At 34.9% G+C, this 60,948-nt stretch overlaps 2 protein-coding genes across 4 annotated transcripts; one reads left to right on the top strand and one right to left on the bottom strand.

The window, feature by feature from the left end:
- The first annotated feature begins 12,954 nt into the window (after positions 1 to 12,954).
- LOC142608863 (uncharacterized) lies at positions 12,955 to 15,218 on the top strand. The gene is made up of 4 exons (XM_075780523.1): positions 12,955 to 13,435; positions 13,526 to 13,791; positions 14,184 to 14,408; positions 14,649 to 15,218. Exons 1-4 carry the CDS (start codon positions 12,955 to 12,957, stop codon positions 15,216 to 15,218), a joined length of 1,542 nt encoding a protein of 513 aa, XP_075636638.1.
- Positions 15,219 to 31,977: 16,759 nt separating this feature from the next.
- Positions 31,978 to 38,402, bottom strand: LOC142610550 (serine/threonine-protein kinase STY13). Of its 3 annotated transcripts, none has more exons than XM_075782386.1 (7): positions 37,359 to 38,200; positions 36,593 to 36,725; positions 36,251 to 36,446; positions 35,477 to 35,601; positions 34,147 to 34,305; positions 33,559 to 33,859; positions 31,978 to 32,112 (listed from the first exon to the last, which is right to left on the bottom strand). In XM_075782386.1, the coding sequence occupies exons 1-6, from the start codon at positions 37,559 to 37,561 to the stop codon at positions 33,563 to 33,565; spliced, it is 1,113 nt and encodes a 370-aa protein (XP_075638501.1). In that variant the 5' UTR covers positions 37,562 to 38,200; the 3' UTR covers positions 31,978 to 32,112; positions 33,559 to 33,562. The 3 variants fall into 3 exon arrangements, with proteins under 3 accessions (XP_075638501.1, XP_075638499.1, XP_075638500.1); XM_075782384.1 differs by lacking the exon at positions 31,978 to 32,112 and adding an exon at positions 32,866 to 33,211; XM_075782385.1 differs by lacking the exon at positions 31,978 to 32,112 and having other exon boundaries at positions 33,261 to 33,859; positions 37,359 to 38,402.
- Between the last annotated feature and the right edge of the window lie 22,546 nt (positions 38,403 to 60,948).

The following is a 60,948-nucleotide window of genomic DNA, read 5'->3' as shown; positions in this document are numbered from 1 at the left end:
CCCAATAATGTTTTGGCACTATTTCATAAAGCCTAATATTGTTTTGGGCACTATTTCCTGAAGCCCAATATTATTTTGACAACTATTTCCTAAAACCCAACGTCATCTTGGCCACTATTTCCTAAAGCCCAACGTCATCTTGGCAACTATTTCTAAAAACCCAATATTATTTTTGGCACTATTTCCAAAAGCCCAAATGCTATTTTTGGCACGTATTTACAAAGCCTAAATATTATCTCAACAATTATTTCACATATACAAAATCCCATACTCATGAGAAATATAAGTATTTATCCTCCAAGAAAATATCTCTCTTGCAAAGTTTATAAAAGCCCATGAGTATCATGGCAAAATTCTTCATTTTGAGGGAACAATTAGGCCCAAAGCAGCCCAAACGTGAGGCTCAGCCGGACCAACTCAGCCCAAAACCTAGGCACCATCAGCAGAAGCTCACGTGAGCTAATTAGCCAAAAATCCAGCACAAGTCAGCAGCTGGAGCCCACTGCAGTCAGGCATCAGCTTGTCCTATCAAGTTAGAACAAGACACATGTCCATCAAGGGTCAAACCTTTCTGAAATATCATCAGTCATTGGGTGACATAAAGCTGAAATGGACTTAACAAAAGGCTGAGAAGACCCAACAGGGGGCTGAAAGCACTTCAGCCAACCACCCCCTCTTTCTTCTCCAACATATTCGGTCAAGCATCCAAGGCAGCCATTAATGCCCTGAAGCAAGCTCAAATCAGCTTGTTTTTCATGCTAAAAATTACGTATTTTCTGGCTCATGGACCAAGCACATGAACCCCTAATGGGGAAACTTAGGGAAATGTGGTTTAGAGGGCACCAAGGAGAGCCCAGCAGAGTTCCCAACAAAGGCTCCAAGGTTGACACCTGGCTTGGGGTGATTTAGCTTGCCGTTGGGAGCTCTGAATCTAGTAAGCAGCACAACCAAGGTCATTAGCTTAATGCATGCTCTAACCCCAGCAAGTCAGGACCAATCAGCATTAATGCAAGATCAGAAACTCAGCTGATATTGCATCAAAAACAGCAAGAGTCTTCAAATGGTCAAGCTTACCATTCTTAGCTAACATTCCAAGAAACGAATCCCTAAGGATTTTCTGAAGATTGGGGGAGATTTAGCAAGAGTTATTTGCCAATTTCCGCCTAAATCTCAACTATAAATAGAACCCTCTGTTAATGCCTCAAGGGAGAACAAGGAGGATGCCAAGAAACACGCTCATAGAGGAAAACCCTCACAAAAACCTTTCCATATCAGCTTCTCAAAATCTCAGCATGATTCTAAGTCATAAGGCTCTCATTCTTATGCATGGAAACGAAATTCCCTCGCTCCTAGCTTAAAAACATCTCTCATACCTCAAGTTTAAAACATTCAGCTCCTCCCCAGCAGTGAGTTCCAACAGCCCACTATAAACTTTTGCCCGCTGCCCACATGTGTCTCTCTCTACCCATTATATGTACTACGCTCAAGAGCATGCTTTGGCACCATAATGACCTTGCTGCACTAGTTGGGATCTCTCTCTCTCTCCCTTCATCTCACGCTAAGCTTTCCTCATTATTTGCTATCATGGAACCCATAATATTTATCTATTCATTTACTATTCATGGTTATGATGTGACTGTTACCATAGAATTTTTTCCTCATATTATTGTATTAGAAGACTCTTCCCTAGAGCTAATGGATGATGACTCTGACGTTTCCTCTTAACCTGTGAAATACTCAAAGTTTACTTTACTGTACTGTTGAGTTGTTTTTGTTGCAGAAATACTTTTACGGCTGGGTAACTCTTTTCTGCAGAAGCACTTTATAGCTGGGTTGTTTTCTACAAAAGCACTCTACCGCTGGTTTATTTTTCTGTAGAAATAATTTTACGGTTGGGTCACTCTTTTCTGCATAAGTACTTTACAGTTGGGTTATTTTCTGCAAAAACACTCTACCGCTGGGTCATTTCTCACATTAGACTTTTTGACCCCGCTGACGTGTTCGCTGTAGGGATTATTTAAGGGCCGTTCTTGCAAGTCTCAATCTAGGCCCAAGGCATGAAAACACGATGAATTGTTTGGATCTTCGCCAATAGCCTTTGGGCCGTGTATCGAGCCCATCGTCGAGTTTTGGTTTAGGGCCCCAACCCAATATAAATCTCATTTGTTGGAAAGGAAACTTTTTTACCCCCGACAATTTTTAATTAGGAAGCTAAATATGAAATTGATTTAAGAGATGGACCTTATGGCAAAGTTATTCGAAGGGTTCGAAATCAAAAAATTTTGGTGTTTGTTGGTACTCCAAGATTATTTCAGTTATGAAATGCATGATTGTAAAACAATATGGAAAGCTCACTAGTCAGAGCATTTCGCTGGTCACTTCGCGATTTAGCCAAGACCTGAGTTACTCGTGAAATACACTGACATAACAGACCAAGATACTTTCGCAGGTGTTGTAGACGCAAGCTAGTCACGAATTCCATTGTCTTGAACAATCTTCACCACTTTAAGACTAAACCCATGAACAATAAATCACACAAAATACAAGAAAATAAATTCATGAAATTACAAAAAATTTTGTCATGGAATACTACCAACAAAAATATTATGAAAAATCAAAACTTCCTAACCAAGATACTCCACTATCTCCCCCTCAAAAAAAAAAAATACTCTATCCATTTAAGAGATGATAGACTCCCAATGGAAACAACCAAGGCTGACTTTACATTGATGCCAAGGTTGTCCCCTACCCTCTCGGAAAAAAAATAATTATTATATATAAATTTAAAAAATTTATGACTTTTTTTTATCTATAAAAAATATTTGTGACCACCTTAAATTTTTCTAAGCCTAACATAAATAAACTTTGAACAAATTTTGGTAACAAACTTGATTGTAAATTAAGGCTACAACTCCTCTTAATATTTTTTTTATTATATGTTGTTGGGTTCTAAGACTTTAGGTTTAAATGTATTAGAACTTCATTTTGTAATGTTGGCAAACCATGATAAAAAAAAACGTTTAGTCTTGTTTTTAGACTTGCTCAAAGTATGTTTTTGTGTAAAGTTGGAATCGAGTGCACTGCATGATTTACTGTGTAAATTTGCCTGGCTCGATCGATCGAAAATTAGACTCGATCGATCAAAACTCGTGCATATTGTTTTTCTGCAAAATTTTCCAACTTTGCCCAGGCCCGGTTTGACATGTTGGGTTTTATGTTTTATCCTAGGTATAAAAGGGAAAACCTTAGCCACGTTTTAATGGTTGTTGCAGTTGTTATTTATGCTGTGTATGTGAATCTCTTGTGAGATCTAAAGGTGTTTGCTTTCACATATACTTAGGGTTATCAAGATCGAGATTGATGTCGAGAACTTGGTGATCATTCAGTTGCTACATTAAGAGCTTAAAGATACACAAGCGAGAGTGCTTGTACTTGCTATGAATTTGAGAAAGAAGTAGTCCGTGGACTCGGAACTGTCACGTGATCATGGTAGTAAGTTTCCTACTCGAGGTAGTAATAGGATGTTAGTGGTCTAAGTCGCTATTGTGTAAACTTCAATTCTTTCATAATGGATTCGTTTTACCTTAAGGATAGCTAGGTTAAATCCTCCCCAGGTTTTTTACCGGTTTGGTTTTCCTGGGTTATCATATCGTTGTGTTATTTATTTTCCGCACTGTTTCAATGATATGATTTATATGTGTTAACCTAGATCTCCATAATTTACCTAAGTTAATCACTTAGCTAAATAACTAGGTTAATCTGGTTGTGTTTAAAGGGTCTAAAAACTTTACATATGTGAATTTTGACAAATGCACTACTGAATTACATTTTCTTCTTATATCCTCCACGCTTGCAAAATATCAATAGAATCAAACACCAATAGCTATGTCATCAACCAAACGTTTAAATTTGGAGCTTTTAGTCTAAAATTATACACAAAAAATAAGTTTATGGATAGAATAGTAAATAACATCTAATTGGCACGAAATTTAACAGGTGTTTTAAAATATAAAGAAAATGCAATTCAATTATTAGATTTTCAAAATGTGTAGCTATGTTAATTTTTTTAATAAGTGTAGCCTTAAGCTTTATCCTTAAGCTTTGGTTCTCTTAATAATATTTTAGGCCTTTACAAATAAAAAGGAAAAGCCTAAGAAAAAATTTATTGAACAATTTTGAAAGAGATGTAATTTGTAATATTGATAATGAGACTATTTTGCAACAGTATCAAAATAAGAAAACTCATAGAAGGAAATTGTAAGATTTTATGAATTTGCATGCTTTATTTTTTTGTCAATATATGAAATTCTATTTTGTTAGATTTTTTGTAATTTAAGTTTTACAATGACCACTCTAGAAAAAATTTCTGGAACTGCCACTGGAAACAACTTGAACTTGCTAATTCAACTGCTAAAGAACAGGACAAATGTGGAGGTTATGCTATGGATATATCTATTGTGTTTGTATGGATGATGCAGTATGGTGTAGCTACAGAGGATTTTTATAAATTTGTGGGAGAGAGACAAAATTATGTTCAACGTCAACCGGTAAGTTTTTTTTTTTCTATCTTTATTTGCAATATTCAAAATTAACAAAAGTAAAAAGTAACATTGGATGATGGTGCATTGATTATATTTCGTTATATGTTATAATGTATATTACTATTTAATCAGAGTACTCTATTAGCATGTATCAGTATCACCGACTACAAAATTATAGATCCAAATAATGAAGAGTTGATGATAGCAAAGTTGCAGGAAGGAATCTGCCTTTACACTTCATTTTACTTGTTTAAAGAGTTTGAGGAGTACAAACATGGACAAGATTTTGTATATGAAAGGGTGAACAATGGTTGCTCTAGACACACAATGGTACTTCTATTGAAAGAGTGAACAATGGTTGCTCTAGACACACAATCGTCATCCCTGAATGTGGAATAACACCAAATACAGGAAAAAAAAAAAAGTTTTGGTTCATTAAGGATTTGTGGGGTCATGGCTAGGGCGATGATGGCTACGCTAAAATATGACGGAGTCCAAATGCTTTTAACCCAATTACCGATAAAAACGACCTTAACTTTTTGTATTGTGTGATAGCATGTGGTAAAATTAAGGTGGTAGGGATTTAGGAAAATTAGCTAGTGGAATATATTAGCTAGAATAGTAGGGACAAAGTTAGAGGGTGCCCAAGGGAGCTAAGACTTTTTTTTTTACTGGTTTTGTATTTTTCTCTTCAGGGCTCTCTTTCTCTCTAGTGCTCTGGTTAATGCTAATGATATGCTAATTGAGTTCAGAAGTAAAGTGTGTAACTAATTGTGTAAATCAAAAAAGCAATTATAAAAAAAAAAATTATAGTTTTGATAACTATGTATACAATGTGCTTTATAGCCTGCTTACATTTGAATATGTAAAGTTGTGATTTTCTATTTTTTGTTGGCATCAATTCAGTGTCAAATTTGGTGAAATTTTATTTAATCAATTACTTGTATTTATGTGGGATTAAATGTAATAGGTATTGTGTTCATTTTGGTGAAGAACTATGTAAGATAGGGAATTTTGCGACTAGATCGTGACTAATTCGTGAGTCGTGACTGCTTAAGCCGTAATTTAAATTTGGAGTCTTAATTAGTATTAGTAATTATACTAGTGAGCTTTCAAAATAACATTACACTTTATATTATTTTTTGTGTGTGACTGTTTTGTTGATTAAGCAGTTTATATTTTTTGTGTTAACCTGCCAAAACATATGCATAGCCAATGATCATTTTATTCTGAGAGACCGCATCCCTTTCTGGCATCTCTTGAAACGCCTTTCTAACTGCTTCAATATCATGCAACCTAACATGCCATACTCTTAAGTTATTCCACAAAACCACATTCTTTTAAGTTATCAACTCAAGAAGGTATTCAGCTGATTTAAAGTCATTAGTTTGATCATTAGCCATTATCATGATATTCCACAATGAAACACCCCTCTCGGTCATTTCATCAAACACTTAAAGTGATACCAAACAACATTAGTTTTACTTCAAGAAATTACGACCTACACTGGTTTCAGTTAGCTCAACTGATAAAACTCAATAAAATATGAGGCATGATTTTGTTTAATAGATACTATAGAATTTGAATTTATGGCTTCCTTATTATCAAATCAAAACATCAATAAAATTTCTCGTGTTTAGGTCAAGACTACCAATTAAACTAACTATATTAACTAGAACCTATGTGACACTATGGGTCCGTTTGGATACAGCTTATTGCTAAAAACTGAAAACTGAAAACACTGTACCAAAATAATTTTTAAATGTGTGAATAGTGCCGTGGGTCCTATTTTTAATTTTAAAAAATCTGAAAAGTGAAGTTTGTGGGTCCCGTGAACAGTACACGGGACCCACAAATAGGCTGAAAAGTCAGCAAAAGCGAGCTACTGTTCATGCACAGTGCATGAACAGTAGCCGCTGTCCCCCTGACCCGTGCATCAGCAGAAGAAAAAAAAAAAAAAAAAAAAACGCAGAAATTTTTCATCAAAACGCAAACGCCAAGTTATCCAAACACACGCTATGCGCTAAAGTAACACTAAACAACTACAGTAATTTGCTTTATTGAGTTTGCACAGTTTTGCTGCCTCTTGCTTTTTTTTCTTTTTTTCAACAGTAAAAAACTACAGTAATTTGGTACTTTGCACTATTTATCTGCTTTTTTTTTTTCCTTCAAGTAATAGCGTCTGGTTCACTCTTTCTTCTTTTCTTTTTCTTTTTTTTTCTTTTTTTTTTTAAGAACTATTAGTTAACACAACAAATTTTCACAATTGTTGAGGTGTTAATTTCTTATAGGTCAAAATAAAATATCATATTAGAACCAAGCACAACTAAAAATAAAGGTATTGTGAAAAAAGAAGTGTTACATCCACAACATTTTTCACAACCCTTTCATAACAAAAGTGTGAATGCGTAAAGCTACAGTAGTAGCTACATTTGTTTTTTGGTCGGTTCAATTTGCACTGCTCACTAGCCTTCTTCTTTTTTTCGGTAATATCGCTCAGTCAACTCTTATATATATATATAAAGTTGTTAGTTAACACAACAAATTGTCATAATATTTTCACAATTGTTGAGATATTAATTCCTTATATGTCAAAATAAAATATCATATTGGAACTAACCACAACTAAAAATAAAGGTATTGTCATATTAACACAACAAATTTCACAATATTTTCACAATTATTGAGATCTCAATTTCTTATAAGTCGACATAAAATAATAAAATATGAGACTGTGACCAATCACAACTGAAAATAAATGTTTTATGCAAATGTTGTAACACTTATTATGTGAATATGTAAAAGCTACTATAGTAGCTACAGTACTTTTTGATTTATTTGATAAGTACTATTCATCACTTCATTAGCCCTTTCTCTTTTCTTTTCTGTTTTTTTATTTTTTTTCAATCATCAGTTTGTGCTCCTTTTTGTAATATTTCAGTGAGCTGGCATATATATTAATTGTTAACTGACACAACAAATTTCACAATACACAATTATTAAAGTGTCAATTTTTATAGGACGAAATAAAATAATATAATATGAGACTGTAATCGATCACAACTGAAAATAAATGTTTTGTGAAAATATTGTAGCACTTGTTATTATCACATTACAATATTTTCACAATTGTTGAGATCTTAGTTTCTTATAGATCAAATAAAAAATTGCTAAGTCTACAACATTTTCACATTAGTTTCACAACAAATCATAGGTGTTAACCTACTATTGATGGATAAAAAAGTGATATCAGTCGTGGGTCCATTTTAAAATCAGTAACAACTTGCCCTCTAGAATTTGTTATAAAAATATTATAAAGATAACATTTCTAAAAAATAAATAATAATACCATGGCTGAAAATAAAGGTGTGAAAATATTGTGATATTTTGTTGTCTTCCTAAACTTCTTTTTTAGTTTAGTCAAATTTTGTGAGCAAAAATTCACGGTTTTACACACAATTTTCTTCTGTTGTTTTTTTTTAATGCATAGTTTAAAGTGGTTGTCCCAATTAAAAATCAATAACAATTTACCATCTAGTATTTGTTGTGAAAATGTTGTGGATGTACCATTACTCTAAAATAAAATTATAAAATATCATACCAGGGCCCACCATAGCTAAAATAAAGGTATGAAAATATCGTAACATTTATTGTGTTCTTGAAAAAAAAATTTACCCAATTTGTTGAGCCAAAATTCATAGTTTTACACACAGTTTTCTTGGGGTTTTTTAATACATTGTTTAAAGTAAAAAACATATAGTTTTACCAACCAAAAAAAAATTATAGAAAAAAGTACTTCCCCTTTATGTTTGGAGTAGTTTCATCCCCCCAACTTTAAAGTTGAATAATTTCCTCCTTTATATTTTGTACACAAGCATGTAGCCCCTAATGTTACTCTCTTAGTTAAATCCTAACAAAATCTTATGATTCCTAGAATATTTCATTGTGCAATATCTAAAGTGCCTCACTAAATTTTAATGTCCCACAAATTTTCTTTGTGTATTTTGAGTTTTATGCGTTAGTCATTCTTAAAAAGTAAAAATGGTAATCTATGGTATTCTATTTGTTACCTAGAGAACACAAATTTATTAGAGGTTTAAATCTTCTAGATTTATAATTTTATCTAATAGAAACTTCAATGACATATGTCTTTTGTTATTTATTTTTCTTTTCTTTCTTAAAAAGGTGTTCATTAAAAATTAAGTAAGCTAAGCATTGTAGGTAGGCTCATAAAATAGAATGATAAAGAAGAAAGTATGAATAACAAAATATTCATCACATATGGTTGTAAGTATTTAATTTGATGAAGAGTTTCAATTGTAGCATATGTCATCATTTATTGTGAAAATTCAAATATTGTAACAATGTTTTATCAAAACTTAGTTGTTTATTGTTGGAAGATGACGACATTTGTTATCATTCTTAGTAGAATTTTTTTGTAAGTAAATATTGTCTTTAGTAAATAAGTTCTAAGAAATTATCATACTAAATAGATAGTCATATGTTAAATAACTATTCTAAATTTAAATGCATGATTTGATACTACTTCAAAAAAAAATTATCTAAAATTTTTCATTCAAGGGGTAGCACGTGCCTTGCACGTGCCACCCTTACTAGTCTATTTATAAAAAGTGTCAATGAGTAAATGTACAGTGCATTTGGTTTATTCAAGTGGCACTATTCCTGTTCCGCTAGCCTCTTTTTTTTATTAATTTTAAATATCACCTGTTGAACTTTGCTAAAACAACAAATTTTCACAATTGTTAAAAGTGTTAAGTCCTTATAAGTCAAAATAAAATAACAAAAATATCATACGAGGACCAACCACAACTAAAAATAAAGGTATTGTAGAAAAAGAAGTGCTACATCTACAACATTTTTAACAACATTTTCATAGTGCCAATGGGTAAAGGAACAGTGCATTTGGTTTATTCAAGTGCACAATTCCTGTTCCGCTAACCTTTTTTAAAAAAAAGAATTTAAATATTGCCTGTTGAACTCTGTTAAAACAACAAATTTTGACAATTGTTAAAAGTGTTAAGTCCTTATAGGTCAAAATAAAATAACAAAAATATCATACTTTTTTTTGATGAACAACAAAAATATCATATTGGGACCAACTATAACTAAAAATAAAAGCATTGTAAAAAAAGAAGTGCTACATCTACAACATTTTCATAATAAATTATAGTAGTAAATTGCTATTGGTTCTAATTAAAATTTCTATAGATAAAAAGTGTAAATGAGTAAAGCAACCATGCATTTGGTTTGTTCAAGTGGCATTGTTCTGTTGGCCCTTTCTTTTTCTTTTTCTTTTTTTTTTGGTTAATATCACATGTTGAACTCTATTACAACAACAAATTATCACAATATTTTGACAATTTCTAGAGGTGTTAAGTCTTTATAGGTCAAAATAAAATAATAAAAATATCATACTAGGACCAGCCACAACAAAAAATAAAGGTATTGTAGAAAAAGAAGTGCTACATCTACAACATTTTCATAATAAATCATAGTGGTAAATTATTATTGGTTCTAATTTAAATTTCTATATATAGAAAGTGTAAATGAGTAAAGCAACCGTGCATTTGGTTTATTCAAGTGGCACTGTTTCGTTGGCCCCCTTCTTCTTCTTTTTTCCTTTTTTTGTTAACATCACCTGTTGAACTCTATTATAATAACAAATTGTCATAATATTTTCACAATTTTTAGAGGTGTTAAGTTCTTATAGGTAAAAATAAAATTATAAAAATATCATATTGAGACTAACCACAACTAAAAATAGAGGTATTGTGGAAAAAGAAGTGTTATATCTAGAATATTTTCATAACAAATTATAGGTGGTAAATTGTTATTGATTCTAATTTAAATTTTTATATATGAAAAAGGTCAATGCTCAAAGGTACAGTAGCAAAGCTATAGTAGTTTTGGTTTATTCAATCCAAACTGTTTCAGTGGCTTTCTTTTTTCTTTTTTTGGAAATATCGCCTATTGAACACGCTTTTTATTTATTTTATTTTATTTATCTGCATATGAGCTGTTACCCTAAAAGAATAAAATATCATCAAAACAAATTGCCACAATATTTTCACAATTGTTGAGGTATTAATTCTTTATAGGCTAAAAACAAATAGCATACTAGAACCAACCACAACTAAAAATAAAGGTATTGTGAAAAAAAAAAAGTGCGACATCTACAACACTTTTAAAATAAATAATAGATGGTAAATTGTTATTGGTTTTAATTTAAATTTACAAATAAAATATTTTTTTGTCCACCAATAACAACCTATTGCTTTATGATTTGTTGTGAAAATGTTGTGAACATAGCATCTCTCTTATGAACACTAGCTTTTTTTGGGGAGGGGGGGTGGAATATCGCCTATTGAACATGCTTTTTATTTATTTTTTATCTATATGTGAGCTGTTACCCTAAAAGAATAAAATATTATCATAACAAATTGTCACAATATTTTCACAACTGTTGAGGTGTAAATTCTTTATAGGCTAAAATAAAATTAAAAAATATATATCATATTGGAGCTAACCACATCTAAAAATAAAGGTATTGTGGAAAAAAAAAATGTGCGATATCCACAATACTTTCATAACAAATCATAGGTGATAAATTCTTATTGGTTCTAATTTAAACTTACCAATGAAATTACTTTTTTTCCTACCAACAACAGCCCATAACAACCTACTACTTTATGATTTGTTATGAAAATATTGTGAATATAGCATTTCTCTTGTGAAAATATTAAGACATTTTGTTGTCATCGTAATATTTTCACAACTACTAAAGTGTCAATTCTTTACGAATTAAAATAGAATATGACAAAATTATAAAGGCATTACGAAATGTTGTACCAATACGTTGTGTTTCTAGATTTTTTTTTTTTTGGTTTAGTCAACTTTATTGAGCCAAAATTCACTATTTTACATACACTTTCCTTGGGTTGACTTTTTGTATTTTTTATTGTATTTTTATCTTTACGCACCATTTTAAGTAAAAACACAATTTTACACAATAAATAAATAAATAACTTAGGATAAAAACACTTTTCATCCTTTATGTTTGGAGTAGTTCACAATTCCTCCTTAAACTTTAAAATCAAACAATTTTCCTGTTAGGACATATATGAATGATGTTAGGAACATATTTCATTTAGAATTGGCTAATCCTTTGACAAAACGCACTTTACTTGTAATTGGGTAGATCTAGGATGTGTTTAATACTTCAAGGAACAAGATTCAAGTTCAAGTATTGAAGCTATACAAATATGTCCAAAAAACAAGTGAAGAAGTGCTGGATTTTAAAACTTGACAGCTAGCTCGACAAATAGAATCTATCGAGATTTAAAAGGTAGTTTAGCTCGATGCTTGACAGCTGCTTGATAGATAACCTATCTATCAAGATTTATGAAAATCAGCTTTTCAGATATGATTTCACTCTAATCCGTGTGTACATGTTTAGGCTTACTTTTCTCACAACCCTAAACATATTTAAGGATTATTTTAAGGGTCATCAAAGGTTGCACTAGTGTGAAGCAAAGTTTTGTTCATGCAAATAGTGACCGGAGACAGAATTTGTCCTAGTTTATCTTTACCTTGAAGAAGCTGCTGCTACGTTTGTACTTCGTTGGGTTTTGTGATCAAGGAGTTTCGTGATCTTCATCATGTTGATGAACTGAAGAACTTTGCAGCCAACATTTTTTCAAGTTAGTAAGTAAGCCACGTATTGGGATCTGCACATCTATTGGTTAGTCACGTACTGGGAGCCATGCATTGAAAATGAGAGATTATCACTACAGAACAAGTCCAATTGTGTATTAGGGTAACAGTTCAACTATAGGTTGGTATAAGATACTGAGATTCCTTTACTTTTAACCACTTGTTGTGATAATAGTGGATTCTTGGGAGTGGTGACCTTAAAATCACCCAGTAGGGTTTTTACCTTGAAGGTTTTCTCCATTCGTAAACAAATCACTGTGTCAACTTTATTTTCCACTGCATATTAACTTAGTTAGTGATTTGATTGTGCTACCACGCATTTTGCATGTTAATTGGATTAATTAATCAACTTGGCTAACTAATTGGTTAATTCATCACAAGGATTCAATACATTCTTGGTTTATCAAGTGGTATCAGAGCAGGCACACTCTGATTAGAGTTAATCTTTGCTGTGTGATCCATTGACCCCTATTGTCATGGCTGCTATTGGCAAGAAAATATCTTTTATTTCAAAAACATCTTGTTTTTCTGATCTCTATTTGATTGAGTGTCTCAAAAAATGCAAGTCTAAAAGTTATTTGAAAGCTATCATGATGATGATTGAAAAGATCTTAATATGAAAAAGAAGAAGCTAGACTGCCTCAAAATGAAAATGTACAGAAGAGTTCATCTAAGAAGAATGAAGGTTAAAGGTTTTGTCCATAAATGGCAGATGAAAGAGAACATCATTCCTACAGATTTGTCATCAAAGCATGAGGTGTGCTTTACGATGAAGTCTGCGTTCAAGGTAATGGACACATATTTGTGGTACCTTGACAGTGGATGCTCACGAAACATGACTGGAGACCGGTCTCTCTTTAAGGTTTTCGAGTCTAAGAAAGGCAGTAATGTCACTTTTGGTGATGGGAGCAAATCACAAATTAAAGGAAAGGGAACAATCTTTCTACCCGGACTACCAAACATTGCAAATGTACTATATGTAGAAGGTCTAAGAGTGAACCTGTTGAGCATAAGTCAGATATGTAATCAAGACTTTATGGTACCGTTCTCAAAAGGGAAATGCCTTGTGTTGGATGAATCTGAAAAGAAACTCATAAGTCGTGTTCGCATTCTAGATAATTGTTATGGTCTGGTCCTTGATGCTGATATTGTGTGCAATAGTATTCATTTGCCAAATGAAGATCTATGGCACCAAAGGATGGGACATGCTAGTTACAAACATCTTTTAATTGTATCTGAGCACGAATCAGTGTTGGGGATGCCAAAGCGCAGTAGAGTGAACAATGTTGTGTGTGGATCGTGCCAGCTTGGGAAACAGATAAAACCTAAACATCCAGGCACTCTGACATCCACTACATCTAGACCATTGGAGCTACCACATCTAGATCTCATGGGTCCAACTAGAACCGAGTCTCTTGGTGGGAAGAGATACATCATGATTGTAGTAGATGAATTTACTAGGTACACTTGGGTCATTCTTCTAAGATCCAAGTCAGATGCTCCTGAGCACATTGAAGTCTTGTGCACAAGATTGCAAAATGAGAAGAGAAGAGCTTAAAGATTGATCAAATTCAAAGTGATCGTGGTAAAGTATTCAAAAACTCATACATGGAGTCTTTTTGCACTAGATCAGATATATCTCAAAAATTCTCTGCTCCTATTACTCCTTAGCAAAATGGTGTAGTAGAAAGAAATAATAGGGTTATTCAGGAGATGGCTAGAGACATGTTGCACAACAAGGATGTGGCTAGAAACTTGTGGGGAGAAGCCATCAACACTACGTGTCATTCAGTTAACTAGGTGTATTTCGGACCCGGTACCAAGAAGACTCCCTATGAGCTATGGAAGGGAAGCAAGCCGAATGTTAAGTATTTCAAAATCTTTGGAAGTACTTGTTTCATTCTCAAGGATAGAGAGAATGTGGGAAAATTTGACTCCCAAAGCGATGAAGAAATATTTTTGGGATACTCCTTTACAAGCAAGGCTTATTGGGTATACAACAAGAGAACTAAGAAGGTGATGGAAATTGTAAATGTTGTTATCGATGAAGCTTCAAAGTCCGGTTCTGAGAAAATTAGTGAGGAAATCCCCAAAGAAATTCTTCCTCCCGAGCCCAAGGATGTTCAAGAACTTGTTGATCAAAAGCCTGCATCTTGAAGTACTCCTGGTACTCCGAGTGTTGTAGAAGGTTCAGCAGACGTATCTACCTCACCTGATTCTGAATCTCATAAAGAGAAAGGACCCTTTTCCAAAATTAAGTTGAATCATCCTCCTGAATTTGTTGTGGGAAACATGAATGAACTTACACTAAAGAAACGCACAGTTGATAAATATGTTACTAACTTTGTGTCATATTCTTGTTATTTGTCACAGGTTAAAACCACCAAGGTTGAGGAAGCTCTTCAGGATGAAAGCTGGGTTGAAGCTATGCATGATGAATTGCTTCAGTTTCAAAGGAATGATGTCTGGACTCTAGTACCTAGACCGGAGGGTGAGCACATCATTGGCACAAAGTGGATTTTCCATAATAAGACTGATGAGAAGGGTAACATGATCCGCAACAAGGCTCGTCTTGTGGCTCAAGGATACTCTCAAATGGAAGGAGTGGACTATAATGAGACATTTGCTCCAGTAGCTCGTATGGAGTCCATCAGGTTTCCTCTAGCTTTAGCATGCCATTTGAAGTTCAAGCTTTACCAAATGGATGTCAAGACTGCTTTCTTAAATGGGTTCCTTAAAGAAGATGTCTATGTGGCTCAACCAAATGGATTCATTGATTCCCACTTTCCGAATCATGTGTTGTACCTCAAGAAGGCACTCTATGGTTTAAAGCAAGCCCCCAAAGCTTGGTATGATCGGCTCACACAATACTTGATGTCACATGGGTTCACAAGAGGAAAAGTTGATCAAACTTCTTCATCAAAAGGGAAGACGGCAAGTTGATAGTTGCTCAAGTCTATGTTAATGATATCATCTTTGGGTCAACAAAGGATGAACATGCTCATGGTTTCTCCAAACTCACGCAGGCCGAGTTCGAGATGAGCATGATTGGAGAGTTAAATCACTTCCTTGGGTTGCAGATCCGTTAGCAAGAGTCAGGTATATTCATATCTCAATCTAAATATGCTAAAAATCTTGTGAAAAAGTTTGGTTTGGAATCTGCTAGTTCTGTTAGAACCCCTATGAGTCTAAATGTTAAACTCACTGTTGATTTGTTGAGTAAAAGTGTTGACTCATCTCTTTATAGAAGCATGATAAGTAGTCTTCTTTACATTACTGCTAGTAGACCCGACATTAGTTAGAGTGTGGGAGTGTGTGCTAGATATCAGGCTAATCCCAAGGAGTCTCATATGATTGCCTTGAAAAGAGTCATAAAGTATGTCAAAACCACTGCCGACTTTGGCGTGTGGTATAGTAAGGACACAAATGATGTTATAGCTGGGTATTCTATCACAGACTGGGCTGGGAATGCTGATGATAGAAAGAGTATTTCGGGGGGTTGTTTTCACGTGGGTAATAATCTTGTCTCCTAGATGAGCAAAACGCAAAATTCTATCTCATTATCCACTGTAGAGGCTGAATACATCGTTGTTGGTAGCTATTGCACCCAACTTCTATGGATGCAAAAACTCCTCCTTGATTATAGTATTCATCAAGAACATCTCACTATCTATTGTGACAATACCAGTGTCATCAATATCTCTAAAAATCTTGTTCAACATTCTCGAACTAAACACATAGAGATTCCACATCACTTCATTCGTGAGCTTTTTGAAGATGGTACTCTCACTCTTGAGTTCATTCACACTGATAATCAGAAGGCTGATTTGTTCACCAAACCTCTTGATAGCAAACAGTTTGAATTTCTTCGTCAAAACATCGGTGTTATCTCCATGGATTGATATTTTCTTCTCCTCCTCCTTCCTCATGCATTTGCATTTAGTTTTATGCTATGCTTTGTTTAACATGTTTTTGTTTGTTGTTTTCAGTTTTGCTTTATTTTATTTTTCATAAAAAAAAAATTTGAAAAATCAGAAAAATACAAAAACAATGTGTATGTGTACATTGGTATTTGTGTACCTTGGATGACCATTGAAACAAAATTTCTATGCTTTGTATCTTTTGTAGCTTGGATGAGCATCTCTATGCACAACTAAAAAAGTGAGCCTTGTGGCTTGTGTTTGTGATAAGTAAGATTAAGTAATCTCATGTAATTAAAATTTGTATCACTTTTTTTGACGGGAAGGACTAGAAAATCCTAAGAAAAAGGCATAAATAACCATCTCACCATTGTTGCCCGCCAATCATGAAATGACATCTGTATAGGATATGAGAGTTATAGGATGTATCTCGAAAGTGATAGTCCTCATCAAGCAGTTATGATTGTGTGTGAGTTAAAGTGATTTTCTCATATCTTAAATCGTCATAACATGTAGACATTTGTGCAATCTTGCAATGTTTTTCGCACACATCACGCACTATTCTTTGTTACTTTTGATACATGTGCAGGTACAATGTGATTTGGCCATCACAAGGAATACATGTGTTAATGTATGCTCACTAAACTGTCTTGACTTGTTTTTAAAATAAAAAATTGGTTAAACTTGTTTAGTGTGTGTGTGTGTTTTGGATCTATATGCTTGACATTTTTCTTGTTGAGAGATGATTTTGAGAGTTTAAAATGTTATTTGGATATTTGGTTAAGTAGCATGCTTGACTGCATTTATATATGTGTTTTTCTCTTCTTGAAAAACTGTTTTTGAGCAATCTCGATAGCTGCTGGACACCTCTCGATAGCTAGACTATCTATTGAGCCTCTTAGGCTTCCTTTCTCGATAGCTGTTATCACAATTTAAATCCATCGATGTTTTTGAGAAGTTTTCGACAGCTTCTCGATAGCTTCTCGATCTATCGAGAAAGTTTCTATATCACAATGTTCTTACATTGTAATAGCAAACCTTGTACTCATTATTGATATATATATATATATTGAGGTTGTCATTACATCTTCACCTATCTATTCATGTGTTGTTTCTTTTCTCTCTTTATACACATGCTTCTTATTACTTGTATGCAATTTTTTATTTCTGTTTCACATTAAGATGCTGTGATGAGTTTTGTTTAAAGTATTTCAGAAATACAAGTTGTCAAAGTCTCTCTTGCCATAAACTCTCTTCTTGCAAAGCTTTTCAAGAGTTTGTGTTAGAATAGATTTTATTGTATTCAACGAGTATGAGTTGAGTGATTTATGACTTCTCTCATATGTTCATTTGTTTGTTGTGGTTTTTTCACGGGTTGCCAAATGGGGAGATTGATAGGACATATGTGAATGATGTTAGGAAATAGGAACATATCTCATTTAGAATTGGCTAATCTTTTGACAAAACGCACTTTACTTGTAATTGGATAGATTTAGGATGTGTTTAATACTTCAAGGAATAAGATTCAAGTTCAAGTATTGAAACCATGCAAATCTGTCCAAGAAACAAGTGAAGAAGTACTGGATTTTAAAACTCGACAGATAGCATCTATCGAGGTTTAAAAGCCAGCTTAGCCTAATGCTTGACAGCTGCTCGATAAATAACCTATCTATCGAGATTTATGAAAATCAGCTTTTCAGATTTAATTTCACTCTAATCCGTGTGTACATGTTTAGGCTTTCTTTTCTCACAACCCTAAACATATATAAGGATTATTTTAAGGGCCGTCAAAAGTTGTGCGAGTGTGAAGCAAAGTTTTGTTCACGCAAATTGTGACTAGAGACAGAATTTGCCCTAGTTCATCTTTCTCTTGAAGAAGCTGTTGTGTTTGTACACCGTTGGGTTTTGTGACCAAGGAGTTTCGTGATCTTCATCATGTTGATGAACTGAAGAACTTTGTAGCCAACATCTTTCTTAAGTTGGTGAGTAAGCCGCATACTGGGATTCGCACATCTATTGGTTAGTCACGTACTGGGAGCTGTGCATTGAAAATGAGAGATTGTCACTACAGAACAAGTCCAATTGTGTATTGAGGTAAGGGTTTAACTGTAGGTTGGTATAAGGTGTTGAGATTCCTTTACTTGTAACCGCTTGTTGTGATAATAGGGGATTTTCGGGAGTGGTGACCTTAAAATAACCCGATGGGGTTTTTGCCTTGGAGGTTTTCCCCATTCATAAGCAAATCACCATGTCAACTTTATTTTCCGCTACATATTAACTTAGTTGGTGATTTGTTTGTGCTACCACGAGTTTTGAATGTTAATTGGACTAATTAATCAACTTGGCTAATTAATTAGTTAATTCATCACAAGGGGTCAATACATTCTTGGCCTATCATTTCCCTTTAATATTTTGGAAAAAAAATATATATGTCATATTATTATTGTCTCAGTTAAACCCTAATCAAAACTTATGATTCATAAAATATTACATTGTGTAATGTCTAAAATACTCGCACTAAATTTTAATATTTCAAAAAAAAAATTCACGTATTTTGAGTTTTAGATGGTAGTAATGCTTGGAAAGTTAGAATGGTGATATAAGGTATTTTATTTATTACCTAAAGAAAATTGATTTTCTAGGTTTAAATCTTTGAAAATTGTAATTTATCTAATGGGAAATTCGATGACACATGTCTTTTGTTATCCTTTTTTTTTCTTGTCTTGCCTAAAATGGGTGTTCATTAAAACTAAGTAAACTAAATATTGCACCCAGACTCATGTAGAATGAAAAAAATAAAGTATGAATGAAAAAATTTTCATTGTGTATGGTTGAAGGTATTTGATGAAAAAACTTCAATTGTAGCATATTACATCATTTATTACGAAAATTTAAATATTGTGACAATGTCTTAGCAAAACTTAGTTGCTTATTGTTGGAAGATGATGATATTCATTATCATTCTTAGAAGTTTTTAGTGAGTGAATATTGCCTTTATCAAATAAATACTAAAAAACTATTATAGTAATATAGATATGCATATGTTAAATAGCTACCATAACTTTAATTTATATGTGATTAGCTATTAAAATTATTATAAGAATAAGATTAACTTTGTATGACATATATTTTTTCTGTATATGGTTTCATACTTCTTCAAATAAAAATTTTATTTTAATTTTCTCACTCGAGAGCTAGCACGAACCTTGCACGTGCCACCCTACCTAATTTTTTTTTTTAAAAAAAAAACCTCAAATAACATGGACTCCTTATGGGCCCCCAAATTCTATTAAAAATATTTTATAATATATATCCATATAATAATTTCTAAAAGTCGAAATGTATTATTTAATGTTGCTATACTACTATTGAGCCACATCATTAACCACGTTACCATTTTCTTATTGATTTGTTCCTCTATCTTTTTGATAATATAAAAAAATTAAGAGCAATGAAGAAAAAAAAAGTGAAAGGAGTTTTTTCTAAATTAAAGTAGATAAATATGTAAAGGCAAAGTATATGTAAAGTTAAAAGCGTCAAAGATATTATTAGGGGGAAAAAACCATTCAAGATAAATGTGTAAAGTCAATCGATTAGTATATTTAATATTATCAAAAAATTAGAGGAACAAATCAATAAAAAAATTATAATTAAAAAAAAAGTGATGTGGGCAATGATTCGGTCCACTTCTGTCCTTTTTAGTATAATTCTATTCATTTTGATCCAATTCAGTCAAGTTTGATCTATTCAGTCCACTTTGATCCATTCAATTCACTTTTTTCCATTCAGTTTATTTTGGTATATTTGGTCTATTTCTATTCAATTCGGTCCAGTCCACTTCATTCCAATTCGGTCCATTTTCATATAATTTAGTCCAATTCAGTCCATTTCGGCCTCTTCGGTCCACTTAAATCCATTCGATCCCCATCCAGTCCAGCTCGATCCATTTAAGTCTATTTGGTCCATTTTTGTCTACTTCGGTCCACTTTGGCCCATTTGATCCACTCGGTCCAAGTATGATCCATTTAGTCCACTTTGATCCATTCGATTCACTTTTTCCATTCAGTCTATTTAAGCATATTTGGTCTATTTCTATTCAATTCGGTCCGGTCCACTTCATTCCAATTCGGTCCATTTTCGTATAATTTAGTCCAATTCAGTCCATTTTGGCCTCTTCGGTCCACTTAAGTCCATTTGATCCCCATCCAATCCAGCTCAATCCATTTAAGTCTACTCAGTCCATTGTTGTCTACTTTGGTCCACTTTGGCCCATTTGGTCCACTCAGTCAATTTGATGCACCTACTTAAAAATGGGAAAATACATGTTTGGATTAAAAATATCTATTCTAAATCTGAATTTATTAACATTCTTGTGGTATTATCTTTTTCTATATTCTTCTTCTTCTTTTTTGCCCCCTTAGCTGATATTAATATTTTTGTTTTTGAGCAAATTACACATTTTTAGTATTTTGATATGATATAAAAATAAACACCCCCAAAACATATCGCCCCTCATTAATATATTTGGATCAATTTTTTTTGGTATCCAATAGCAAAAAGATGTAAAAATAATGATCTCAAGGAAATGATGTGAACTTGATGTGAAATATATTATGCATAGAAAAATAATAGGACACATCGTCAATAGGCAATTTTTTTTTTTTTTTTTTTAATGCAATAGGCAATATTGTTTGGACAAGTCGATGAAATGATTTAATATATGATAGATCTCAAAATTACAGACCAATTGACGATTACAACCGAATGGCCAACTTGGAGTCTGCGTGAGAATTGCGGGATGAGCATCATTAATAAATAGGTCAAGTTAGCAATATATTAGGGATAAACACCTAGAATATACCCTAAAGGAATGTGGTCTCCTCTAATGATTTCCATGACCCCATTATGGCCAAGTAGAATTCTACTCTCACTTATTCTATACTTAACAGGTATTTTGATGTTATGAGTATGTATTAAATTTAGAATAATATTGATCATGTGCTTTTTTTAAGCAAGTTAAATATATTGAATTTGTGTCAACCCAAACGTGCTTAATATTAAACAAGTTGAAATTGGTCGTGTCATATCTACCTGCTTCATTAACATGTTACGTGAGGGTTAAAGAGTCATTAAACAATTATTAAATGGATTGGATTTGGATGGAGCCATTTAGCCAAATATCCCTACCTCTACACGACATGAACACGACACAGCATGCTAACTCGAATTGACACCCCTTACATTTTAGGATTTTGAAGAATTTTTTTTTTTTTATTGAAAAAATATTTTACCATTACTTTATAGTATGGGTTTCATCATCATCATCATCATCATCATCATTATTATTATTATTATCATCTTTTAATGGTTGTCCATTAACTTTCTTGTTTGAATGGTTGTCCATTGGCTTTCTTGTTTCAAGTATAGTATTTATCCATTACCCAATCATAGTAAGCTTTTTATAAATAAAAAATAAATAAATAATTTTATTGAGATACAAAATTTAGATCGAGGTGATGAGGGATAAAATACCCCTCTCAATAATTATAGTCAAAGTGAACATGATTTGGTGGTTAGTTTTTAATTAGGAAGCTGAATATGAAATTGATTTGAGAGATGGACCTTATGGCATGAAAGATTTTGAGCTTGAAGCTTGGTTAACAATGGCGGATTAACAAGTAACAAAGAAGAGAATGAAAGAGAGAGAGAAAGAGAGAGATATTTTCTAAAGGAAACTGAAAAATGAGGAATTATATTGCATCAAGCTTAAAGATTACATTACTACAAGTCTGTTTATATAGCTTAATCCCTGCACAATAGAACCTAGTCGAGGTTAACCTACTCTAACTGAATAATAACCACCTTGCGATCTTTGCTCCGTGAAATAAGGGATGACAGCCTAGATGACAGTTACTCGTTGAGGCTTGAGTCTTAACTGTTCACTGAAGATTATGACCAAGAGCATCATGTACACTAAGAAGTAGAGACAGAGTGTTTCTGGAACCAACACTACTGAAGAGGGTGGAGATATAAACGACTCCGTTCCTTATTAACTTAAGCGACACCGTTTCCATATCAGGCAAACTCTCTTTAAATAACACGACATCATTTTGGTAAAAGGACCGTTACACACAAGTAGCCGTTATGTGTCTTCCTCTTCTATTTTCAAACTTGTCTTTTGAGTTTGAGTTTGAGTTTGAGTTTCAGTGCTCTCTTTAACATCCCCCTTCAAAACCATGGGGTCAATGGACACCATGATTTTGGAACAGAGATAGACAAAATGAGAAGTAGATAAGCTCTTGGTAAAGATGTCAGCAAGCTGATCACCCGTGGCTATATACTTAACTTGAAGATCCCGGTGTAGCACTCTCTCACGAAAAAAGTGGTAGTCAACTTCCACATGTTTTGTGCGAGCATGAAAAAGGGGATTGGAAGCAATGGCAAGGGCAGAAACATTGACACACCATAGCTTAGGTGGAAAGGGAAGAAAAATACCAAGGTCTTTTAAAACTTGACGAAGCCAAGAAAGCTCAGCAGCAGTGGAGGCTAAAGCTCGATACTCAAACTCAGTGGAGGATCGAGAGACTGTGTCCTGCTTCTTGGTGCTCCAGGTGATGGGATTATAACCAAGGTAGACCATGAAACCAGTGATGGAGCGACGGTCAAAAGGATCCCCAGCCCAATCTGAATCAGAAAAGGCTGAAAGGGAGAGAGGCCCGGGTTGAAGAAAAAAACCACAATGCAATGTGCCATGAACATATCTCAGGATTCTCTTGGCAGCAATTAAGTGAACATCAGTTGGAGTAGACATAAATTGACACACTTGCTGCACTGCAAAACTTAGATCAGGCCGCATGAAGGTCAAATAGTGAAGAGAACCAACCAAATGCCTATACTCATGAGGGTTAGAAAGCAAAGAGCCCTCAGTAGGAACCAATCTGGAATTGGGAGCACAAGGTGTCCTAGCTGGTTTGGAACTGTGCATGTTGAGCTTGAGAAGTAAGTCCTGAGCATATTTGGTCTGAGATAAAAATAACCCTTTAGGAGTCCTAGTTATTTGAAGACCAAGAAAGTAATGAAGAGGACCTAAATCCTTAAGATCAAAGGCTGCACTAAGCTAGGCAATCAAGGAGGACAAGAATTGAGGATCATCACCAGTCATGACTATATCATCAACATATACAAGAAGGTAGGCCACCAATTTACCATGTCAAAGAATGAACAAGGAAGAATCTAAGAGAGATGCTTGAAACCCCATATGCAACAATTGGGTGGAGAAACTCTCAAACCAAGCTCTAGGGGCTTGCTTAAGACCATAGAGAGATTTAATAAGCTTGCAAACATAATTAGGATGAACTGGGTCTATATAACCAAGTGGCTGAACCATATAGACCTCCTCCCTCAGAAAACCATGAACAAAGGCATTACTCACATCAAGCTGTCTGAGAGACCAATTGAACTGAACAACAAGAGAGAGAATAATCCTCATTGTAGGAGGCTTAATGACTAGATTGAAAGTCTCTTCAAAATCAACTCCATACTGTTGATGAAACCCCTTTGCAACTAGCCTGGCTTTATATCTGTTGATGGACCCATCACTGTTATGTTTGAGCCTAAAAACCCACTTGCAACCAACCACATTTTGAGATGGAGAAGGTGGAACCAAGACCCAGGTACCCTGCCTCTGGAGAGCAGCAAATTCATCATCCATAGCAGAACACCATTGAGGATATTAGGCAGCAATCCTGTAAGATGGTGGTTCTGTAGTAGTGTAATTAATCTTAGAAGAAGAACAGGATTTCTTGGACTTAGAGCACTGCTTTCCAGAAGTGATGGGAGGAGATTCACACTTATCAGTAACTGATTTGTTGAAGCTGGAGGCAGATGGTACACCAGTAGTCTTGGCAATGAATGCTTTAGGCTTGTAGATCCCATCCTTAGACCAAGTGACCATAGGATGAGCATTGACAGTAATAGGAACTTGTGGGTCAGCTGTGGGAAGGGCAGGAGGTATAGAAATAGAGATAGGACTTGATAAGGACTGATCAATGGGAACAGAAGAGGAGTGTGTTGACTGGGGACTTGATAAAGACTGATCAATGGGAACAGAAGAGGAGTGTGTTGACTGGAGACTTGATAAGGACGGATTAATAGGAATAGAAGAAGAAGTAGTGGACTGAGGTATAAGAGTCGGTATGGGAAGATGAGTAGACTAATCAATAGCAGACTGTGATGCAGTAGGAAGAGGAGTATGTGACTAGGAATTAAAGGATGTACAAGGGAAAATGACAGGACATTGAGTGGGTAACTGTGCAGAGGATGTATTGGATGGACTAGGAGTTAAAGACTGAGGTGTAAAGAACTCATGCTCATTAAAGTGGACATGTCTGGAGATGTAAATTCGAGAGGTAATTGGATCTTGACAAATGTAACCCTTTGTGTGGACAGGATAGCCAAGAAAGACACAAGGTGTAGTATGAGGCAGAAGCTTGTGAGAGTTATAGGACCTTAATAAGGAAAAACAAATGCAACCAAAAGACCTGAGATGAGTAATATCAAGTTTAGATTGGAACAAGACTTCCCAAGGAGTTAAATTTTTAAGAATGGGAGTAGGAAGCCTATTAATGACATGAACTGCTGTGGAGACAGCATAAGACCAATAGGAAGGTGGTAATTGAGAGTGAGAAAGCATAGTGAGTGCACACTCAATGATGTGCCTATGCTTCCTCTCAGCCACCCCATTTTGTTAGGGAGTGTGAGGACAAGAAAACTGGTGAACAATGTCATTTGAAGAACAAAAATGTTTAAAGGCATTAGAAGTGTATCCACCACCATTATCAGTTCTTAAAACTTTGATCTTGGATTCAAGTTGATTCTCAACAGTTGCTTTAAAAAACTTAAAGACATCAAGAACATCAGATTTGTGTTTAAGCAAGTAAAGCTAAGTAAATTTGGAAAAATGATCAACAAAAAGAACATAATATTGAAAATCATTTGTGGAAGTGACAGGAGCTAGACCCCAAACATCAGAGTGCACCAATTCAAGAGGTTTTGAAGCTTGAAAATCAGAAGTAGGAAAGGAAAATTGATGCATTTTACCACTCAAACAATGTTTACAATGAGCAAGTCCATTACCACTATGTGATGGATTAAAGATATTCAAAGAAGATAAAGCTACATCAAGAATGTTATTACTGGGATGACCCAACCTATGGTGCCATAGCAACCATTTATTTTCCTTATTTACATGAAACACAGTAGGAAAATGAGAAACAGCTAAGGAATGATTCGGTTGGGAAGGTGATGCAGAACTAAATTGAGGTGGTGAATTGATGAAGTTCTTGGAGTAGATAGGGTATACCCCATTCTCACTCAAGCCCTTGTAAAGGAGTCTCCCTGTAGGAATATCCTGGATTTTAATCACATTTGCATCAAAGTAGCAGGAGCAGTTATTATGTAAGCAGAATTTATGGATAGACAGTAAATTCATTGCAATTCTAGGTATGTGAAGCACATTTTTAAGAGTGAAATTATGGTATTTAGTGTGTAAGGTTGCATTACCTATATGATTGATGGGCAAAGACTAACCATTTACCACAGTGACTTGTTCAGGTCCTTTGTACTGAGATTGAATGGAGAGGTTGTTGAGATTAGCGGTCAGATGATTTGATGAGCCTGAATCAGCAAGCCAAAGATCTTGATTATTGATAATAGCAGCATTGGATGCACTGGCCATAGCAGCAAGTTCAGTGGGAGGATTTTTGCCTTGATAAGCAAAATTCATCCTATGGTAGCAATCTAGAGCTAGATGTCCAGATTTCCCACAGATCTGACAAATTGGACGTTCATGCTTGAAGCCCTAAGAGGAATTTTGAGGAGAAAAGTTCTGAGGAGAGGAATTTGGAGGTGCTTGTGATGAGTAATGATGCTGCTGTGGTGAGAAATGGTACTGTCCACCAAAATTGTTGTTCCTACCTCCACCTCTTCCTCTATTGAAGTTTTTTTTTTTCCCTTTTCCTCTTCCAGATCCTTGATTCTGAGCCTGATTTTGTGAACTACCACTAGCTTTGCTATTAGAAGCAAACATAGCAAGGGAGTGCGAGACTGAATCCAAGTGATCAGTCAAGGCTTGTTCTTCACTTTGTAGCATAATTGCAAGTTGCTTGTAGGAGATAGGATCACTCCTAGTTCAAATTGCAGAACAAAAGTGTGCAAATTCTCTAGGGAGTCCTCTGAGCACAATACAAATCAGCTCTTTATTGTCAACAACCACTGCTACAGCTAGGAGTTTGTCCCGAGCAACTTTTATCTTCTGCAAAAATGAATTTACAAATTCATTCCCTTTCTTGATACCTTAAAGTTCCAGCTTAAGATTCAAGATATTAGCTCTTGATGTGGAAGTGAACCTCTGTTCTAGAGTGTTCCAAAGTTCCCTTAAGCTAGTAACACCAACAACAAGTGAAAAGACTTGTGGAGTAAGAGTAGAGTTTATCAAAGAGAGAAGTGCCTTATCCCTGATCTTCCGAGATTGAAATTCAAGATTAACCACTGAGGTTGCATTTCCTGTTGCATCAAGAACAAAAGGTGATGGTTTTGGCACCGTGCCATCAATGTGTTCAACTAGGGAATAAGCCTCTAGTATAGTGAGCAATTGATGTTTCCATGGAATGTAGTTGGTGTAATCAAGTTTAATTGACATGAGGTTGGACATGTTAGAGAGTAAAAGCAGTGGAGATTGGGTTGAAGACGAAGGAGCAAGATTTGTGTGAATAGGAGTTGTGTGTGAGGACTGAGCAGTATCTGTTGGTGTTGTTGAAGCCATGGATCATAGGCTCTGATACCATGAAAGATTTTGAGCTTGAAGCTTGGTTAACAATGGCAGATTAACTAGTAACAAAGAAGAGAATGAAAGAGAGAGAGAGAGAGAGAGAGATTTTCTAAAGGAAACTGAAAAATGAGGAATTCTATTTCATCAAGCTTAAAGATTACATTACTACAAGTCTGTTTATATAGCTTAATCCCTGTACAATAGAACCTTCTCGAGGTTAACCTACTCTAATTGAATAATAACCACCTTGCGATCTTTGCTCCGTGAAATAAGGGATGACAGCCTGGATGATAGTTAGTCGTTGAGGCTTGAGTCTTAACTGTTCACTGAAGATTATGACCAAGAGCATCGTGTATACTGAGAAGTAGAGACAGAGTGTTTCTGGAACCAACACTACTGAAGAGGGTGGAGATATAAACGACACCATTCCTTATTAACTTAAGCGACACCGTTTCCATATCAGGCAAACTCTCTTTAAATGACATGGCATCATTTTGGTAAAAGGATTTAGACACAAGTAGCCGTTATGTGTCTTCCTCTTCTATTTCCAAACTTGTCTTTTGAGTTTGAGTTTCAATGCTCTCTTTAACATGGCAAAGTTATTTGAAGGGTTGGAAATCAAAAATGTTTTGGTGTTTGTTGGTTCTCCAAAATTATTTCAGTTATGGAATGCATGATTGCAAAACAATACTGAAAGCTCACTAGTTAGAGCATTTCGTGGGTCCCTTCGCAATTTAGCCAAGCCGCGAGTTACTCGTGAAATACACTGACATAACAGACTTTTGAGCTTTCGACACATGCTCCTCATGTGACTTTCGCGGGTGTTGTAGACGCGAGCCAGTCGCGAGCTAGTCGCGAATTCCATTGTCTTCAACAATCTTCACCCCTTTAAGACTTAACCCATGAACAATAAATCACACAAAATACAAGGAAATTAATTCATGAAATTACAACAAATTTTGTCATGAAATACTACCAACAAAAATATTATGAAAAATCATAACTTAACAAATACCTTGACCAAGATACTCCATTATCTCTTCTTCAAAAAAAAAAAAATACTCAACTATCCATTCAAGATGATAGGCTCCCAATGGACAAGAGATGATAGAGTCCCAATGGACACAACCAGGGGTGACTCTACATTGATGCCAAGGTTGTCCCCTAGCCTGGGGAAAAAAAAATTATTATATATAAATTTTAAAGATTTTATGATTTTTTTTATCTTTAAAAAATATTTGTGACCACCCTAAATTTTTCTAGGCCTAACTTAAATAAAATTTGAACAAATTTTTGTAATAAACTTGATTGTAAATTAAGGCTACAACTCCTCTTAATATATTTTTTTAATTATATGTGAATTTTGTCTACAACTAAATTTGTAGACAAACTTTATCTTAAACTTTGGTTCCCTTAATAATATTTTAGGCCTTTACGAATAAAAAGGAAAAGCCTAAGAAAAAATTTATTGAACTAAAATTTTGAAAGAGATATAACTTGTAGTATTGATTATAAGACTATTATGCAACTTGTAGAAGAAAATTGTAAGATTTTATAAATTTGCATTCTTTTCTTTTTTTGTCAATATATGAAATTCTATTTTATTAGATTTTTTTATAATTTAAGTTTTACAATGACCAACTTAGAAAAAAAAAATTGAAACTACCACCGGAAACAACTTGAACTTGCTAATTCAACTATTGAAGAACATGAAAAATGTGGAGGTTATGCTATGGATATATCTGATCTGTTTGTATGGATGATGCAGTATGGTGTAGCTACAGAGTATTTTTATAAATTTGTGGGAGAGAGACAAAATTATGTCCAACGTCAACCGGTAAGTTTTTTTTTTTCTATCTTTATTTGCAATATTCAAGATTAACAAAAGTAAAAAGTAACATTGGATGATAGTGCATTGATTAAATTTTGTTATATGTTATAATGTACATTCCTGTTTAATCAGAGTACCCTGTTAGTATGTATCACCGACTACAAAATTATAGTTCCAAATATTGAAGAGTTGATGAGAGCAAAGTCGCAGGAAGGAATCTGCCTTTGCAATTCATTTTACTTTTGAGGAGTACAAACATGGACATAATTTTTTATACGAAGGTACTTCTATTGAGAGGGTGAACAATGGTTGCTCTAGACACACAGTCGTCATCCCTGAATGCAGAATAACACCAAATACAGGAAAAAAGTTTTGGTGGATTAAGGATTTGTGGGGTCATGGCTAGGGCGATGATGGCTTCGCTAGAATATGCTGGAGTTCAAATGCTTTTAACCCAATTACCGGTAAAAACGATCTTTAACTTATTGTATTGTGTGATAGCATGTGGTGGAATTAAGGTGGTAAGGATTTAGGAAAACTAGCTAGTGGAATATATTTAGCTAGAATGGTAGGGACAAAGTTAGAGGGTGCCCAGGGGAGCCAAGACCCCTGATTTTTTTTTTTACTGTTTTGTATTTTTCTCTTACAAACTGCCTGGCTCTCTTTCTCTCTAGTGCTCTGATTAATGCTAATGATATGCTAATTGAGTTCAGAAGTAAAGCGTGTAACTAATTGTGTATATCAAAAAAGTAATTTAAAAAATATATATTTTTAATAACTATGTATACAATGTGTTTATAGCTTGCTTACATTTGAACATGTAAAGCTGTGATTTTCTATTTTGTTTTGTTAGCATCAATTCCGTGTCAAATTTTATTCAATTGATTACCTGTATTTATGTGGGATTAAATGTAATGGGTATTGTGTTCATTTTGGTGAAGAACTATGTAAGATAGAGAATTTTTCGACTAGATCGCGACTGGCTCGTGACTGCTTAAGCCATAATTTAAATTTGGGGTCTTAATTAGTATTAGTAATTATACTAGTGAGCTTTCAAAATAACATTACACTTCATATTATTTTTTTTGTGTGATTGTTTTGCTGATTAAGCAATGTATATTTTTTGTGTTAACCTGCCAAAACAAATACATATCCAGCGATCATTTTATTCTAAGAGACCGCATCCCTTTCTGGCACCTCTTGAAAGGCCCTTCTAACTGCTTCAATATCATGCAACCTAACATGCCATACTCTTAAATTATTCCACAAAACCACATTCTTTTGAGTTATTAACTCAAGAAGGTATTCAGCTGATTCAAAGTCATTAGTTTGATCATAGGCCATTATCATGATATTCCACGATGAAACACTCCTCTCAGTCATTTCATCAAACACTTAAGTGATACCAAATAACACTAGTTTTACTTCAAGAAACTACAACCTACATGGATTTCAGTTAGCTCAACTATTAAAATTCATAAAATATGAGACATGATTTTGTTTAATAGTACTATAGAATTTGAATTTATGGCTTCCTTATTATCAAATCAAAGCATCAATAAAATTTCTCTTGTTTAGGTCAAGACTACCAATTAAACTAACCATATTAACTAGAACCTACGTGATACTATTTTTTTTTTTTTTTTTTTTAAAGCCTCAAACCACATGAACCTATTGCTATTGAGCCACATCATTAACCACATTACCATTTTTTTAATTGATTTGTTCCTCTAAATTTTTGATAATATAAAAAAAAAAATTAAGAGCAATGAAGAAAAAAAAAAGTGAAGGGAGTTTTTTCCAAATTAAAGTAGATAAATATGTAAAGGCAAAGTATATGTAAAGTTAACATCGTCAAAGATATTATTAGGGGGGAAAAAACCATTCAAAATGTGTAAAGTCAATTGATTAGTATATTCAATATTATCAAACAATTAGAGGAACAAATCAATAAAAAATTAAATTAAAAAAAAAAGTGATGTGGCCAAATTCTATTCATTTTAGTCCAATTCAGTCAAGTTTGATCCATTTAGTCCCCTTTGATCCATTTGATTCACTTTTTCCATTTAGTCTATTTCAGTATATTTGGTCTATTTCTATTCAATTCGGTCCAGTCCACTTTGTTCCAATCCATTTCCGTATAATTTAGTTCAACTTAGTCTATTTCGGCCTCTTCGGTCCACTTAAGTCCATTCTATCCCCATCCAGTCCAGCTTGGTCCATTTAAGTATATTAGGTCCATTGTGGTCTACTTCGGTCCACTTTGGCCCATTTGATCCACTTGGTCCACCTACTTAAAAATGTGAAAATGCATGTTTGGATTAAAAATATTTATTCTAAATCCAAATTTATTAATATTCGTGTGGTATTATCTTTTTCTTTTTCTTTTTCTTTTTTTGTCCCCTTAGCTGATATTAATATTTTTGTTTTTGAGCAAATTACACATTTTTAGTGTTTTGATATGATATAAAAATAAAATCCCCAAAAAAAACGCTCTTGATTATCGCCCCATTAATATATTTGGCTAAATTTATTTGGTATCCTATAGCGAAAAGATACAAAAATAATGATATCAAGGAAATGATGTGAAATATATTATGCATAGAAAAATAATAGGATACATATGTCAATAGGCAATACTGTTTGGACAACTCGATAAAACGATGTAATATATGACAGATCTCAAAATTACAGGCCAATTGACAATTACAACCGAATGGCCAACATGGGGTCTGCGTGAGAATTGCAGGATAAGCATCATTAATAAATAGGTCAAGTTAGCAATATATTAGGGATAAACATCTAGAATATACCTAAAGGAATGTGGTCTCCTCTAATGATTTCCATGACCCCATTATGGCCATAACGTCCATAATGTTGGACATGGCATCAAGAGGGAATTTGCATACCTAGGAAGCTTATTAAAGAAACCGTTGATCATTTGGCCTAAGGTATGAGAAAATTCACCACCATAATATATATATATATATATCTCTCTCTCTCTCTCTCTCTCTCTCTCTCAATTCACAGAATTGGTGAAATCACCATCCCCGCTGTATCCTTTGTCTGGGTCGGGCCATCCCACACCGCATCCTTCATTGGGGTCGGGCCATCCCACACCGCATCCTTCATTGGGGTCGGGCCATCCCACACCGCATCCTTCATTGGGGTCGGGCCATCCCATGCGACCCAATCCCAAACTCTGAGCCCTCTTCATGTTCCTCATCTTTGTTGCTGTTAAAAGATCTATGGCACCCGCTAAAAACAGCAAATGTGAACTTAATCGGATGAAAATGACAATATTAAAATTTACAAAAAGACAATCAATCAAACTTAAAGGGTTCAACTTATGTTTTAGGTTTTAAAAAGATAAAACTTAACAACAGTGTCGACTATCTCAGAGTCGCACGATTGTTTTGCAAGAAAATCAATGCATGCGCCTAACTATTGAACTATGTCAAAAGGAGACTTGTAGTATGGAAGTGTCAGTAATGCTAGACGCACAAAATTTTGAACACATTCATCCCAATGACATTTTCCCCTATTATGCGAGGAAGCTCTTCGAGCACAGACTAGTGGACTACAAATGATCTTTTTTTAAGATATAATTGTGCAAGATCACATAAACCATATCTATTTGTGTGTGAAATTGTAGGAATGACGTACGTCAGACCCACTTAACAAAAGTTTAATCAATATTTTAAACAGCAGATTCAATATCAAATTCTTCACACTACATTCTTGAGATTGATCACCGCATCAAATATTAAATAGCTTTAAAAAAACTATATTGATAAGAGCAACTACGCAAGAGGAACATGACATGAGTATGAAATAAATATTGAAATTGTTCTGTGCGTTTTAAATTTCTCCACAGATGCTCTTTTTGATGCGGAATCACAGCAATTAGGATCATGGGGAATATGCAGTACACTTTCTTTTCGTTTCTTTTTTTGGTATACATATCAAGGAATGCACATTTGCTTAAGAATTGAAACTGTTCCCAAATAATTTTACACGTTTAAGCTTTTGCATGGAACCCTTTATTCTGTTTCAATGAAAATTCCACTATTATTAAGAACGTATCATAATTCATAGCCAGCTAGTTAGAAAAACAAGCCCAGAATTGTTGCCACTGTAATTGCTAATAACGTTTGAGCTAGCATAGGTGCATATAACCTTTTATTGTGTCTCGATTAAAACCCAACTGCTATGAATACCCAACAGACTAATCAAAATTGGCCATCAATGCCTGCACAAGTACATCTCTACATATTTGATATTTACATACAGACAAGACATGATCATTCAACCCACTCAATCCAGCCCAGTAGCGACCATGAAGCAATTTCGTCACCTACAAGTACAAGTTCTTAAGAGATATATTTTATAAAAAAAATTAAGACTGCCTCATAGTAAGCATTTTCGATGAAACTAGCATTGATATCAACAGAATTTATGTCTAAACCATGTATCTCCTTTACATCAAGATCAGCATCAACTAGACAATGTAAAGTCCGCTATCTCTTTTTTATTTTCCCAATGAGTTTCCCCATCAACATCAATCTGTTTCAATATTTTAATCATTTACTAATCATCATATTTGGTAATCAACCACAATTCACTAAGAATATATATCTACCGTTGCATGCCAATTTTCCTCGGATTGGAAGTCAGAACAAAAAGAAAATTTCAAAATTTTACCCGCTCATTGTGAGTTCTTTGTCCTCTTAGCAGTGAAGAGCTGGCGTATGAAAGAAAACTTCCCCCTCGCGCGTGCAGAGAATTCAGTCATGGTACCATTACTACTTGCTGCTGCCTCACCCTCATTGGTATCAGATTCCGGTAATGATGGTGAGGGTGGTGAGAGTGTGAAGAGAAATGCATTAAGCATGCGGATGATCTGGCTAAAGCTTGGCCTCAGGTTTGGGTCCTCTACCCAACATGACTGTATGATGAAGGCAAGATCAGGGGAAATATCTTCAGGAAGAGTAGGCCTCTCTTGCTGCATTATCAGATTTAAAACCATACAGTTAGTTTCTTTCCAATTAAAAAATATGTTTAAGAATTTAGTATTCAATATGAACAAGAACTGCTTTAAGCATGTTCCTCAAAGCACAGAAGTTACAATAGGGAACCGAGGCATATTTTATTATCAGTCTGCATTTGATAAAGTAACATCAGCATCCTAACATGGGCATCTGAAGTAAAGCACCCAATATCAAATAGACAGCAAATTTAACATAATGACCAAATGCATCAAATTAAAAATTAAATGAATATTTATTGCACCTTGAAAGCAGCAGCATAAGCAGCCTGCAAATTGGACATGCCTTCAAATGGCATACGGTTGGTCAATAGTTCCCATAGGACAATTCCAAAACTGTAGACGTCAACCTTGTTGTTGTAATGTTTCTTCTCTCCTTGCCGCAATGTCACGGTGCTATACAACTGCAAAGATACAAACAGAGTCAGAACGTAGGGAAAAGCTAATTGGTAAGGAGGTTCAATGCATTGTACCCAAGTCCTAAAACTCTTGAAATATTGAAGATGAACAGAACTAGAAACCAAGAAGCCCACCCCAGTCATTCAACAGAAATTTATCAAAGCCTTACAGAAGATTATCAGGAAGTTTGTGCTTGGTAACATTGTGCGACAACAAAGCTTATGGCTCAATCAGGCTTATGCAAATAATAAACCAGAGATAAATAGTAATAAAATTTTAAAGAAAGAAAAATTAAAGTACACATACTTGAAGCATTAATTCGAAGTTGCATCTTCAGGTGCAGTTAAACTGACTGTTACTAAACTACAGGAAAAAGGAAATCGAGAAAAAAGCATAAAATAATTTTAAGCTTTTAACTAATGATGGAAATGATTTAAGCTGTGAATTGACCCCTCTTCCTATGCATGTCAGCCCTTACATCAAGAATAATGTTGACCACTGCCATTGAGCATATCAGGTTTGGAGATTTGAAATATGAAGAGAGAGAGAGAGAGAAGCTTATTTAGTTCTTAAGAAGCTGCTCATGAATCGATGACAGCTTCCCATAAGGGTGTAGAAGTGAGTTGCATTGAATTCACTTCCAGATTGATATGCATTCTTATAATTATTTGTATATTTCTGTAACTAAATATAAATAATTAGCTTAAATTCTTGTTAAACAGAAGATTTAGAAAATGTTATCCCGCACCTAAGGAACCAAGTGGGCCATGGACTGAGACTAATGTCCAAGAACTTAAGTCTTTACCAAAAGTATGGGTAGTCAAACAAAGTCTGATGACAATCCATTCACAGCCAAATGACCTCCACCAAACTAATTCCATAAATCCTCTGATGAAATTAAGCAGAACTCCTTAAATAAAAATCATAAATCCTAGTTTAGTTGCAAAGCTTCGGTAGATCGTGTGCGTGGCAGGCGTGTGTGAATGTGTTTCTACATTTATACATGTTTTTGTTTTACTGATTTAGCCTTGACGGTCCTAAATCTCTGTCCATCTTGATGATCATTTAATCACATAACCACCATCAACGGCAAATTTGTTTTCCCCATATAGCTCTTTTAATAGTGGGACACAAATCAATTATAACAACAAATTATGTTTGGTAGATGACACAAACCTCGGGAGCCATCCAACGATACGTCCCAGTTTCTGCAGTCATCATCTCCGTCACAGATTCTTCTCTTGCAAGACCAAAATCTGCAAGCTTCACAGACTTCTGATTCGCCGTAAGCAGCAAATTGTCTGCATTAATCAATTTCGACACATCCATAAATATGTAAAAACGAATAACACCAATGTATTGAACTACATAGAATGAAATCTGTAATCCAGGAAGTATAATCCAACACATCTATTTCTAGTTCAACTGAACATCAACATGACAAGCATCAAGCAACTCTTAACACAAAAGCAATTAATTAAAAGTACATGTGCTATTTATTTCCAAAATGATTTTTCAATATACATTTTGGAATAGGATTGCTCAAATCAAGGAAACATAGTCACATAACTAAAGGAGGAGAACAACCCAATATAATTAAAAACCAAACTCAATGAAATATGAGCCACGTCCATGGCCTATTTGGAAAATGCACAGCACAGAGATTTGACAAAATAGCAAAGACAAGCTGTAATGGCTTTTTACAATAAAAATGATTTCCGCATAGAGATTTTTGAAAATGTCACAACATTTTAATTATTGATGAACAAGGAAAATTTTATTCAACAAACAAGAACCAGCAAGCAACAAGCTGCACACTAGTCACAACACCAGCACACCAGCCCAAAAATGAGCTTTTTATAGAATGGAAAGGGAAAAAATAGGAAGAGGAACATGATTAAGAAACAATTTAGTCCATTATGTGTAATGCACTATGATCTTGGGAAGTACCAGGTTTTAGATCTCGATGGATAATCCCATTGGCATGAAGACATTCCATGGCACGAGAAATATCAAGAGCAAAATTTATAGCCACGTGAAGGTCTAATAGATTTGGACGGATACTGAGTAAATACTTCCGGAGTGACATTCCAGGTAACAGCTCTGTTACTATCACCATTAAGGGGTCCTTACAAGCTCCAATAAACTGCAAACGCCAGAAATGCATTGTGCTCAGTGAATTGAATGCGACAGAAATGATTATGTGAAAAACTATTAGTCAGGCATGTATAAAAGGAAAATGCTTTCAAGAAATAGACTAATATAAAGACACATAAAAAATAGAACACTTACCTTGACTAGATTATCATGTTTAACACGTGACATCATATTAACTTCCCTTGCGAATCGACTCTCAAGTGCAGTTCTTTCTTCCACAGTTCTCCCATGATGGAGGACTTTAATAGCCACAATTCGATCACCATACCTGAAAATATCAATCTAGACCTATGAAACTAGGACACCGACCGCCAGACAATCCATTCCTAAAACAACTTCATTTGATGACATTGGAACAAGGTACCATGTCATAAGCCTATAACAATTAAAAGTTATAAAAATACATGTCATAAGCCTTACACTCCTTTCCATAGGAATCATAGTTCAATAGATTCAAATACAACAACCAAGCCTTAGTCCGAAAATTTTGTGGTCAGCTAAGGAACCTCAATAAACTAGACAGGGTTGGTCACCAAAACCAGACCCCCACACTCAAGATTGAAGTAATCAACTTAACAACACAAAGCCTTAATCCCGGGATAGCGTAGTGGCGTAGTCACATATGATACGAGCTATGGTTGGTGTCATGACACCCTACAATAGAAAGAGTTTACTTCCAAAACTAGCCATCAACATGAACAGTCCAGCAATGTAAAGCACATTCCAAGTACCCAAAATCAGATTAAACTACAATTAAGTTGAGAACATAAAAACACATACATGGCAATCAAGTAAAATTACAATACCTATCTTCACAACAATCTAGTCTCACAAATTAACAACCCGAAAAAGCAAAAAACAATAATTTAAACATCAAATTAGGCAATAATTTCACACTGACCTTCCTTCATACACTTTGCCATGTGCTCCCTCGCCGATTTTTGACCCAATAAAAAGCAATTTCGGGTCAACCAGCAAATTCTCATCAATAGTTAACTGCTGTTCCACCGTTATTGATCCATTCTGCGTTGTCTCAGACCGCAAAATCGATCGCTCATATTCCCCCTCTTCACGAACTCCCCTGTTATTCTCGCTGCAACTCATAGTTGCAACCTCAAATTATACCCGAATTCCTCATTTTCCAATCAAACCCCTTTTCACAAACACCTTATTCACAACAAATTAACATTATTCAAATCCAAAAGACTTCAACTTCAACTCTCCAATCCTCTCAATTGGCACAGCAGCACCATATTCAAACCCACCAAACGAAAACCCAATTCCTCTTAATTTTGACACTTCCTCTTCCAAATGAAACATTCAGAGCCACCACTATTATCACTATAGCTAGTTAACTACCACAACTGCTATAACTTCCACTTCTCACACACAAAGTAACAATAAAAATACAACCTTTACTATTAACTCTATTAAAAAATAGCTTCTTTTTTTCTTTTCTTTTTTGAAGTTGAGAGAACTTTGCTTGAGTTATAAGCCTCGTCTTCAACGAAGTCTAAGAAAATAAAAGAAGCCCAACAAAGAAAAAATAAGGATAAGCCAAAAAAAAAAAAAAAGAAGCAACTTACAGTAGAAGCTATGAAATTTTCTTTTGAGCCCCAAAAAAAAAACGTTTATAAAACCAAACAACAAGTTGTTTCTACATATGTTTAAGAAAACCCAATCTCTGTCTTAACAGAACAGAACATGAAATACAAGGTTTTAGGAGGGAGAGAGAGAGAGAGAGAGAGAGAGAGAGTCTGTTCAGACAAGGAGGGTTGAAAAGAAAAGAAAGGTGGAGGAGAAAAAGGGGTGGCGAATGAGAAGAGGACACGTGGAGAGAAACACACGGGAATGAATGGAAAATTTGAGAGTTATCGGAGGGAGGAGGATTTGGACGTTGTTGGTGGTGGAGGATGAAAGAATGGGAGTAGTGACTCAATGGAGCACTTCTTCTCTTTCTTTTGCTTTTTTTTTATTTCTCTCCTCTATAGCTATACCCACTGTAGAGAGACAACAACAACATACAATACAAAGCTCTCGCTCTCACCCATCCTTGTCGGCTCACCATTGCTTGGCTAGCTTAGCAGCTAGCTCCGTGACCCTCTTTTTACTACTACTAGTTCTACTTTTTTTGTTTTCCTCGTGCTATAATTAATGGACAAAAATATCTCTTCTCTTTTCTTTTTTTTCTTTCTTTTTTGGGCTAATTTTTTATAAAGAATTTATATACATATTATCCTTATTACACGCATTTTATGCATGTGATAGAGCTTTTTTTTTCAGGTCTAGTGTCATAATTTGTATTTTTTATTTTTAAATTTTGGGTAGGTTTGTTTCGAAAACATAGATAAGTAGGAGAGTATTCTATTTTAGGGTTTGATTGGTAAAAGGATATTTGTTTTTGTTTTCAAAACAATATAAAAACAATTTTCAAAAAATTGAACTTGAAACTAGTTTTCAAATAATAATTTTTATATATTACATGTTTGGCTCCCACTTTTAAGAACAATTTTCAAAATGCTAAAAACAAAAATAATTGTTTGGGAGACCATTTCTATTTTTGAGATTTTAAAAAATATATATTTATAAAAAGTAACTTATAGAATTAATAAATTTTTTTTTTTTTAGATAATGATAAAAGAATAGAGTTCATTATGTTTTTTTTAATGATAAGTTTTAAATTTGAAGTGTGAGAATTCTTTTTATGATAAAAATAAACTCCTAAATCTAAGAGATAAAAGAGTTTAGACAAATATGTGGAGTCCACTGTTTTCAATTTACTTACAACTATTTTATTAAAAATATTTTTTGTATCTTTAAAACACCCCTAAGCCATTTTCAAAATCCTGTTTTAAATTAAGAAATACAGTTTTTTTAAAACTGTATTTAGAAAACATTAGCCAAACAATAAATTCAAGTATTAAACCCATTATTTTATGGATGGCAAAACAAAAAACTATAAATAATCTTACCTAGCAGCCCCTTTTACACATTTCAAGTGGAGTTAAAAATATTTTTTTATTGGGTTGTTCTCAAATTTTTTTTCCCGTTAAAATTAAAATTTAAGGGTTTTTCTAAATCACATAAAAGTACAGTTTAAAAAAGAAAATTCTCTTATAAATAGTATAGATACAGTATTATTTAAAATCTATAGTGTTTGTTTTAAACTTTGATCTAATGAGTTGAATTTTACTCTTTGAATTTTAACAGGTTGTAAATTCATAATTTGATTAGATTGCCCATACAATACAAAGCTCTCGCTCTCACCCATCCTTGTTTTTTTGTTCGTTGACTAGATTGCCCATACCATACGTATGGTCACCCACCACATATCTTCTATGATGATAAAACCACTATTTCTTTTCTTTTTTAATCAGGGCATCATTATTCATGTCTCAATATTAATTTGGAACTCATTTAGTATGTGTGTTTAAATAACAATTTTTAGTTTTTTTAGAAATATTTGTGGGTGAAACAATGTGTTAAAATACATTTAATATTTAAAATTTAGACTCAAGTACCAAACGGGCCCTAATTTTTATTGTGTTTACTTATATATATATATATATATATATATATATATATATATATATATATATATATAAGAAAATATTTATTGAATAAGCAGAAGCTTTGGTTAGTTAGAGAGGGATAAAAAAGTGAGAGATTTGGGGAGGTGGATAAATAACCCAAATGTTAAAGTTGAAAAAAAAAAAAAAAAACATGAAAGACACAAGTAGAAGGAGACGATGATAAATAGGCAATTTCCCATCAGGCCCCTCTTTTTCCTACATTTTCTCCTCAAATTGGGAGATATTCCAAAATCACTCCGAATGGTGAGCTTGAGTGAGAAAAAATATATATTTGGCCTCGCCATTTTCTCCCTAACCAAATACCCTCCCCTGCCATTTCTTCCCCAGCTTTCTCTCTCCAATAATCACCCCTACCAAATGGGATTTAAGAACTAAATACAAAAGAAGCATAACTAAAGTCCTACAAAACAACATTTACAAAAACTTGATCACTAAGGAATTTGTTTAGTTGGTTGTTAGAGTTGTCATTGGATAGGTTGGTTTGGAATTTCTCAATCACTAGAAATTGAAATTGAGTTAAGTTTAACAATACCCCAAATTGAGTTAAGTTTATAAATCGAATAGCAAATAATATCCAATTGACATAAAATTTAACATGCATGTGAAAAACTTAAAAAACATGTAATCTAACAATTAAGATTTTCAAAATATATGGTTGTATTAAATTTTTTTTTTTTTAGTGGAAGCATAACTAAGGGGCTGCTTGGTAAGAGTATTTAAATATAGTTTTTTGTTTTGCAATTCATAAAATGGTGAGTCTCACACTTGAATTTATTGTTTGGCTAATATTTTATAAATATAGTTTTCAAAAAACTGTATCCTATATTCTTGATTTAAAACAGGATTTTGAAAATGGCTTAAGAGGTATTTTCAAGATACAGAAAATGTTTTTAATGACATAGTTGTAAATAAATTGAAAACAGTGGACCCCACATATTTGTCCAAACTCTTTTATCTCATCAATTTAAGAGTTTATCTTTATCACAAAAAGAATTCTCACATTTCAAATTTAAAACTTATCATTAAAAATAGAATAAAAAACATGATGAGCTCTATTCCCTTATCATTATCGACAAAAAAAAAAAAAAAATCTACAAATTCAAACGTTACTTTTTGTAAATATATATACTTTTTTAAATCTCAAAAATAGAAATGGTCTCTTGAACAATTATTTTTGTTTTTAATATATTAAAAATTGTTCTTAAAAGTGGGAGCCAAATTCATAAAATATAAAAATTATTTTTTGAAACTAGTTTCAAGTTCAATTTTTGAAAAATTGTATTTATACTACTTTGAAAATAAAAGTAAAAATCTTCCTACCAAACCTAAATTTGTAGCAAATTTTGGCCCAAAAAGAAGTGGTGATGCTTTTTTCTTTTTCTTTTTTATATTCAAAACCAATAAATATCACAACTTTCTGGGAAGAAGTACGCCTGGTGCCACGTGACCAAAATGTGTGGGTGAAAAAGATGAGAGTTGGCTGGCTAGAATAGATATACCCTTGGGGTCCATCTTGGCTTGATTGTCGTTTTCCAATTTTTATAAGATGGCCTTTGATTTTTCTCCTCTCCTCTTAACGTATCTGTAGAATCGTAGATAGATACAGTATTAATTGTGGGACCTACAACAACTTCCATCACTATCATCCCATTGAATTGATCTGACGAGACTCAGACTCGGGCGTCAATCTTTTTAAGTTAACATTCAGACGATCCGTGTGACTGAGGGAGCTGCTTAGAACAAAGACAAATACAGGCGTTTTCAGCTTTCAGTTTAACATCTATTGCTCTTGACTTGTGGACTTATTCTAGCCCCCAAAATTATTCTTAATATATGTAATAATCAATAACCAAACATAGGAAGGTTGGGTCAGCAGCCATAGTACATACAATTATATTGATTACTACAAATAATAATAATAATAAGGATCCGACTAAGGTATGAATCTTGTATTTTGGTAAAAATTTTATAGAAAATTAAAAAAATTATCAAAATAGTTAATTTTTTTTTTTTCATTTTTTCATAAAAAGTTTTATAAAATTGTTTATTATTGTATACTCTAAAGGGTTAAAGGCACGAGTTAATAAAAACTCTAATAATAATTATACTCTTTATCGCTCCTTGACACAAAATATTTTTCAATCAATTTCACAAGTGTTAAAATGATATATTTTTATTAATATAAATAAAAATACTATTAATGATAAGAGTAAAATGCACTAACTTACCATGAGGTTTAGAGTAATACAAAGTATATCCAAATCTTCTTAAAAATAACAAATTTGATCCTCAAAGAGAAATCGGAGTTACACGTTGTTTGTGCGCTCTTCAAATCCAAAGACTTAATTCTATGCTCTCTCTCTCTCTCTCTCTCTCTCTCTCTCTCTCTTCCTTTGCTTGGCCAAATCTTACCCTCATGGATCCCATCTCTTCTTCTCTCACCTCTATAATTCATCGATGGAAATCCTCCATTGGTGGGTTAGCAGTTTTTGATAGGATGGCTGGATTTGGGTTTGATGGCAATATTGTGGTGGAATTTTGGACCTTGGCTGGTGTGATTGGGTTAAGGTCATTTGGGGTTTCATGGGTTCCTTTATGAAGGAGATGAAGTTTTTCCTTTTGGCTTTTTCAGCAACCAAATAGTAAGTATAAGAGTCTAAAGAGTATATGAGACTTTAGATGGCTTGTCCTTTTGATTTTTTGGCTACTAAATCAAGAATAAAGAAGATTCATGGGTTTTGCTTTTGATTTTCTTGGCTACCAAACATAGATTGAGGAAGATTTATGTGACTTTTTCTTTGGATTTTCTTGCCTAACAAACAAAAAATAATTTATAAATTTATTTTAAGAAAAATCTAAGAAAATTGTTGGTGTGGTGTTAATGTCCCACTAGCTTGCTGACTTTGTAGTCTTCTTTCAGAAATCCCAGGTAGCTGTGCACTTTGGAAGAGGGCGCATAAATAGCCTTACATGTTTAAACAAAAGGACCAAATTGGTCATTTTTATGAAGTTTTGGACGTATTTGGTATTACCTCAAATCTTAGGCAAGTTATTGTATTTTATCCTAATTATAATCTATATGAAAAATAATAATTATAATATTGTTTCGGTCACAACTTATCACTCAAAGTTATTAAAAATAATTGTATTTTTTTCTATTACATCACTCTTAAAAAAATAAAGACAAATGACTTTTTTGAACAATTATGTGAGAAATTGTGATTAACAAACAATTAAAGTTGTTGTGATTAGTCAATATAAAATTAGTGTTAGAATAATAGACTTATTATCTACCAATCATAACTCATTGTCTTACTAAATTATGAAAAAAAATAGTGTATATATATATATATATATATATATATATATATATATATATATATATATATATATATATTTGATGGGAATATATAATATGTTATTGGTTGAACTGTTGAGGTAATTAGTACCTATTTAGCTATTTTTAATTTTTTTTAATGATTTATATTTTATATTTTTTTCCCAATTATCCTTTTTTTTTTTTTTTTGGCTAAGATTCCCAATTTTCCTCAAACTGCTAGCTTCCAAATTTTAATTGATCCACGTTGCATCATGCTTCTATAGCTTTCATATCATTATATGTTCCTCCACTATCAGCCAACGGCCGTCTTTTCCCTCTTTTCAAAATTATGGGACCTACTTGACTTTTTTATTCCCATTTTTTGAATGAATGGACCAACTTCACATTATTCACGAATTTATTAATTATTCTTTTATTAGTTTTCGCCCTTACTTTTTTTTACTGATAATAAAAAAAAGATTTTCATGATTTTATTTCATCAAGTACTGTCTTTTCATTGGATAGTGATAGTTAATTAGTTACTAGTAAGCATATTCATTCATTCTAGAAAGTTTAGTAAGTCCAAAATCTAAATCAAATCAAGGCAATGCATATCCATTGCATACAAAATGTTTTTCAATAATTTAACAATACTATGTTCAGAAAGATCGAAGATTTACATGACAAGAATGAAGCTGGTGTCAATGATGACTTTTAAACTAATGCTTAATTTCATAGATTCCTATATAATAAAATTGTTCGATTGATCAACTAGTACTCTTGAAGATCTCGATCGATGTATCAAAATTCAAATTTGTTTACTACAATGAACATTAAAAGCAATAGATGAAGGAAAGAGGTGGTGGCTGTTTTGGTGTTTTCTTATGTATTGGTCTAGATAGAAAAGAGCGATAAAGATAAAGAAATAAAACATTTAATCCACTATATGGTAACTTGAAAAAGTATCTATGTATACTTTTAGTGACATAACTTATTTAATAATTATAGAACTTGTTTAAATAATTTTATAAATTATGTATTTAAATATATTTTGATGACCTACTGAATTTTCGTGTACTTCAATCCAATTTGTAGAGACATTGTTTAAGAAGGAGCTCATAATCATGTGATAAGACAAAAAAATTAAGGACTTTTCCTTTTTCATTTGAAAAGAGTAATGTTCAATAATTTTATAATTCCCGACTATAATTATTAATTAATGCACAGCCTTCTCAAATGAATTGGAAGAGAACCCTGTGTAAGCAAGAGTCTGGATTAAAGTAGGATTACTAATAAGGTCATTACCACCCTAAAAATATATTCAAAAATATAAAAAAAGATTCATACTCATTTTATTATTTGTACAAAATTTACGATAGAGGATGCTATTTTGTCCATATTTTGACTAGAATTTTCTTTTAATGGAATATTCCATTAAGTGTTGTCTCTTGCCTTTATACATATGTCATGTTAATGGACACTATAAGGTACACATTAAGAAATTCCTTTATGTCAATTTTATATTTTATGTCAAAATTTCGATTAGTTTTATAGGATTTGGAGCTAGTAAAATTAACATTTTAAGTTATACTTATCACTCCAACTATATTTTCAGTCAATTTTATCATTTTATACTTCTATTTATTTATTAATTAGACCTTATAATAACTCATTCTTAACGGACATTTTATGGCATCAGTTAACATTTCCCTATACCAATCAAAAAAAAAAAAAATCCCTATATAAAGATTTGAAAAGATGTTAAATTCTAATAAAATTCTAGAGTTTGGTGTAATATTTTTATTATTATTTAAATGTACGAATGGGTAAAGAGGATGACCAATAATTAATAAACGGCAAAGATTGATGGGATCCGTATATATTGTTTAGTTTGTGAATACGTTAAGACTATACTTTGGTGATGATCCAATGATTCAGAAGTAGTCTTTATTCTCTACTCTAGTTGAACATTCAATGTCCGATGGATCTAAATAAGCATAAAATTAAAGTATGTCCTCAACTTTTAAACTCAAGACATCAATTAAACCACGTAAGAGCTAACAAAATTATTCAATACCCCCAAAATAATGCTTTTCTTCTCATACAAGTGACTTAACCATTAATTTAATCAAAGTTAACTGATGTCCTATGACTTTTAATGGAAAAATAAAAAAATAATCATGTCTTTGTGTTATGACTTTCATTTGTATGCGTATGCGTATGCATATGTTTTTATTTTATTTTTCTTAAAAGATAATTATTTCACATTACTTAAGAGTGTGTTATGTGTAATATAAGTATAACATGTTTTACTTTATTTCAAAAATTATCATTACTTTTAAGTGAAATTATAATATGCCCGTACATTAAAACTTCTATCATTCCCTCTTGTTTATATTTTTATTTCTTAAAAAAAATTCATATTTTTCATAAAAATTATTTCAAATCATTCTTAATATTGTCTCATTAATAAATGCTTTTATTTTTCAGAATAATAAATACTCTAAGTACCCTTTAACCAAACTCTTTAATCAATAAATTAACCATAATCAAAGAAAAAAAATATGAATAAGTTTTGTATCACATAAAGTGACACTGACAAGTTGTAATATTTGTTGTGCCATTTTATATGGCACTGGACTTATTTAAAAAATATCTCTTAAAAAACAGTATTGAAAATTTACTGTAATTGCTATGCATTATTACCACTAGTTACTGGTTGGGATTGGCAGGTCTTTAAGCAAAAATAAACATAAACGTTGTACCATAAAAGTTTAAAAATATTTCAGGCACTGCATTCCATGCATTTCTAGCTACTTGGCTTTGAATCCTGAAAGTACTAAGGGCTTCTGAGTTCTGACCTAAAAAGGTAAAAGTCTGAACCAATTTAATGGTTATCACTTTGGTGGGCGTGCCTATATTTCAAGCTCGGCTTCCTCATGGCTTGGGAGTCTCTTATATAAGTGCCAAAGTGCTCTAAGCCCAAGACTTTGATTTATATTTCATCCAAAAAAGAAAAAAGAAAAAAAGAAAGAGCTTGCTTTATATGTTCATATTTAGGCTCTGCAAGTGGCTAAGATATGTTTGGAACAACTTCTTTGGAGCCATGCTACAATTAATTATACAATTGTATCTATGTGGACTGTCTCTTTCTTATTTATTTATTCTAATAACTAATATGGGCTCGTGTGGAGTCGAGCTCACTTCATAGTTGACACCAAATTATATGGGAAACTACATGTATCATTCCCATTCCCATTCCCATTCCCATTCGTACATTTTTATTAGGAAACACTATCAATGAGATGTCACTTTCACTCGACTCTTCTTGTTAACAAGGAACAGAAAAAAAAAAAAAAAATTCCCTCGATGAAATTGAGTTTTTCATCTTTCACACGTGAAATTTATAAGTTGACTTTTATAATATATATATATATATATATATATATTAGAAAAAACTTAGTTACCGTTACTATTCTTTAAGTTTTTATTTTAAGATTCAGTCATGTGGCTACTTAATAATACACTAAGTTCTCATGAGAAAAAATCCACATGATAAAATCTTAAAATGAGAACTTAAAAAACAGTACCTAAGTACTGTACTTAAATCCACATGATAAGAATATATATATATATATATATATATATATATATATATATATATATATATATATATTCTTTTGTGTTTAAAAGATTTTTCTAGCGAATAAAGGAGAAAATTGGTATTTACCTATTTTGTCAAAACTTTTCAGCAAAATGCCTCATATTTGAAACTAATTAGGGAAATACCCTTATTTTGAAACTCGATTTTTAGAAAATCGAATTTCAATTTAAAACTCGATTTTTTGACAGTTGAGTTATAGCAAATTGAAAAATTAAAAAAAAAAAATTTATAGAACTCGAGTTTATGGAACTTGAGTTCCATATAAAGTACTCGAGTACCATATGAAGTACTTGAGTTCTATTTTTTTTTTTTTCTAAGTTCACATTCGCTATAACTTGATGTTGCAAAAATTAAATTTTACATTTGGAATTTAATTTTTAAAAAATTGAGTTTCAAAACAGTGCCATTTCTTTAATTAGACATAAAATATTTTACTAAAAATTTTGTAAGAAAAAGGAAAAAGCTCATTTTTGCCTGTGAATTCAAAAACGAATTCAAATTCACTGGGCTTTCTTCAACGGTGTCAAGATTATCAAAGGAAAAAAAGAAAAAAAAGAAAAAAGAAAAAAAAGGTAAGAAAGTTCAGTGAGCACTACGAAGAAAAGTCATTATTCCAACAAAAAGATGGAAAAAGTGCTCCATGAAGTTAGGCAAAAAATAGACAAGTTGCTTTCCACATGGCCTTAGGAGAAAAATAAATGAGAAAAATAGTCAATAATATTAAATTGTAGATAAATTATAACAAAATGTGATGGGATTGAATAAGAAATCTTCCCTTTTTTGTTTATTTCAGGAGAGAATATTTAAAAGAAGGGAAAGGGTTAGAACATTCACATCAACTTATTTATAATAATTAGCTAAAATTTATTTTTTTTTTTTTTTTTTTTTTTTGAGAATCAAGTAAGCGTAGTTTTATTAATCAATCAATCCAATTGGAATAAATTATCCAAATCATTGGGTAGCTCTTCCACCCAAACATTAGTGTCAGCAGATAAAACTGCTTTTCATGCGAGGGTATGAGTTAGCTTATTACCCCCTTTTAACATGCTGAAAAGTAATCCTAGCAAAGCTAGAACATAAACAATGAAAAAAAAAAAAAAAAACCTTGACTTCCTATAAATTAGCTTAGTATATTTGTTTACATATCCACCTAAATCAGACTCTATTTGTTTTTAAAAAAACAAAAAAAAAAAACTATTTAATAATTCTATTTCATCCATAATTCATAAACAAAATAAAGAATTGAGATCAGCCATACCCATGCACTCGCAAGATTGGCTGAATCATGAGAGAAAATGAGCATTTGCCCTTTTAGCCAAAACATTTCAACAAAACGCTCTATATCCGAAACTAATCAGGAAAATGCCCCTATTTTGAAACTCGATTTTTGGACAATCGAGTTATAGCAAACTGAAAAAAAATTTTAAAAAATTTTCTGGAACTCGAGTTCCATGAACTCGAGTACCATGTGAAGTAGTTCCTTGAAAAAGTTCAAGTGGAACTCAAGTTCCATGAACTCGAATACTTTACATGGTACTTGAGTTCAAAATTTTTTTTTCTTCTAAGTCTACGTTCGCTATAACTCGATATCCCAAAAATCAGGTTTTACATTTAGAACTCGATTTTTAGAACATCGAGTTTTAAAACAGGGACATTTCTCTAATTAATTTTAAACATGAAGCATTTTACTGAAAAATTTGTGAGAAAGGGGTAAAAGTGCATTTTAGCCCTAAATCATGACTAATATCGATCATCACAAGGTTAATATTGATCACTAGTCACTACCCAGCGAACAAGTATGTCACCTCATGACCAAGTTAGCCACCCTACACCAAGATCAATAATCCAATGGTTAAGCTTAGCTGCCCAACACCCAATCACAACCACCCAACAAGTATAGTAGTTTGACAAAATACTATAGCTTTTAGATTTTTGGGTTAGACATATTTTGGTTGAAAAGTCCATTTGCCTTTTCTTATACTAATGCTATGACTTTCCTGTAGTCCACACACTCAATAGAATTCTTAATATGCTAAAAGGAGTTGTTGTTGTTTTTTAAGCCCAAGGTTAATAGGTATAGTTATAAGTTAAGAGCAATAGTTGTCAACTTGTCATCTAGGAGATTTTAGTCAAATGGATAAAATAGCTTGGTTTTGTATGTTTTAGGCATCAAACTCATATGCCTTTTTTGTTCCTTAATTTTTGAAAATATCCCTTGATATGTATTTTCGTTTATTATTCAACATCCAATTCTATCATTAATTATGCACTCTCAACTTGTTTGGCCCAAGAAAGAAAAGAGAAATATGACCCACTTTCCTGTTTTTAGTTAACACCAAATAGAAAAAAAAAAAAAAAAAGTGTGTCATTGTGAATAATTACTTTTTTATAAAGTCCACATTTTTTGTCCACTCAAATTGAACGAACAGGAAAGAAAACAGGATATTAAGTTGATTTGATTTTTATATTTAACCATTAATATACCTTGTACCCTCAAATTCTCATCACACATACTAATAAGAGGAATTAAATGTAATAGTATATATATATATATATATATATATATATTTTTTTTTCTCTTCATCTACCTATAAAAAAAAAGGGAAGAATATGTTTTTCATTTCTATTCAATCTCTTTGCCTTCTTAGATCCAAACACACATACAACTTTCAATTTTTTTCCCTTTCATCTCCAAAGTAATTGCAATAGAAATTAATTAAAAAAAAAATTGTTTACTCTCCACACGAACCTCATACGTTTCACGCATGAAATACCAGCTCCACTCCACACATATAAATGAAAGCAAAGAAGTGTTTCAGGAAGCATGACGAATTGACAATTCTAAAAAGGAAGCTTTATATATAAATTATTGAAGCCACGTGTGCAGCAATAATGGATGATAGTTTAATAAAATGTGGCATGGGTCATGTGTGATTGGATAAGGTGAATCTTTTAAATGGTTGCTTGGAAATGAAACGCCCTAAACGACCGGCTATGAAGCTGTGGAGACTATGGAGGCTGCTATCTAGTGGAAGACATGTCGGCAAACTATCTTATGACTTCTGTACCTACAGACCTATGATGTGACCATCTCCGTTGAGAAAAACGTGCCCATTTATTTATTATGGTCGAGCTCTAGTTCATTCTAAAATTTATATATAAAAAATTCAATTTATATGGGTCCCAAAATTAAACTATTGGCCACTCTTGTGGACCTATGTGGATGTGGAGTCCCAATGATGCGATTTGATCCCCGAATTCCCGACCTTATTTTGCCTGCGCAACAGCCGATTTTTTTTTTAACAGAAAATAAAAATGCACAAGGAAAAAGAAACAAGGTTCTATGTTATGATACAAACAAGGTTCACCTCAAATTCCACTAAAAAATTATGGTAATTTTTAAAAGATAGTGGGTCAAATTATACTACACAATGATACAATCTCTTAAACAATATGAGACAATAACTAAGGGTGTCCACAGGTCAAATCGGATTTGTGCCCAACTCGCATCTAACTGAACCATATTGGGTGGTCAAGATTTCAACCCGTCATCGACCGGAGTGGTTGATCTAATTGGGCGGTCTGACCTTCAATGGACGGTGGTCGGTTTGATTGGAGTTGGAGATTTGAAAGTCGGCCAAAGTCTGGTGAGTTAATGGCAAAAATTGGCGAAATTCGATGATATTTTTGCTAGATTTGGCAAAATCTCACCAGATCTCGCCAAATCCAATGGAGATTTCATGGATCTAGCTAAGATCTCGTTAGATTTAAACTCTATTTGTTTCAACAATGATATTTTCTAGAAAATGAGTCATTTTCCAAAAAGCATTTTCTATAAAACTATCTCATTTTCCAATGTTTGGTAGCAACTTTAAATAAGTTGAAAAATAAATTCCTAACTTCCCTTATTTAATTTGCTGTGAAATAGAGTTATTTTCCAAAAAAATTTGATAGAAAACAATCTCTAAAAATAAGCCATACTTTTTATGTTGACCAAAAGATAGTTTTTCTTTGACTCATCTTTTTTTATGTTACCAAACATTGGAAAATAAGGAAAACTATCTTTACACAAGGTTTTCTATTGAAACAAATGGAATGCTAAAAAATCCTGCCCGTAAATGCTATGTATCTTGGTAGGGTCTAGTTTCTTCGGGTTTCAAGGAGAATATCCAAGACCTAGCCAACGATTTTGGATTTTGGAGAAGAAGAACTGCCGCCAATCGTCGGAATAGTCAGGTTGGCCGGTGGGTTGGCCAGGTTTAGTCAAATTTATCGGGTGGGTCGGGCCACCGGTTGGGTTGGACAGCCCTAACAACACATTTTTTTTAATTATTATTTTTATCTATTTTATGAGGAACACAAACACACACAAAAGGGAGAGTAAATGAAATTTTAATACAAAAACATACCACAAACTTCACTTATAGAAAAAACATAGTAACTTATAATTACTGGGATAGTAAATGAATCAAGTTGTATGTGAAAAACTTGAACTTAGTTTATATTATTATTGTTGTTTTATTTTCAAGTTGGTTTATTTAGTAAACAAGCTAAGATCAATCTCAAGTTTAGACTCGATTATTAAATGAGCTAAACTCAAACATAATATTTTATTCGTGATATATCAAGCTCATGAGAATAACGTTTGATTTAATACTAAATGATATTATATATATATATATATATATATATATTTGTCATAAATATACTTATATAGACTTGAGATTAAATTGTGTAAAGTTGTAAATAGTTTTAAACAATATAAAATCATTATTGATAGTTTACTAATAACATTGTAAGTGCACAATTGCGCCTGGACCCAAAAAACACACGTGGGCTCAAGCCCAATGAGCTTTAAACAATGAAATTTGTAGAGTGTGGGCTTGCAATCTAGTTTGCTGATGTTCGGAGCTTAATGAACAAGCTAAGATGTTACAGTATTTGCAAACAATGGACAAGTGGTGCAAATCAACTTCCTCAGACGTAATCCGAGGCAGATTTATGTATATTATTTCTCTTTCTTTTCTTCTATAGGTTACAATTCCTCTCCCTTTTAATCACCTCCCTCTCTCCCTTAAATACTTCTTCTTCCTCCCACTTTATCCACGTGTAACGCAAATTACCCTACGGGACACCTGTCCCATCCACCACCCTCTAGAAGTCTTCAAATGATAACAGGAAGGCTGACTTCTACTGTTCAGGGGTCATTTCCCCATTAATGCGGCCAGGAAGGTAGATGCAGAGTTTTTAATGGGGAGGTAGCAGCCTTTTCCTAAGATATTTCCTTCACTCTATGGCATCTAGAAAGTATATAAATTTCCCTCTTAACCAACGGTTCGTCTAGAACACCGCCATGATCTTCTTGGCGAATCCCAGGGCCTTCGCGGGTCCGTCCGAGGAAAGACTTGTCCTCGGACGAGTCCTCGAACTCTCGACCCATGGGCCGACCTGCAGTTCTAAAGGCTTTTAGTCTAAAACAAACTAGCGCCCATCAATAAAGCCCAAGGCCCAAATGCTTACTTAGGTCCTTCAAGTCCCCACAATAGCCCCTCAAAACTTTATTTTTCCTCATCCGAGGAGAAAAATAGGGTTTTGATCTAACCAGAGCTCCCTTCACACGTTTCATACATCACCACGCGTGTGAGAGTCGTTTCGTATCTAAAAAATGCCGTTTGGCGCTTCGATTTACAGAACGCGCGCATTTATGACCGTAAGTTAAACCCTGTTCCCCACGTTCAACGGTGAGATGAATATCCAACGGTCCTCGTCACCCCCTGAAAATTTAGGCGAGACGCATCCAATCTCGAGGCCGCCTCCTACACGCCATAACGCCTAAAAATCTGTGCCCTCATTCATTTCTTCAGAATTCTATCACATCAGAGCATCAGTCATCATCTTTCCTCTCCAGAAACTCGTGGAAACTCGCATAACTCCAAACTCGTAAGTCCTTACTTTTACTACTTTTTCTCCTCGGATTTTGTCCTCGGCTTCCTTCTTAACCACATTCTTTCTTGAAACTTGCCCTTTCCTTTCTCTTAGATGGGTAGATTTAAGTGTTTAGTTGATACCGCCGCTAGGATGGAAGGCTTTAGGGCCAAATACCACATTCCCAATGACGCGAGTTTGAGATACTGTCCGGCGGAAGCCGTAGGTGGTTCTAGGAAAACGGGAGAGGTCATTATCCCCATGATTGCCTTTATAGAAGGTGGGATGACTCTCCCTATGAGAGGCGTGACTAGGGAATACCTTTGCAACCATAGGTTGTGCCCAGACCAATGCGCACCCAATGTTTTTAGGGTCTTAGGAAGTGTCGACGCTCTAAATGAGCAGATGGGCTTAAGCCTCACTTGGCATGATGTTGTCTTCATGTATGAATGCCATGAATTTAAAGGTGTAGGTTATTACTTTGAATCCCGGTCCAGTGTAGTTAGGTTAATTTCTTGTCTGCCCAAGTCCAATAAAGGCATGAAGGATGACTACCTCATCGCCTCAGGCAACTGGCACGATGGCCCTTACTGCCCAGTCGTATGGGGAGACCCAGGTGCGACTCTTTAGGAGTTAATTTCTCTACCCAAACTTTAACCCCAAAATTCCCTACTGTTTGATTCCTTTTACACATGGCCATTTCAATTTCTTATACACATTGCAAATCTGACCATACTTGGCTTCTTTGGTATTCTTTCTTGCAGATAAACAACTCGTGCGCCCCCGTTTGGGCCACTGCAACGTTGCTGACCTAAACCGCGTGCTTCGCTCAGAAGTGTTTGTGAGTGAAGACCTGCAACTTAGAGCAGCTCACCTAATACTAGGGTACGACCCAATATCCTCGGATTTCCAGGAGATAGAGAACGCGATTATCGCGGGAGACAGGAGGCGCAAGAGAATCAATGTAGCGAGGCCGCACTTTCTTGCCGACCACGACCTTCTTGACGACCCCAACACCATCCTGTACACACGACCAATCGCAGCAATCCCTCTCTCGACGCATTCTCAAGCAACCGCCGTCCCGGAGGAGCACGTGTCCTCTTCGCACACGTTGGACGACGAGATAGATCAGTTTCAGCTCGAGGACGTCGAAAGACCCCGAGGAAACCAATTTGTTGTGCTCTCCGACGAGGAAGAAGAGCTCACCGAGGCCTCCGGGGTTGCAGGTTTAATAGTTGCCTGGCCCGACGACGATTCCGAGGAGGAAGAAATGGACATGCTTAGCGGCCTTCTAACTAAGAGAGACGAGAAAGTCGCCCAAAAAAGAGCGGGAAGGGCCCAAATTCCCCCGCCCTTGCCACCTCCCCCTCCTCCAGCCGACCCTAAACCTTCGACTGAAGAGCCCAAAAAGAAAAGAAAGGGGGAGGCCGAGGAGGCTGGTGGCGAAAAGCAGAAGAAGCCAAGACAGCAACCACAACAAGCTCAGCAGCAGAAACTGGACAAAGGCAAGGGACGTGCTTGTTCAGTTGAAAGTGGGGAGATTAGGGCCAAGCACCGGCTACCTGGTCTCCTGACTTGAGGTTGGACAGAGCACCAATCTCTTGCCAGTCCAGCATCAGGGCATTCCAACAAGGCCACACTCACCACCTGGCCGAGGCGTTGGAAAGTCCCTTTCTGCTGCCCAAGGATATGGATGCCTTGGAAAAAATGAGCCAGCCTCAGCTGTTCCTTTCTTTAAAAAGGGAATTGGCCCTGGTAAGTTTTACTCATTTCCTTTTCATAATATCAGATTATTAGTAAGTATTTTCCTGCATATAACTCTCTAATTCTTTGTCACAGGCCATTTAGGAGGTCTTTACTGCCGAGAAATTTGTGGAGGATTCTCGGAAAAAGGCCGGAATGGAGCAGGAGATTCAGCTGGGGACTGAGAAGTCCTTAGGCCAGGCCCTAGCAGAAAACGAGAGACTCTCTTCTCAGTTGGCCAACTTAAAAAGAGAAAGAGACGGCGCCGAGGCCAATCTGAGAACGATGAGGACTTAAGTGGAATGGCAGCGCAAGCTCCTTCATCAAAAGGATGATGAGCTCTCCTGAGCCTAGAAGGAATGCTCGGACTTGGAGAAGGAGCTTGTGCGGATGAAGGAGGAAGCTAGCACCTTCAAGCATTCTTTGGAGGCTGCGAAGCAGGCAAGTTACAAGGAAGGGGTAGCTGCAACTAAAGACCAGCTAACAGAAGCTTTTGCGGCCGTGTGCCGAGAATACTGTAAGCAGGTCTGGGGGGAAGCTCTAAACGTAGCAGTGGTTCCTTCAGCCTCTGAGCTGAGGAAGTCCGAGAACATTTGGCTTCCCCTGGACATACAGGAGATAGAAGAGGCTCCTGCGGCTGTTCCTACCCCTGAGACAGCTCCTTCTGCTCTTCCTCCTGTGATCCCAAAGCCCATTCCGGATCCTACAGAACCTTCAGGTTCCAACAAAGAGAAGGAAGGGAGTGGGGGTGCCGAGAAGGGCCTAAGCCAAAGTGTGGAGCCTGTCATCCCTCCAACCAATACAATAGACAAAGGAAAACAAGTTCTGTCTCCCTTTGAGCTGGAATTAAAAGACACTGAGGCTACCAGCACTTCTCAGCAAGACCCTCCTCCAAAAGCTTAGGGTCGTGCATAGGGCTTCTTTTTCTCTATACTTAGAATGTTTCCATGCAATGATGTATATCGACATAATTAATGAAAGATAGTTTTATTTGACTTTGATTTGTATTACGTTTATTTCATCTTTTCATCTTTATGCTTACCATAAAAGTTCTCATTAGTACGCAACGAAAGAAAGCGTTGAACAATTAAAACTTCAAACAGCAATACACATATTTGCCTTGCAAAGTAAAGCGTTAAAGAACCTATCGAAGACTAGCCTGGTTTAGCTGGTAAACAGTACCTCATTCTGCAAACCCATGTGACGCTTAGGATTTGCGACATGAAATGCTAATTTTAGTAAAATGTGGGGCCGAGGATCCTATCTTACCAAATTCCGGCCTGATACTTAAAGATATATAACTTAAGACTCACTTTTAATGACGGTTCTGTTCACTTTCCGCTAAATATATCAATTTAAAAATATATCAATTTCCACTAAGTATGTGGTCCGAGGACCATACATAACGAAGTTTCTGTTTGATATTTTAGAACAGTAACTTAAGATGTTAATTTCCCCAAAGTAGAAGGTTCGAGGACCCGGCATAACTAAGGTTCTGTTTAACAAATAATAAGATATCAATTTCCACTAGGTATGTAGTCCGAGGACCATACATAACCGAGTTTCTGTTTGATATTTCAGAACAGTAACTTAAGATGTTAATTTCCCCAAAGTAGAAGGTCCGAGGACCCGGCATAACTAAGGTTCTATTTAACAAATAATAAGATATCAATTTCCACTAGGTATGTAGTCCGAGGACCATACATAACCAAGTTTCTGTTTGATATTTTAGAACAGTAACTTAAGATGTTAATTTCCCCAAAGTAGAAGGTCCGAGGACCCGGCATAACTAAGGTTCTGTTTAACAAATAATAAGATATCAATTTCCACTAGGTATGTAGTCCGAGGACCATACATAACCAAGTTTCTGTTTGATATTTTAGAACAGTAACTTAAGATGTTAATTTCCCCAAAGTAGGAGGTCCGAGGACCCGGTATAACTAAGGTTCTGTTTAACAAATAATAAGATATCAATTTCCACTAGGTATGTAGTCCGAGGACCATATATAACCAAGTTTCTGTTTGATATTTCAGAACAGTAACTTAAGATGTTAATTTTCCCAAAGTAGGAGGTCCGAGGACCCGGCATAACTAAGGTTCTGTTTAACAAATAATAAGATATCAATTTCCACTAGGTATGTAGTCCGAGGACGATATATAACCAAGTTTCTGTTTGATATTTCAGAATAGTAACTTAAGATGTTAATTTCCCCAAAGTAGGAGGTCCGAGGACCCGGCATAACTAAGGTTCTGTTTAACAAATAATAATATATCAATTTTCACTAGGTATGTAGTCTGAGGACCATACATAACCAAGTTTCTGTTTGATATTTGGAGAGTTGTAATTGATAAACCTATATACACTTATAATTTAAACCACAAATGACAAAAGTGCGTTTTATTAATAATAATACCTTCGAAGGTTGTTTACATTCCATGGGCGTTGTACAACTTTTTCATCTAAATCAGCTAGCCGATACGACCCTATGCCTGCTACAGAAATAATCCGATATGGTTCTTCCCAGTTTGGTCCTAGTTTTTCCCAAGATGGGTTTCTTGCAGTACCTACAACCTTTCTCAGAACCAAATCCCCAGGCGCAAGCGACCTGAGCTTCACATGTGCATCGTACCCTCGTTTGAGCTTCTGCTGATAATAAGCCATTTGGACCATAGCTGTTTCTCGCAGTTCCTCAACTAAATCTAGGCTCTTCTCTAAGAGGCCGTTGTTATTCTCTGGTTTAAAAGTACTCGTCCTTAATGTGGGAAAACCAGACTCTAAAGGTATCACTGCCTCGGTACCATAAGTCATAGAGAATGACGTTTCTCATGTGGATCTACGCGACATAGTTCGATACGTCCATAGAACATGTGGTAGTTCTTCTACCCATCTGCCCTTCGCATCATCCAACATTTTCTTGAGTCCACTAACTATAACCTTGTTAACGGCCTTGGCCTGCCCGTTTCCCTGAGGATAAGCTGGAGTGGAGTATCTGTTTATGATACCCATGTCACCATAATATTTCCTAAAAGCTCTACTATCAAATTGAACGCCATTGTCCGAAATGAGTGTATGCGGTACCCTAAATCTAGTGATGATGTTTTTCCAGATGAACTTCTTGGAATCGACGTCCCTAATATTTGCTAAGGGCTCAGCCTCTATCCATTTAGTGAAGTAGTCGGTCCCCACAAGCAGCCACCTTTTGTTTCCTACAGCCCTCGAAAATGGTCCTACTATGTCCAATCCCCATTGAGCGAAAGGCCAAGGACTGGAGAGAGGGTTGAGGATTCCTCCCGACTGATGGATGTTAGGAGCGAACCTCTGGCATTGATCACACTTTCTTGCATAGTCCTGAGCTTCCCTCTGCATATTCGGCCACCAATATCCTTGAGTGAGTGCCCTATGAGCTAGGGACCTTACCCCAGTATGGCTCCCACAAATTCCCTCGTGCAGTTCTTCCAACAGCGCCTCCGTTGCTTCGGGGTGCACGCATAACAAATATGGTCCAGAGAAGGATCGTTTGTACAATTTCTGATCCTCGGACAACCAGAAACGCGGCGCCTTTCGACGGATCTTGTCAGCTTCAGACTTGTCCTCCGGCAAAACGTCGTTTTTCAGGAAAGAGATCACAGGGTCGATCCAACTAGGTCCAGACCTTATTAAGTGGATTCGAATTGCACTAATAGTGGTAAGAGCTGGCTCTAGCAAATCTTCGACAAGGATAATTCTAGGCAAACCCTGAGCCGAGGATGTTGCTAAGGTAGCCAAAGAGTCCGCATGTGTTTTTCCACTCCTAGAAACATGAGACAGAATAAAGGAATCAAATTTAGGCTGCAAACGTTTGACCTCGGTCAGGTACTCTTGCATTCTTGGGTCCCTAGCCTCCATGGTCCCTGCTACTTGGCCGACCACTAACTGAGAATCCGAGAGCATGTGAACCTCCTTTCCGCCCATCTTATGTACCATGTTCATGCCAACTAGGACTGCTTCGTACTCGGCCTCATTATTAGTGGCCGAGAATGCCAACCTTAGGGACTTTTCGAAGACAATTCCCTCGGGGGATACCAGGACGAGCCCGATGCCAGACCCTCTCTGGTTAGCTGCCCCATCAACGGATACGTTCCAAGTCAAAAGTCTTTCGTTCGTAATCATGCCAACTGACTTCTCACCCATGTGTGATTCCTTCAAAGTTTCTTCCAACAAAGGTTCAGCAAACTCTGCCACTAAATCTTCAAGGACTTGGCCCTTTATCGAGGTACGTGGCATGTATTTGATATCAAAGGCTCCCAGAATAGTCCCCCATTTGGCCACTCTTTCGGAGTAGTCGGCACTACGCAATACTGACTTGAGAGGCAGTTGGGTCAAAACTACAACGGTGTGGGACTGGAAATAGTGAGGAAATCTTCGCGTAGCATGAACTACGGCTAAAAATGCTTTCTCCAAAAGTAGGTAACGCACCTCGATGTCATTCAACGTCTTACTAACATAGTAGACCGGCCTTTGCACCCCGCCATCGTCCCTTATGAGGACCAGGCTGACCGCATGGACGGCCACTGCCAGATACGCATATAGGACATCATCCACCTCAGGGCTAGACATAATGGGTGGCCGGGAAAGATATTCCTTAAGTTGTTGGAAGGCTACAACACAGTCCTCGGACCATTGGAACCCCCTCCACTTATTCAACAGTTGGAAGAAAGGCCTGCATCGGTCAGCTGACCGCGAGATGAACCTGCTGAGAGCAGCGATCATTCCGGTTAATTTTTGAATTTCCTTTGGATTCCGAGGTGGCTGTAAGGTTTGAATTGCTCTGACCTGTGCCGGATTTACCTCTATCCCTCTATGAGTGACCATATAACCCAAGAACTTCCCAGAACTCACCCCAAAAGAACACTTTGAGGCATTAAGACGCAACCTGTACTTTCTAAGTACCTGAAAAGTGTCATCAAAATCTTTCACGTGCGCAGATACCGTCTTACTCTTCACTACCATGTCATCCACGTATATCTCAATGGTTTTTCCAAGCTGCAATTCAAACATTTTGTTCATCATCTTTTGGTAAGTAGCCCCAGCATTCTTCAACCCAAACGACATCACCTTATAGTGATAATTCCCCGTTGGAGTAATAAAGGCAGTTTTCTCTTGATCCCCTGCCGCCAACGGAATTTGATGATAACCCTGGAAGGCATCCAAAAAGCTCATCCGAGGATGTCCGACTGTGGCGTCCACTAGCTGGTCGATGCGCGGCATCGGGAATGAGTCCTTTGGGTAGGCTTTATTTAAATCTATGAAGTCCACACATACCCGCCATTTTCCATTTTTCTTCTTGACCACAACTGTGTGCGCCAACCACTCCGAGTAGAAAACTTCTTTAATAGCCCCAACTCTCTTGAGCTTGAGCACCTCTTCCTTAACAGCTTCGGAGTGCTCCTTCGAAGAACGCCGAGGAGGCTGCCTTCTAGGAGGAATAGCAGGATTGACGTTCAAATGATGACAAATGAAGCTTGGGTCAACCCCGGAGCCTCGTAGGGGTCCCAGGCAAAAACATCGATGTTGTTCTTTAGAAACTCGACCAATTCTACCTTCTCTTGGTGTGGTAAAAGTACCCCCACCTGGAAAAACCTTTCCGGATCATCGGATATCAGAAACTTCTCCAGGTCTTCGCACACGGTCTCCTCTGTTGTCACCACGTCAGGCGCATCCAGAGTCGTTAATTGCTATAAGCCTTTTACGGCCGAGGCCGAAGATTGCGCTTCGGTCTGGTGCAACACTGCGGCCAATATGCATTGCCTGGCCACCAATTGGATGCCGAGAATCTCTTCAATGTATTCCCTCGTAGGGAACTTAACCTTAACATGCAAGGTGGAGGAGACAGCCCCCAAAGCGTGCAGCCAGGGCCGAGCGAGGATGGCTGTGTATGGGGAATACGCATCAACCACAATAAAATCCACCTCAACCGTCTCCGAGCCAGATTGCACGAGCAACCGAATCTGTCCCTTAGGTATAACAGCCTTCCCCTCAAAACTTATTAACGGCGAGTCGTAAGGGGTGAGGTCCTCCAATTTCAACTTCAGCCCTTTAAACAAGTCAGGATACATGATATCCGCGCTGCTGCCTTGATCAATCATGACCCTTCTTACATCATAATTGCCTATCCTCAGAGTGACCACTAGGACGTCGTCATGGGGTTGGATAGTCCCAGCCTTATCTTCCTCTAAAAATCCCAAGACGGGCACACTCAGCTTCAAT

This window comes from Castanea sativa, chromosome 9, assembly GCF_040712315.1.
Source record: "Castanea sativa cultivar Marrone di Chiusa Pesio chromosome 9, ASM4071231v1".
NCBI lineage: Eukaryota > Viridiplantae > Streptophyta > Magnoliopsida > Fagales > Fagaceae > Castanea > Castanea sativa.
This window is presented reverse-complemented; position numbering and strand designations above follow the sequence as displayed.

What these genes read in the sequence shown, in the direction of transcription:
- LOC142608863 (XM_075780523.1), top strand. Translation starts at nt 12,955, where the DNA reads ATGAAGGTTAAAGGTTTTGTCCATAAATGGCAGATGAAAGAGAACATC. An exon ending in TGCTGATATTGTGTGCAATA is followed by an intron (nt 13,436 to 13,525) that starts GTATTCATTTGC and finishes AGCACGAATCAG; the next exon opens with TGTTGGGGATGCCAAAGCGC. An exon ending in ATGCTCCTGAGCACATTGAA is followed by an intron (nt 13,792 to 14,183) that starts GTCTTGTGCACA and finishes TTCATTCTCAAG; the next exon opens with GATAGAGAGAATGTGGGAAA.
- LOC142610550 (XM_075782385.1), bottom strand. Translation starts at nt 37,561, where the DNA reads ATGAGTTGCAGCGAGAATAACAGGGGAGTTCGTGAAGAGGGGGAATAT. An exon ending in GGCAAAGTGTATGAAGGAAG is followed by an intron (nt 36,726 to 37,358) that starts GTCAGTGTGAAA and finishes TGATATTTTCAG; the next exon opens with GTATGGTGATCGAATTGTGG. An exon ending in CCATCGAGATCTAAAACCTG is followed by an intron (nt 35,602 to 36,250) that starts GTACTTCCCAAG and finishes TGATTAATGCAG; the next exon opens with ACAATTTGCTGCTTACGGCG.